Genomic DNA, 72,089 nt, shown 5'->3' with positions numbered 1-72,089 from the left:
AAAAGAGTTCACAAGATTCATGTTCATCTAATTCCTTAACCATGTAGTTATAGTAAGCCAAATGACAATTTTCTTGGAAAGTAGATAGCAACTTTTCCTCTCTTGTTGTGATGATAATTCTACTTCCAGAAGCAAACCAATCACATTTTCCAAGCAAATTTTCTACTTGGACTAATTTGTCCACATCATCAAGAATTAAAAGAATTCTTTTGTGGTGAAGCATTTTCATAATCACATTGATTCTTTTAAATACACCATGCACCTTCAAATTTCTACCCCCTAAGATCTCATAATAAAGTGCCTCTTGTAGTTGGAGTACACCATCATTTGTTTTTGAGTTTTCTCTAACATCCTCTAGAAAGCTACTTCCTTCAAAATGATATGCAATTAAGTTAAAAATAGCTTTTGCGATTGTAGTCTTACCTATTCCAGGAAGACCATGGATCACTAACATGCGAACATCATTTGACTCAATATCTAAACGCCAACTTATCTCCTCTATGCGAGAGTCTATTCCAACTAGGTATTTAACAACAAATACTTGTGTACGATTTAATTTAGCACTAGAGATCTCATCCAAAATTTCTTGGATAAACCTGAATTGAGGGTGGCTGCCAATGACAAAGCATTAAAAATATGTTAGAAAGTAGAAATATGATCCTGAATTGAATTGAATTGAAAATGTTTACCTTGTGAACTACAGCTGACATTTTGTTAATCAAATTAAATAGCACACATTTCATAGATCTAAGAACTATCACTATGAACACATTTTTTTTTTTTTTGTTCATCTAGGAAATCAATTTTAGGCTTTTAGTACAAAGACGCATGGAATGGAAACTCTGTTTTGGAAAGATAACAAACTTATTGAATATCCACTTCTAACACTTGAATAAATTTATTAAGAAATTTTTGGGAAATTTCTAAAAATTATGTGAGAGAAGCTTCAAATTAATTGATAAGATTATCCAACATATATTCTTCCTTTCAATCTTGAACCTTATGGCCTAGCTAGCTCACTAACAAAAGACGATCAAAATATAATTGTTTCATAGTTTCCAAATAAAAAAGAAGCAAATAATAAGGCTTTGCTTGGGAGTTGTTGTTTAATAGTAAAATTAATTGGTGATAACAAAGTAGCAATTAAATACATACTTATCTGTGTAATGCCAACCAGATATTTTGCTAGCTTCATTTAGAGCTTCACTCCATCTCTGCACTCTGCTCATGTTATCCTTGAATTTTTTTTCATGTTTTGTGAGTACTTCTCCAAATCTTCCCTTATGGTTACGCACTTCTGTTGGATCCACCTCGTAAAAAACCGGTAACACCACTTGTCCATTCTTCTTACACTCAAAAATCTTGACAAGTTCATCCAAACACCAGGTGGAAGATGCATAGTTTATAGATAATATAATTATTGAAATTCTTGAACTTTCAATGGCTTTCAAAAGTTCTGCAGATATTTCTTCTCCCCTTCGGAGCTCATCATCCATGAAGGTGATAATCCCATTATGACGCAAAATTCCATTCAAATTACTTATAAAACCATTGCGGGTATCTTCGCCCCTGAAACTCAAGAACACATCATATATGCATCGGTTGGTAAAAGAGATAGAGGAGGAGGCTCCTTTGTTGGTCAGAAGTGCCATTGAGATTTCTGAACAATCGGTTGAGAACTTCTAAAGGAAAAGTTGAGAGAAAGATATGATGAAAATGTAAATGTAAAAGATGCAGTAAATGAAAATAGATTTCCGAGAATGGGAGTTGGTCAAGAAATTTACATTTTGTAAGACTCAAAGAGTATTTAATATTTATATCTAGGAGACTGGGACATAAAAAAAATATTAGCATACAGATAATATTTAATATTTGGCAGGTGGCCGCCCAAGCTGGCAAACACTTTAACTTTGGCGTGGCGTTTGGTCTTCTGGCGAAGCTGATGCATTTTCCTGAATGAGAAAGTACCAAGAAATATCTCCTTCGTGTAAAATACTCCGCTGAAAGTGAAGCAGAGTTTTTTACACGGTTGAATTCATCCGTATGACCCAATAACAAATCAATTATACTTTGTCTTTATGAAATGCATATATTTTTTATTAATATTATTTGCAGATACGGTAGGTAGGGTTGAAATCTTTGAGCCTATTTTGGTTGGTGATGTCATTCTGTTATGCATACAATTATGATGACTGATCTGGCCCAATTGAATTCGATTAAAGGTAATTGCTGTTATGTGTTTGTATATCAAGATACTGTTATGTTGGGGTACAATGGTAAATTCCAGTTGTAAAGAGTGTAGTAAATCACTGGCTATATGCCTGTGTGAACATGTTAATTTTTATTTTTTATGGGAAAAATGGTTTTGTCATGTTCATAGACTCAGTCAGGTTGTGTCCAAATTTATTTAGGCATGTAGACAATTTCACTCTGGCATCATATTAGGAAACAGTAGTTTCTACAGTCCCAAAATCTTTTGAGTGTAGCAATTTTTTGTTATGAGTGCAGGCCATATGTATGGTAAAATTTCAAATGAGACGTGTGATGTGTAATACTCTATTTCAATTTTTCTTTTTCTTTTATTTTTGATGTTCTATTAAGCAGCTCTTCTGTCAGATTTAGATTATCATATTAGAGTCTTGTTGATCAAGTGTTCAATAACCTCAACTCCAGTCGTTACTGAGCTTCCCATAGCACTGTATCTATTCATGAATTTTGTATTGGAAACGTAATCTTAGGATTGTGTTTCCTCCTTACTTCAAATTAGTGTGTAACTCCGTACGTATATACAGAAACAATTAAAAATAATCACAATTATTAAGTTCAAATTATATAGGGTATTAGCTTATACTTTTTTTTTAAATCATACATTTCTAAAATATGTAATGGTTTCTCATTATCTATATATATATATATATATATTTAAAATTTAACTGGTTTTAGATTCTTCAGTTTTTGTACACAATAATTCACTTGCTATAAAAATTAAAAACTTAAATGGACATGTGGTGGAAAATTGGACTCTTAAGTGAAATCCAAAACAAAAGATAAAACACTAGCCTACTATCCAAAAAACTAAGTTTGGGGGTTAGGTTACGGAATAGAAAAGTGTTAGGCACCCATTTCGCCTAGACAAAGTCTGTTCTTCTAGACTTTATATGACCATTATATACCTATATTCAAAGTATGAAATATTATGCAACAGATGCTATGTCAAATCGTTTTCCTCTCCTCTTGTTAGGAGCGTTTCCTCTCACTGAAGGTGAGCATTCCTTTACAGCATAGTAGTTTCTCTCTATCCCTACCATAATAGGACTTCCCTACATTTAGGTGTGGGGTTTTCCTTTTTTAAATTGCTTTTATTGTGATCCAGTGGTATTTCCATTTGTTTTTCCCTTTCAGTGACAAATCCATACAATATCTTTTCTTTTCTTTTTCACTATTACTTCCATATACTCTTTTTGTTTTCTACTGATAGTATCATATAGATCTTTCTTTACAGTCGGGGTTTTTTTCCTAGTCCATCATGGACTCGGATTTCATTGAATGTTTACAACGATTTAATCTAACAGAGGAAGAGGGTGAAGCCATCACTGTCCAATCAGAACGTAGTGAGAAAATTCTTGAGGAATGCTCTCTCAATCTCATTGGTCATTTCAACACGACAAAACCCATCAACCTTCGGGGGGTACAACCCCGTGTATTTCAGCCATTTTGGATGGTCAGATTGTGTTAATAGGGTTCATCAAAGTTTTCTAGTGGGTGGGTACAACGACACATGTCCATCATGCAACTAGATGGAGATCCAAAATTTGACCGTTGGATTGGTAGAATGTGGTGAAATATTTGATTTTGTAAATTATAGTGACAATCCAACGGTTAGATTGTAAAAACAGAGTAATCAAATCTTATGAAACTTCGTTAAAGTCTATTAGACTTGGTCAATCTTTGGTTAAATTCAAAGTCGGTTCCAAGTCCACTGAATTTGATAAAATTAGGTTGATCAAGGAGGTTTTAAGTGGGTTTTGAATATTGGCCAGTGTTTTAAGGTTTTTTTTGGTTTTCATGCCTTTATCTGTGTCAAGTTTTAAAATGCCAAAGTCAAAAGTCAAATTTGACCATTGGATTGAAATAGTAGGATAAAATATTGGTTTTGATGAATTATGAGCTCAATCGAATAGTTGAATTAGAAGAAAGTAACCAATCAAAATTTCTTGATATGTTGGTACAACAACATATGTCCAACATGCTCTAGACTCAATTTCAAAATTTGTCTTTTGGATTGGAAGAATATTTTAAATACTCTTTAAATAAATTTTTTTTGAGAATATTTTAAAAATGCGGTTTTGACTGATCAATCGCTATTTAGTTATACATTTAACCAAAAAAAAAATCGATATTTAGTTAAACATGGCACATATTTATCCTTTCATTTAAAATGACAATGATTCTTATACTGCTATTCTAAGATTTTTCTTTACACGTCCATACTAGAGCTACTTCATAGGTCTTAGAATACAACATTTTTAATATTAATTAAAAAAATTTTGGTTAATGAGATTTCAAGTGAAAAATGTTTTTTTCCTGGGGTTGTTTTGCCAAATAAAATACACAATTTTTTTTTTTTAATATTGAGGTTATATTTTCGTACAAAAAAATCCACCTTCGCAATATTTGATTTTTCTTTACACGTCCATACTAGAGCTACTTCATAAGTCTTAGAATACAACATTTTTAATATTAATTAAAAAAATTTTGGTTAATGAGATTTCAAGTGAAAAATGTTTTTTTCCTGGGGTTGTTTTGCCAAATACAATACACAAATTTTTTTTTTTTAATATTGAGGTTATATTTTCGTACAAAAAAAATCCACCTTCGCAATATTGAGGCTGTATTTCCCTAACTTTTGAAACTTCCTATTTGAGATGGAATAAAATTGCAACATAGGTTAAAATTTTCTTTACCGCCACCCCCTCTCCTACCCGCACCTCTCTCAAAATTTACAATTTGGCAGCAAAAAATTTAAAATTTAGATCATCCAAAAAAAAAAAAATTAATTTATACTTTAAAATTTTATAATTGACCCTTATAAATTTGTTGAAAAAAAATTCAAAAAATAAAATAAAGTTGGTACAACAATGTTAACAAACCCATCTTCTCAACAAAAATTAAAAATTTTAAAAACCCAAAAAATATATGAAATTCCTTTTAGGTAAACATATCCTTAATTACAAAACAAAACAAAAAAAAATGCCCAAATTTGTCTTCCTCAACAAATCCCTAATTCTCATTACAAAAACCAAAAAACAGAAACATAAAAAAAAAAAAAAAAAAAAAAAAACGCAACTCTGTCTTGTTACTCTCTTGCACCGTTAGTATATTTGCTTGTCTCTACACCATCGTTCTCCATACTTGCCAGAATCCAATCGTCTTGTTGAGCCACTGGATCACTTACTCTATCTCACTCTCTTGGTCTGCACTTTAGTTTTTGGTACAGTTATAAGTTATACTGCGTACCGGTTAAATGAATCACCTGAATAGAGATATAGTGATAGTGGATGGTTGGGTAGAATGAATGGCTGAAATTTATTTTGATTAAAAAAATATATTTGAATGAATGGTTGGTGTTTGATGTGGATATATAATAATATAATATTGATTAGTGTACCGTTGACTATTCATTGTCTGTAAGGGTGAGTTTGGTTCAACTTTTTGAAAAAGTGCATAATGAAAAAATGGAGTTTTGTAAAAGTGCATAATGAAAAAGTGGAGTTTCAAAAAGCTGAGTGTTTGGTAAAAGTTATTAAAAAGTACATAATGAAAAAGCTGAGTGTTTGGTAAAAATTGTTAAAAGTGGCTTTTTGAGGGGTAAATGACCAAAAAGGATAATGTATATATAAGGGAATTTATTTCAAACATTTTTTATTTTTTATTATTTTTTTTTTTTTTTGTGGATGTGAGTTTATTTCATACTTATTAAATTATCTATTTCATATACTTACTAAACAATAATAATAATAATATTAATTAAATCTAAATAATTTCCATCAACATGAAGCACAAAATAAAAATGTAAAAAGATGATAAAATATACACCAATAATCTAAGTTTAAATTGTACTACATAAAAATGTAAAAACATATAAAATACATATCAATAATCTAAGTTTAAATTGTACAACACAAAAATGTAAAAAAGATGATAAAATACATACTAATAACCCCAGTTTAAATTGTACTACAGGATATTATTAAAAAAAGACAACTACTAATTATTATCCTCCCAAATGGAATTAGCAATGGAATCACGAAGAACCACCACCAGCTTGAATTATTATCCCATAATGCTCTAGCCTTTTTTGCCTCGGGGTTGGAAGTTGTGTTTTTACCCATCTATAAAGTTAACCAGTGAGGTTGAAGCATATTAGCAAAACCATAAAAACAAGCCAATGAATAGTTACTATAGACAAAGGCTTTTCAAAAATAACTGAACATTCCCGAAAATAATAACAAAATCTAAACAAAAATAAGTAGACGGTACTCAATAATTTCCCCAAATCTCTCAATACACATTGTCATCCACAGGCAAAAACAACTAAACAATCCTCCTGCCTATATACAGTACATAAACATTGTCCGCTCTGTTTCAGCTTTTATTAGCTAGGAACATGACTAAATTATATAAAAATATCTCACCATTATCAAGTGTTAATATATAGATAAACTTAAATTAGACTAAAATCTTTTTGGTAACTCAGAAATTTTTTATTAAGATCAAAACAAACAGGTACAAGGACTAGCAGGTCCAAACAGAATTACAAAGCAGAGCTACATCACATCAACTCTAAGCTAAGATCTCAATTGGACAAACTTTCAAGTTTCAAGTTTTAAAGTTTCTAATGACGAAAAGCCGTTGTGAGTATCTATTTTCTCAATGTATATGTATCTCTTTTTCGCTTGTGGAGTTACTATAAGCACCATAACATCTAACCAGTCAAGAATTATGTAGTTCAATAACACTGCTTGATCTCTTTTATGAAGGAAGATTAAATTTCATATCCCCTTCTCTACTTGTTATAACAAGTGAATTATTAAAAAAAAAAAAAAAATGATATCCAACCAGTGACAAAAGATGAAAAAAGGAAGTGTGAAAGTTGTTGCTAAGCAAGGCATCATAATGTATACGCACTACAAAAACCTCAACCTGTAGGGGCAGACCAGTATTTTTTCCCCTGAAAACAAGGTTTTAAAGTCACCTTCAATGATCAGTTTATAACCGGTTAATAATGCAAATACAATTTTTAAAAAAAAAACTTGGCTCTACTAATACACAATACCACAATAAAAAATCTCCAAACTAAAAAACTATAACCATAGTCAAATAGACAAATATAATAGTAATGATTGTTATGCCCAAACCAATACATTACAAATGTCTACAATATCATCATCCAAACAATAAAAACTACCACCCAACTAAGTTAATATCATAATCGAAGTTCCAATCTGTTTAATAAATACAGTAAAACACTTGACAAAGTTCCAATCATTACAAAGTTCCTTAGTCAGTTATTTGTATCTAATCCAATTACCATGTCAATAACATAGTAAAATCTACTCGTAGTTAAGCATAATAGCTTATCCTCTCTAATTGCGTCTTAGATCATAAAGAGACTCTAATCCCCTTTATTGTAGTATGCAAGCCTAGCAGACATACACTGAAGATTGAAGATGGTACTTATTAAGCTCATTAGTGTATAACAAGAAGTCAAATTACACATGCTAGAAGCTAGCTAAGATTAATCTCGGCTATTTCAGATTCACAAACTATACTCATTAAACACTTCATTATATATTAAAATAGCACACTCGGTAAAAAAAAAAAAAAAATTCAGATCAGTGTTAAACACTTCATTATATATTTTTACTAACTAAACACTTCATTATATATTCCAATCAGCAAAAAAAAATAACAAAACAAGTAAAGGAACAATACCCATTCATAGCAAGATCCGAAATTTTTTTTCCCACACTCGGTAAAAAAAAAAAAAATTCAGATCAGTGTTGGTACCTGGTTTTTGGTAGCAGATCAGTGTTTTTGGTACTTGAGAAATCAAAACCCACACACCAAAAGTGAGAAATCAACCAAAGAACAGAGAAATCAAAACCTAGATCCATAAGAAATCAACCAAAAAATAGAGAAATCAAAACCAAAACAACCCAAATCAGACCAATGAGAATCAACCCAGGTTCGGTCCAAATCAAAACAACCCATACCCATGAGAAATCAACCCAAAGAACACACAGAAAAATCATTACCCATAAAAAAAATCACAATCCAAAACTACAAAAAGACTTATGAAGAGGAAGAACCAGAAAGAAAGAAAGAAGAAGAAGAGGAAGACGAAGCGGAAGAAGAAAAGGAAGACAAAGAAAAAAGACAGAGAGTAGAGAGACTTACGGAGAGGGCAGAGCAAGGCAGAGAGAAGAGATGGAGGCGTCAAACTGTGAAGGGAGAGATGAGGGGCATGAGAGAAAGTGCTGGGTATTTCGGTCTTTTTGGGGTTTGCAATGGTAATATACAAAACGCGCATAGCGCTTTTTGATTTATGGACCCCTGAAGGTCCATATTCCTTCCGCGTTTTGTCCTCAGTTTTTTATAAAAGTTCAAAACGCAACTTTTATAAAAAAGTTGCGTTTTGAGCTTACCAAACGCAAAAGTTGGTTGAGCTTTTTTGAAAACGCCCTTTTTGGGCTCAAAAAGTGGAACCAAACGGGCTCTAAATATGCAAGGAGACTAGAATCTCTTATTGAGCACTTTTCAATAATTTAAGCATTTGTTTTGTTAAAGCTGTGACCCTATAATAATAGTATTATAATGATAATATTTGTCTTATAGATATATAATAATATAAGGGGTACCGTAAAAAGTAACTTTAGTTTTTTTTTGGCTAAACTTTAGCAATCTGTTGAAGCTATACATGTTATTTATATATAATTATTTAATTAAATTAGTGGATCTCTAAAATTTGATTAAGCTTTTCACGTTAGTTAGTTTACAATAAATTTATAGGTGGTGTTGTTAAGTTAGTTTTTTGGTTTTTAACTTTTATAATAAGTTTATCTATCACTTTTTTTTTTTAATCTTTATATTGATATTTCTAATATGGTCCTTGGTTTTAATTATGTTTTTGTTGATTAAATAATTACAACTTATCAATGATGTGGCTTTCTTTTTAACTACGTTACAGGTGAAATGGCAAAGAAAAGTAAGAAGCGAGCTATAAAACAAGCAAGAGATAAAGGTGATAGTGGTAGTCAATCACAAGTTACACCTTCATCATCTGAGTCACCAACTAATGAAGCACTTGTTTCTTCTAATAGTGTGATTAATGGGGGCAGCGAAGGTAATACTTAATATTTTCCTAAAGTTTATATGCTAATATATCAATTTTATGCTTACAGCTTATTTATTTATTTTTACTTATTCCATTATTGGTAGGATCTACTGTACAAAAAAAAGAGGTTGGGGAAAGGCTAAGGGTGTTTATCCAGGTCATAACCGCAAGTGTGAGATACATGATAGAAGGTCTTTTTTCCCTATTTTTTGGTTACTTTAATCATTTATTTTTTAGTGCTTACATTTCATTTATATGTAATATTTTACATGCTTTGTGTTTCTTTCATTTTATTAGATTCATAGAAAAGAAAATACCCCAAGAGATTACTATTAAGTTCCACCAAAACATTACTGGGCCATGGACAACTTTTTCAGAATACCCTAAAGAACAACTGAATATGCTTTATGAGTTATACAAAGAAGCAAAATTTGAGACAAATGACTTAGTTCTTGAGAGGGAGGTATTTGATGAGCATGTCAAATGACGCTATCCTGATTGGATGTGGCACCTTAGGAAACACTGTGTAACAAATAAAATTCCTCAAAAAGAATGGTACAAGCATCCCCATGATGATGTAACTCCAACTATTTGGAAAGAGATGTGCAACAAATGGAATAATGGCAAGTGGCAGGTGATTATAAAATGAACTTTATTAACAGTTTTTTTTTAATATTTTTTTTTTTTGGTAAAATCTTTCTTAGAAGCACATGTTTGATAATTAACTCATTTAGTGTATTTTTTTTCATGTAACCAGGAAAAGAGTGATAGAAACAAAAGAAATCGCAAAGAAAATCAAGCTATCATTGCGACTACAGGTTCTGTACCAATGGCTAAGCGTAGAAAAGAATTGGTATGATAAAATTGCAATGTTAAATTTCTATAACATTAGTTCATATATTGAATTGATTTATCTTATGATTTTCCTTTTAAAATGGTCATAGGAGGAGAAGAATGGATGTGAACCAAGTCCAATCGAATGTTTCAGGTCAATGCATATGAAAAAGGATGGTGTTACTTTTGCCAGTGAAAAAGCACAAAAATTATATGTATGTTATTATTATTACTATTATTATTTTTAAATGTCTTTTTGAATTTAAAGTTTGTATATGTCTAATAACGGAATAAATCTTGTTTTAGGAAAAACTGGATGCAAGGAAATCAGAGGTTGCATCTCAAGGTGAGATTGTTAATGATAGTCAAATATTCTTTGAAGTGACTGGACCTCCTACTCGTGGTCGTGTGCTTGGCATGGGTGCTGGTGTCAAGCCTAGAGATGTGTATGGCCCAAGTTCATCTAGCCAGTGTAGTAAGCGATGTCAAGTGGATCGCTTAAAAGAAAAGGAGGATTTTGAGCTTCGTTTTAAAGAAGCAGAGGATAAAAATTTTGCTGAGAAAATGAAATTGCAGGGAGAAATCAATCAATTGAAAGAGGAAATGCCTAGTATGATAAGGTTTGCTTTGGAAAAGATGGGCTTTAATTCTATGCAAGAACCTACTACACAGGTATATTTATATATTTTTTAGTATAATCAACATTAATATTTTTTGCTATTTTCTTGAGGTTGTTGAAATAAGTTGTAAAGTTGCTTATTATGGATTTCAATTATTTCGATCGCTAAATTTAGATTAAAAAAATGTTATTTAAATTAGTATATCTTTACCTATCCATGCAAAGTACATGATTTGTAGTGTTTGTTATGAAAATGTTATTAATGTGACTATTGGTGGCAAATTTATTCTTTGAAGTTCTCATTCACAAGAGAACTACAAGGTTCTTGTTAGTAAGGATCTTGTATTCTTTGATGTTGATAATACCATTGTTATTCATTGTGGGGATTGTTGTTGATGTTGTTAAATTAATACGTTTCAATATCTTTACTATGTATTGTAAATATAATTTGCATAGTAATAATTTTTTTTTTTTTTTTATACTTATTTAGTTTAATCAAAATATTACAGACCAATGCTGGAGAAGGAAATCAAAATGTGGACGAAAATACAGAAGATGACTCTGAGGAGGAAGATGACTCTGAGGAAGAAGATGACTCAGACTGCTCTCAGAAGAAGAATACTGACTCAGATGATGATTGATCTTCCAATATTTATGTTTTCAAGTTTGGTGAAGGATATTATAGCTTTCATTTAGACGTTTTAATTAATATTTTTTATTCTATTTTATAGATGTTTTAATAATTTTTTTTCTATTGCATTATGTACTTTCTAGATTTGGACAATTATGGATTTGTGCTTGTTATTTGAATAGAAAAACTTTTGGGAGATTTATGTTCCTCGCAATTAAAAAATTAGAAATGATCTCTCTTTTATTATTGATAGAGTTATTTTATTGCAAATAATGTATCACTGACGTGGTGAATAGGTTTCCATAATGGTCAAAGTTCATTGAAAAAGGTAAATGGTCACATTGATAATGTATTATTGACAAAAAACCAATTATTTTACGATGGCTTTTAGTCGTTGAAAAACTACATTAACGACAACTCTAGTTCATCGCAAAAGTTATTTTCGACGACAAACCATGTACTTATGACAGCTTTTATTCGTCAAAACAAGGGCATTAACAACGGCCTTAGTTCGTCGTAGAAAGTATTTGGTCATTTGACTTCCTCGTATGAAGTTACATTGTCGACGACAAACCAAGTAATTACGACGGCTTGTATTCGTCAAAAAATGTATTAACAACGGCCTCAATTCATCGTAGAAAGTATTTGGTCGTTTGACTTCCTCGTATAAAGTTACATTGTCGACGACAAACCAACTAAATACGACAGCTTTTATTCGTCAAAAAAGGTATTAACAACGGCCTTAGTTCGTCGTAGAAAGTATTTGGTCGTTTGACTTCCTCGTATGAAGTTACATTGTCGACAACAAACCAAATAATTATGGCGGCTTTTATTTGTCAAAAAAGGTATTAACAACGGCCTTAGTTCGTCGTAGAAAGTATTTGGTCATATGACTTCCACATATAAAGTTGTATTGTCGATGACAAATGAAATAACTACAATGGCATTTTGTCGTCGAAACTATGCATTAACAACAACCGAAGGTCGTCACAAAAGGTATTTGGTTGTCCAACTTCCTCGTATGAAGTTGAATCTACGACGGCAATTATCAAGTACTTACGACGGAGTGGTGTTGTCGAAAATGAGTGTTAGTAACGGTCTCGTCGATAATATAGTATTATCGACAAGGCTTTTTTCGACGGCAGTCGACGGCCTTTTACCGTCGACAATACTAATCTGCGACGGCTTTTTGTGTTGTTTCAACGAACTCTGGCCATCACTAATAGCAATCTTTTTTGTAGTGGATGTCCATCTCACCGTGAACGGAAATGTTTGTAACAATGAGGTTTCCAGGCTTTGGTTGAGGTTGACTAGACGAGGTGTCACAATTGATAGAAAAATCTTTAGACGTATCTTTCAGGTATAAACCTTCATTTATGCCAAAGGGATATGGAATTTATACATCTTAACAGCTTTCGGGGCAGTTAGGCAGAGATAATGGAAATTCTGCTGCTGTGTTTGCCAATAATATCACATACCAACCGAGGTGATTAGCATAAGCATACTATGGAATTGGAAAATGAAAACCCATAGATAGCTACGATATTTCCAAGAATAGTGTCTTATATAGTGTGTGTGGAGAGCTTCATAAATGCTAGACTTTGTATAAGCAACGGTGAAGAAGACCAATTCAATGCATACAACATAGTCTTTGTGATTAATTATTCACTACAATGTTGGTCCCTCAAGTTTACCTTACGTCACCCTAAAAAAAGTTTACCTTACGTGCGCAATTAGTTCCTTAAGTTTCAAGTGAGTGCAATTGGTCCCTCAAATTTTAAAAATGAGTAGTATTAATATTTTTACTAATTGTCGTTAGTGGTGTTATTTAAATGGCTAATGGTAGGGGTGGCAATTCGTATTACGTGTGAAGTTCGTGTCATGTCAATTCATGAATATTCAACTATATGGGTTAACACTAACCTAACATATTTATTAAATGGGTCAAGATTCTTCAACCCTAGCATAACTCATTTATTAAACAAGTTAATCGTGTTAACCTGTTTATCAGATTTTATCAAAATATGTGTGGGTTTGGATTCGGCTGAAACTCACGTTCTGCGTTTTGCATTTTAACTTTTTTTTCCCCCTGCAGGCGTTACTGTTTTAGGGGACAACAGCACTGTTGAGCACTGTTCATACACTGTTTAGCACTGTTCACAGATTAAAAAAAATATTAAAAATGAGTTCCACGATACTATTCACACATTCAAAGAAAATAAACCACAATGCCTAATAAGTTTATATACTTAGGGTTTGAAGGATATATTTTTAAAATGTCATTTAATTTAAACAGGTCAAATGGATTCCATATCTTTAATACTAACCCAACCTGTTTATTAAACGGGTTAGTCATGTCAACTTGAATATGACACAAATACATTAAATCTCAACTCATAATCTGCTAATTTCGTGTCTTGTCGTATCAGGTTCGCAGATCGTGTCCAATTTTGCTACCCCTAATAGAACAATGACTTAACATTTTTTTTTTAATGATTTGACATTTTTAATTAAAAAATTATAATAATTAGTTTCTGATCAAATCTACTAGTTTAAATCAAATCTAAAATCACAAGCCAGCTCCAAATAAAATCACAAATGTACAATGGCATGAGAGAGATTGGAATAGAAGTCTTTTGGATTGGTTAAAAAAAATGTCAATCTAGTCTGGTTGGTTCAGTGAGTTGAGTCGGGAGGGTGATGGAGTGAGTCAGAGGGGATGATGACTCGGTCCCGGTCAACATTTTGCAATTGGAAGAGAGGGATCTGAGTCGGTGAGGGTGAGAGGAAAAGGATAGTGTTTTGGAGAGAGTGCGTAACTGTACATGTAAAGACATGGAACTGGATACTTGAAGAATGAGCGTCGCCATTTTCGATTTCCTTTGTTTGTGTACATTGATTGCTTGACTTGACCATAGTCATTAAAACATTTATTATATGATTATTTTAAAAAAGTTTTGATAGAAAATATAAAAAATTATTAAAAAAATTAGCTGAATTTTTTTGTATCCTCACAATGAATCCAAAATCACAAATGTATGTGTTTTTATTTGAAACTGGGTTGTAGTTTTAGACTAGATTTAAACTGGGTCAGTTTGCTTTATATTTGATCTAACGTGGAAATTAGTTATTGTAGTTTTTTAATTAAAAAATGCTATATCATTAAAAACAAATATCAAGTCATTGTTCCATTAGCCACATAAGTAACATCACTAACAACAATTAGTAAAATGACTAATGTAACTCATTTTTAAAATTTGAGTGACCAATTGTGCTCACTTGAAACTTGAGGGATCAATTGTACATACATGGTAAACTTAAAAGACCAACATTGTAGTTTCGCCTTAATTAAACTTTACATTTTGGAAGTGTATGTTACATTAATATTTCATAGGTAGACTTTGATAAGGCCCTACCTCCTAATGACTAATTATGATATGCTTTGGGAACTGCCCATACAGTCATGTGCTTCTCACGTGATTTGGTAACTGCTCGCATGCTCTAATTGTCTAATAATTGGCTTGCATGCTTGTTCTTCTTTAATTGACTTTGTAACCTCACATTAGCTACCACGTCATTTTTTTCTTTTATAAATAAAATTTGTCCTACAATTTTAAAATGGTTTTTACAATTTTTAGCCCTATAAATGCAGCCCACTACTTATTTATTTACTTCCACTATCACCCTATAATAAATCTGTATAATTAATCCAGCCACCTCTTATTTATTTAATTCTACTATCAAGCCCAACTCAAAACCTTTTTAGTTCAGCTTTAGGGTTTTGTGTGAGCCTTTTCAGCTTAAAGGAAGGAAGGGGGAAAAAAAAAAAAGTTGAAGCCTTTCAAGCTTTAGGGTTTTTTTTTTTTTTTTTTTTTTTTCTATAATTGTTTTTAACATTTATTTATTTTTAATATTTACACTTCTCCAACCTTTCTCTCTCCCTTACCATTTCATCTCCCCACTACTTTTTCAATCTTTTCCCTTCATTTCCTTTTCATCTCCCCACCAGCCCCTACATTAATACCATTCTTCATCTTTCCCTTCATCTTTCTTTATTTTTGTCTCTTCTTATTCACACACTCTTACTATAAATTTGTCACTATCTCTTCTATTCTATGCATAGTTTTCCCTCACCAAAAAAAAAAAAAAAGGCTCTCTCTCTAAATTTTTTGGTGGATTTTTTTTTTTTTTTTCTTGCATCTCTACTTTAGGTTGATAATTTTTTATATTCTTTAAAACTCTATTTTGGGTTAATGCGATTTAGTTTTGTTTTCTAAATTGTTGTTGTTGTTGGTTTTTTTTTTTTTTTCTTTTTGATTGTTAAATGTTATCCTATTGCGTTCTAAAGAATTAAATATAGCATATAAAAATATAATATTATTCTATTACATAGCATAATTTTGATAATTTGGTATTTATTTTGTTACATGCATGATTTTTTATAGTGTTTAATTTAGATGTTAAACTATGAGACTTTACTAATTTTTGTTTATTTTCTAATCCTTTGTGATTGAGAAAGTACTCTTAATAGCTGTATTAGAAGTACTCTATAATGTCATTCATTTAAAGAAAAGTAAAGGTTAGCCAAACGAAAATAATCGGATAGGTGACAAATTTTAACTTTTGCAATTTTATTTTAATTATTATTATTTTATAACAATGCCTGTATAGAAATTTAATTCTTAGATTTTGCTAATAATTGTTTATTTGATAATATATTTTGGGTGGCCGAAATTATAATTTCTACAAAGAAAATAACCTTAATAAATTATCAAAAACAAAATTTTATCCTAATATTGGTTTAATTAATCATTGTTAAGTTTTATTAATTATTTTTAATTTATGTTTTTTTGGTGTTTTGGATTGTTCCTATATTGCATTTATGATTGTTCCTATAATAAATAAAAAATATAATTACGAAATACGTTACTCATTATTAGATTAGTTTAAATTGTAAATAAAAAAATTAATAAAACCACCATAAAAATAATTATCACACGCATCGTGTGAGTTCGCGGCTAGTTTTGTATAATTCACAATCCCCAAGGGCAAAAATATATTCTTAAAATTCTAACTCAAATAGGTTTTGCAACACAATTTGGAGACTAATCCAAAGTGACCATGTGATGGGTGATTGAACACTAATTTGCTCTTCATATTTGATGTGGGCAATGATTAGGTTTATTGATTCAGTACACTAGACCCAAGTCAAGTCCATTTTATCTACATATAGGAAGAAATTATAGTAGGAGGGGTCACATATAAGAAATCTATTAAAGATCACTTCTTAGCAAAATACATGGATTTATTTAGAGAACTAAATATTGACTGCCCTCCAGACTTAGAGTGGTTGATAACACCTTGTGTGAGTGACGCTGAAAACTTAGAATTATAGGAAGGGTGGGGCATGCAAGTCTTGATGGTTTCTTACTGTTGTTTTACAAGAAGTATTTGAGAGGGGGGGGGGGGGGTGTTTGAGTAACGGGGAGTGTAGTCACTAGTTTCCTCAACATTAAAGAATGCCAAAAGAGGTAAATTAATTCACTAATCCTTCTTGTCCCAAAGATCCAAAACCCTACCTCCTTAAGCCATTTTTGGCCTATTAGCATGTGTAATGTGGTGTGTAAAATGATTACCAAGCTTATTGTAATATGACTAATAGTCAAATTGCCCCTAATCAATCAGCATGTATCCCTGGGAGTGAATTTGCAAAGAATGAAGTAGTGCTCCAAGAAATTCTTCATAGCATCAGGAGGAGAAACGGGAAGAGGTGGGAGTGTTTGAGTAACGGGGAGTGTAGTCGCTAGTTTCCTCAACATTGAAGAATGCCAAAAGAGGTAAAATAATTCACTAATCCTTCTTGTCCCAAAGATCCAAAACCCTACCTCCTTTAGCCATTTTTGGCCTATTAGCATGTGTAATGTGGTGTGTAAAATGATTACCAAGCTTATTGTAATATGACTAATAGTCAAATTGCCCCTAATCAATCAGCATGTATCCCTGGGAGTGAATTTGCAAAGAATGAAGTAGTGCTCCAAGAAATTCTTCATAGCATCAGGAGGAGAAACGGGAAGAGGTGGGAGTGTTTGAGTAACGGGGAGTGTAGTCGCTAGTTTCCTCAACATTGAAGAATGCCAAAAGAGGTAAAATAATTCACTAATCCTTCTTGTCCCAAAGATCCAAAACCCTACCTCCTTTAGCCATTTTTGGCCTATTAGCATGTGTAATGTGGTGTGTAAAACGATTATCAAGCTTATTGTAATATGACTAATAGTCAAATTGCCCCTAATCAATCAGCATGTATCCCTGGGAGTGAATTTGCAAAGAATGAAGTAGTGCTCCAAGAAGTTCTTCATAGCATCAGGAGGAGAATTCTATAGGATGGTATGCTAGCTATTAAGTTAGACCACCAAAAGGCCTCTAATAGAGTCAAATGGAGATTTCTAATTAAGGCTAGTTTTGTGCAACCTTGGATTCAGTGAAAAGTTCAATCATTGGATCACAGAATGTGTCTCCACAATCTCCGTTGAGATCTTGATTATTATTGGTGGTAAGTCTAGACAGCTAGACTAAAAAGGGATTTAGGCAAGGGAATCTTATCACTAGTGGAAGTTTAAAGCCAGATATTTAAATCCCTTTACACTAAGACAACTCTAGGCAACATGATTGCTCACCTATGCAGTGCCTTCAGTGGGATCTACCTCAATCACTGAAAGTAGAATATCAAGTAGTATAACTTAGATAATATTGAATACTACCAAAATGTCAAGAGTCTTGTAGCTCAATTTGTACTTGATGTTTTTAGTAAAAACATTCAAATTTCAAATTTTCCTCTCCTAATTATCAAATTGTCAAAAAAAAAAAAAAAAAAAAAATACCACAAAGACATTTCGGTTGGAATGCATGTTCCTTTCACCATGTGCCAAAATTTTATCTGGTCTACAACATCTGTATAATGTCATACACAAAATGAACCAATCTACATATTCAAATATAATGTCATACATAAGTTCAATTGCACCTCCAATTCTATCATTTAATCTATAATGATTGTAGCTAAATATTACATATATCAATAATTTAGTTTCAATTGATGCAAGTATAGTAGTATACTACGGTGGACTAACTAATTATCTTCCTCCATCCAATGGTTTCAATACTAGGTTTATCATGCTATCATACCTTGTACTGCTGGAACAATTTGTGCAAACATCAATGTTGAATGATTGCGTAGGTGTATTGAGCAAGTTCTCAATCTCTTCTGTATTGACATTAGCATTTCCCCAAGGATGTTTTCCCATGATAACCAGGCCCTCCAATTCCATTGCCACTTCCTTCATAGAAGGCCTATCCTCACCTCTCACAGTTAAGCAACTTTTTGCAATATTAGCAACTTCCTTGTCCTAGAATTCTGCTCTCATTATAGTTGTTGGTGGCCTTTTCAAGCTCTTCTGCACTATAAATTTTGGCTGTCTCAACAGAACCTCGGTGATTAGATAGTTTCTGCTGTAATAGTAAACCACCATTTTGTTGGAAGAATTTTTCTTTTAGCTCAATAAGCTTTCTTTTTTTCAGTCCCCAATATATCCAAGAACCTCCCACAAGCAAGACTAAAAGGCGAACACCGATACCTGCACACATTCACACATGCATTTTCACCTTGTAGAACTTTTTAAGCCTTTTATATTTCTCAATACCTTTAAGAACTAAGTATTTAACATATGTATCATATAAAAATGAGTGAGTTAATATTTGAATTACAATGTAGTTAATGACTACTGCTACAGAATATAAATTTGCCATTGATTCTAACTGTGGTTCATGCCAACTTACATAAATATTAAAATTATAACAATTAAAATAGAACTAGTAAACCGAAATTTTGAATTGGAGTCCTTTGTTAAAACCTTAACATTCATTCTTAGCAAGAAGAAGCCAATTAACTCTGAATTTTGATGTTATCCTTACTATTAATTTTCCTTTCAGAAAGGTAGTATAGCATGACTGACTTTTATAAATTTTTCTTATTGAACAGGAGTGTAACTTTTTTCCCCTTCATCAATGATATCAATAGAATTTATTTTTGAGATTGTGACCAGTAGAGAAAAAAAAGAAATAGAGAGTGGAAGCAATGATTTATTTGATTCGGCCTATTTAATGGCATTCCTTCACCATGGAAAGACTTGAGTAACTATATATTTATTATATTGAATTATTTATAAGAACCCAACAAAGAGTATTTATAAGAATAAATTACACCTAATATGGACCTTACCCAGGGTAGTCCATGGTATTTTACAAAACCACAATTTAATGTATTTACCGTATATCTTATTGTATTTTAGCATTTCTCCCTCAAGCTCTGGGTGAAATCTCAAAGTCAACTTAAGTTTAGAGTTTTTTTTTTTTTTTTGGTTTGAGAAGAAAGTTTAGAATTTAAGACTTGTAAAGAATATATGACTATAGATTGGACCAAAGATGTGTAGAGGACCAATATCAATGTGGAATGGAACACACGACACAAATTTCAACAACATTAGACAACAAGATCAACGATGGATTGATATTAAAAAAAAAAAAATGGTTGTTATGGTTAAATATGTTAGGGTTTATACCCTAAAATCCAATTTATTGGCATGTTATAAATAATCAAATTGTTTAATTATATAAGACTATTTGTAAATGAACTAATTGGACATTATCATAGTCCTTGAGATGCATTGTATGTGATTTATGTGATTTAGTTACAAAAGATATAAATCACAAGTTCCTTGTAAACTTAAAATGTAGTTTGTAGTACATGATGAAATAGGTCGTTTCATCTGCGAAGACTATAACACATTAACTAAGATGGTTTTTCTTGATCATGGAAGTGAAGACTTCTAGTTGATGTGTTGATGTGTCTCAAGTATGTAAGACATATTGAACTGGATCGTTATGATATTAATTATTCAATTAACAACGTCACCTAAATAATAAATCTCACGACTTCTAATTTTAGACTCTCAATCCTGAGAGGATAGTGAATCCGATCATGAAATGTAAGTTACTTTGATATATCAAGAGTAAGATCTAATTTAATGGTCAAAACCTCAATATGTTGTATAACCGCACGTAGTGTTGAAGGAACACATATTTTCAAGATGGAATCCATATATCCCCTTGAGATAAGTTTAATCGAAACTGCTTATTCGGGGCTAGCCATTTTAGTAAAGAGTTACTAAAGTTTATATTTAATGAAATTAGATTTCATAAATATGAATAACTAAAAGATTAAACCCGGGACTTAAGGAATAAAACAATTATTTATAAAGTGACAGTTTATTATGACTTTGTTCACCATGGGTATCTCATGGTGGGGTCAAATGATATCTGATAAGCCCAATGAAATCGTTCGTCTAGACACAGCTAAGGACGAGGATCGAGCCATAAATGTTGCCATTATTGCCAAAACCGTTACAGCTTAGACGAAGTTAAGTAACAGCTTAGAGGCTCATATACTCGCGCATTAAGTGTCAAGAGCTTCCATTTCCCCCACGTTAAATGCCAAGGACATTACCCATAATTAAACCATCATTAATGGTGGTTCTAATGGCTAGGAGAAGAAGGACCTATAAATACCACGCTTCACCTAAGGTAAAGGGGACTATAAGGTTGAATTTTATCAACCATCTTGTTGGCTTTATTCCGTGCCAAATTTGCTTGTATTTAGCAATTAGTAACCCTGTATTTAGGTGGGAATCATGTAAGGGTAGTGTGTGAGAGAGTGTGAAGAAATGCTCAAGATTGTGCAAAGAAGCAAGGACTCATGACTGGGTCTCGCGGGTAGCTTATGGCTTGCAAGTCGCCAGAAGTTGCACACGTGCCAAGCATGCAAAGAAGCTAAACCGTCATGCCAGCTGTAGCACTACAGGACAAAAAGTCCAGTCTGGCCATTCAGTTACCTCGCAGCTGGAACTCGCGGCTCAGTGAAGTTGCGAGGCCAAGCTGCCAGCTAGCTCTGTTTTTTTTTTTTTTTAAATTTGACTCTTCGCATTCCACTCTTACCCTAGTATATATACCCCTTATACCCACGAAATGAGTAGAGCTTTTAGAGAGAATTTTGAGAGAAAAACCCTAGAGAAAAACAATCTTCACATAGTGACTCTTTAAATTCCTCTACTCTCACCCTCTCCATTGTTACATCATTGAGAGGTACATTACCAAAAACTTTTCTCACTATACCCACATCTGTGAGAAGGCCATTTAGTGTTTGGGAAGCAGTTAGGAAGAAACCAATTTCATAGTGGTTGATGCTATGGGCTATAGGGGAATCTGGTAAGCTAAAGAAGAAATAGGTTCAGCGTAACCTCGTTGGAGTAGTAGCTTGGAGGGCTTAGGTACACTGGGTAGATTAGGCTTGGAGGGTCTTCTGCTATTCATGTATCCCAACTACATTTTTTAGTGGATTATTTACCACTTGGAGGGCGGTGGAGAGGTTTTACGTTGAGGGTTTCGGTTTCCTCTTCGATAACACACCGTTGTGTTGTCCTTGTGTTTGCATCTCTCTTCCCTTAATCTTTGTCATTTAATTTCTGTTGTGGATGTGATTTTATTTGGTTGAGATTGTTTATCAATTCTGTTATATGCTTATATTCATATTCCGCACATTAATTGTTTGATAATAAGCTTGAATTGATAATTTGGAAATTGGGGGTCTAAACGTTCATAGTGTTTTATACACTTATTGACAAAAAAACACTGAGTTATTCTTACTAGCTGAAAACATTCCAACTCTCTATCCCTCATTCTGACTTTATCATTGGAGGCTTGTCGGCAGGCACCACATTGGTGACCCATTTTTTCTGTCTTCTCTTGTGTTCTTGCAAGTTACACCGAGGTTGTCTGGATAGCCTCAACAACTGACTTGCAAGTTACACCAGGGCTGTCTGGACGACCTCAACGACTGACGACTTTATCTTCATCAATTTGGTGTTGTCTGTGGGGAATAGCTTTCTTTCTCCTAATCCTAAGGACGACAATGTTGCTCTACCCTTATTGTCATCCAGATGGAGTCCAGTGCACAACCAAAATCAGCTGCCCTAGCATTGCAAGTCCAAGCTCTCATGGCCAGTGTGGAAGAGCTAACAAAACAAAACCAAGAGATGAGGCAGCGACTGCAACAGGATGAAAACCGTTCACCAAGAAGGGTCGAAAACAACAGGAATGAAGATGAAGTGCAAGATCCAAAAGGGAGCCAAGGGAGAGATGGCTCAAGGAGGACGGAGTGGTCCGACGAGGCTAGCAACAACCTCCTGAGGAGTATGAGAAAAGAGATGGACGAGCTCAAGAATGTAATGAAAGGGAAAACAGCCAAGGACTTGGACAAGATAGTAAGAAGGACAGACTTTCCGTTCACAAAGAGGGTACTCAATCACCCACTCCCGCCAAAATTCTAGCTTCCGCAGCTGGAGTCATATGACGGGTTGAAAGACCCACTAGATCACATCACCATCTTTAAGATGACCTCATGCCTGCAGTAGAACCCAGATGAAATAGTGTGTCAATCCTTCCTGACCACCCTCGAAGGGGCAGCCCGAGTGTGGTTCAGTAAGTTGGCACAGTCTTCCATTGATGATTTTGATTAGCTCAGTAGCCTATTTCTGCATTACTTCGTTGGAGGACAGCGTCAGAAAAGACCAGTAGATCATTTACTAACGATTAGATAGGGAGAAGGAGAGTCCTTAAAATCCTATGTGAAGCGATTTAACATGGAAGTATTGGAAGTAGACGAGGCAGAAGATCAAGTGTAGCTAACCACATTCAAAGCAGGATTGAGGTCTAAAGAGTTTGTAGTGGCACTCGCTAAGAGTCCCCTAGCGTCAATGACAGATTTGCTCAAGAAGGCTCAAAAATACATGAACACGGAGGATGCTCTAGCAGCAATAGAGGTAGGTGGTCCTCTAACATCAAAGACGAGCCCCCGAGATGACCATAATGGGCAAAACAGGGAAAGGAGAGACCATCCTTCCAGCAATGATAGACGCAAGCAGAAGGACTACAAGGCTCGCAAAATGGTAAATTTTACACCTTGGGTAATGCCCATTAACTGGATCTTAATGCAGATTAAGGACAATGACCAGTTGAAATGGCCGAAGCTGTTGAGTGGTTCACCCAGTGCCCAGAACAAGAAAAAGTACTATCACTTCCATCAAGACCACGGGCATTATACTGAAGAATGTAAGGACCTCAAGGAGAAAATAGAGGAGTTGATCTAGAAAGGGAAACTTTAGAAGTTCATCAAGAAAAACGCATATCGATGACCAAAGCAAGAAGACCGAACCAGGTTAGAAGAAAAGCCGAAGGACAATGGTAAACCACAAGAAATGCCAAAGAATGCAATAGGCGAGATAAGAATGATCAACGGTGGTCCAACGACAGGGGGCTCATTCAAATCCCTCCAGAAGTCACAATAAAGGTTGGTCAATAGCGTCCATATGATACCACCAACAAAACACCAAAGAAGAGAAGCTACAAACATGGTCATCTCGGAGGAAGATGCCAGAGGAGTAAAGTAGCCACATGACGACCCCTTGGTCATCATGCTAATGATAGAAGGGTTCAACACCAGAAGAATTCTAGTAGACAATGGGAGCTCTGCTGACATCATTTACCTCTCCGCCTTCTAGTAGTTGAAAGTAGACTCGAGCAAGCTCCGTCCATTTGAATCCCCCCTCATTAGTTTCAACGGGGACAAGGTCTACCTAAAAGAAATAGTGACTCTGACAGTAACAATAGGCACATACCCCCAACAAATAACGAAGCAACTTAATTTCCTGGTGGTAAACTGTTCTTCGTCCTACAATGTCATCATTGGACGACCCATACTTAATCGTTGGAAACCTACGACCTCGACATACTGTTTAAAGGTAAAATTCCCTACATAAAATGGAATGGAAGTAATCAAAGAAGACCAGGTTTTGGCCTATGAGTTTATTAGGAAGTATTAGCTTTAAAAGAAAACCACACATGGATCATCGAAGAAAAGAGTCCCGAGACGATGGAAACACTGGAGATGGTGGAACTGATAGAAAGGGAGCCTACAAAGGTAACGAATATTAAGGCAAATCTTGGTCTAGATATGAAAAGAGGGATAGTGAAGTTCCTGAAGAGAAACCTGGATGTATTTGCGTGGAGCCATAAGGACATGCCCGGCATCTCAAAGAATGTCATCCAACACTCGCTAAACATGGATCCTGGGAAAAAGCCCGTCCAACAAAGAAGAAGAGTCTTTGCACCCGAGAGGAACAAGGCCATCATGGATGAAGTAAACAAGCTCCTAGCCACCAAGTTCATCCGTGAAGTATACTACCCGAAATGGTTGGCTAACATCGTCATGGTGAAGAAAGCAAACGGAAAATGGAGGATGTGCATGGATTTCACAGATCTGAATCAAGCCTACCCAAAAGACAGCTTCCCTTTGCCACAAATTGACTAGTTCAGTGATTCCACAGTAAGGCACAAGCTGTCAACATTTATGGATGTGTTCTTGATGTATAACTAGATCCAGATGTCAGAAGAAGATCAAGAGAAGACGGCCTTCCAGTTAGGGACTCTATTGTTACAGGGTCATGCCATTTAGGTTGAAGAATGCATGAGCTATTTATCAAAGATTAGTAAACCAAATGTTTAGTGAATAAATTGGGAGAAACATGGAGGTGTACGTAGATGATATGCTCATCAAGAGCAAAGAAGTAGAAAGCCATTTGGATGATCGTAAGGAAACCTTCGAAACTCTGAGACGATACTAGATGAAGTTGAACCTGGTGAAGTGTGCATTCACAGTTTCCTCAGGGAAGTTCCTCATCTTTATGGTGTCACAACGAGGCATAGAAACTAATCCAGAGAAAGTGAAAGTTATACTAGAGATGACCTCACCAAGGAATGTCAAGGTGGAACAAAGGTTGACAGGAAGAGTAGCAGCATTGAACCGCTTCATCTCAAGGGCGACAGATAAATGCCTTCTGTTCTTCAAGACCTTCAAACATGCCTTCATGTGGACTAACGAATGCGAAGCGGCATTCTAGGAGCTAAAATGCTATTTCAGCAACCTGCCATTATTGAGCTTGTCAAAAGAGGGCAAAGATTTGTTCCTCTATCTAGTTGTCTCCACCACGGTAGTAAGTGCAACCTTCATTCGAGAAGAATCAAGGATCTAGTGCCCCGTATACTATGTAAGCCAGGCCTTTCAAGGAGTAGAGGTGAAATACCCACGCATTGAGAAGATCACTTTTGCTCTAATTGTTGCCTCTTGGAATCCTCGTCCATACTTCTAAGCAAACCCCATCCTTGTCATAATGGACCAACCCATTAAGAAGGCAATGAACAAACTAGATGCCATAGGATGAATGGTGCAATGGGCAGTCAAGCTAAGCCAATTCGACATTGAATATAGACCACAAATAGCAATAAAGGCCCAAGTACTAGCGGACTTCATCGCCAAATTCACAATGCCTGAAGACAGCCCGACAGACGTAGCAGAATCATGGACGGTGCAAACTGATGGATTGTTAGCCAAAAGTAGGGGCAGAGCCGGAGTCATCATAACCTTACTTGAAGGGGACACCCTGAAGTATGGGGTCTAGCTCCAGTTCCTAGCCACCAATAACAAGGCTAAATACGAAGCAATACTAATAGGGCTAAGAATAGCTAAGTCCATGGAAGCCAAAAAAGTACTCCTAAAAAGTGACTCTAGGTTAGTGATCGGGCAGATCAAAGGGGATTATGAAGCAAAATAGCAAAGGATGCAGAAGTACTTGAAATTGACGAACCAGCTTGCCAAAGATCAGGAATAAGTAGAATTTATGCAAGTTCCACGAAGTTTGAACATGGAAGCAGATGAAGTAGTAAGACAAGCATCATCGGAAGCTGTAGACGAGCCACTGGGATCAAGATGGAAGTACAAAAATTCCCCAGTATAAAAGAGTTCCATACATTTGCAATAAAAGGGAGCACGAGTTGGACAACACCCATAATCTCCTACCTGAAGGATAGCCACCTACCATCAGATCCAAACGAGGCAAGGAAGATAAAGAAACGAGCTACCATATTCACACTCCTAAATGACGCACTCTACAAAAGGGGATTTTCTCTCCCCTACTTAAAGTGTATCGAAGAGGACGAAGCGAGGTACATCCTGGAAGATGTTCATGAAGGCATTTGTGGAAATCACGTGGGACCAAGATCTCTGATATCCAGGATTACCAGAATGGGCTACTTCTGGCCAACAATGCAAAAAGAAGCAAAGGACTTCGTCAAGAGATGTGACAAGTGTCAAAAGTATAAGAACGTCCACAGAACTCCAAGAGAGAAGATGACAATCATAACCTCTCCATGGCTATTCGCGCAATGGGGGATCAACATAGTGGGCCCCCTACCCCAAGGTAAAAAACATGTAAAATTTTTACTTGTAGCAATTGACTATTTTACAAAAATGGGTAAAAGGAGAGGCTCTGGTGAGAATCACGGAGGCAAAAGTACAAAGCTTTATGTGGAAGAACATTGTTTACAAGTTCGGCATACCAAGGACGATTATATCAGACAATTTGACAACCAAGTGTTTAGATCTTTTTGCTCGGGACTTGGGATAAAAAACCACTTCTCATCACCAGGACATCCATAGGCCAATGGACAGACAAAAGTGACCAATCGAACCTTGCTAAAGGCCATTAAAGTTCGACTAGAGGGGGCAAAGGGTGCATGGCCTAAAGAACTGCCAAATGTCCTTTAGGCCTACAAAACCATGATCAGAACCCCAACGAGAGAGATGCTGGTCAACCTTATGTATAGTACGGAAGCAGTAATCCCTGTTGAAGTGGAGGTCACCAGCATAAGGAGGGAATTCTTCAATGAAGAAACCAACAACGAACAACTGAGGATGAACCTGGATTGCCTAGACGAGATAAGAGATGATGCGTCTAGAAGAATGGCAAGGTACCAATAGAAGATGTCAGGATACTACAACTAGAGAGTAAAGCTCAGGAGATTCAACATAGGAGATCTCGTCCTAAGGAAGGTTACACTTGCAACGAAGAACCTGGCTTATGGAAAACTCGGCCCTACCTAGGAAGGCCCCTACAAAGTCACCCACTATTCAAGACAAGGAAGCTACCACCTAGAATCTTTGGACGGCAACAAGTTACCTCATCCTTGGAACGTCAAACACTTGAAGAGGTATCACCAGTAGGAGGATAATCACTTGTAATTGTTGATTAAATTTTGTTTTATTCTAAAGGAATCATTCATAAGTTATTCAGCCCATAAAGTCTCCTCAAAAGCACTAACAACTCTTAATGACATAAATCCTTCAAAGGATATAAGTCAAATGACGAGGCCAATGACATAAATCCTTCGAAGGATATAAGTCTACTGACGAGGCCAACGACATAAATCCTTCAAAGGATGTAAGTCTAACGACAAAGTCAATAACATAAGTCCTTCAAAGGATTTATGTCTAATGATGAATTCAAAAACGTGAACCCCTCAGAGAAAATCACAACATTGAGGTTAGTTCAACAAGTCAGAATTTCTATGAAAGGAAAAATAAAATTTGCAAGACCAAGTAAAGACGAAGTTATTTGAATTAGATAGAATGCAATGTTCAAAAGCATAATGTGCAAAAGTAAAAGCCCCAAAAACAATAGGGCACCTAAAAAGTTTTCAAAAAAAAATGTAAAGGGCCCCAAAATAGACGGGGCAACCAACCAAAAAAAAAAAGATAGAGTAAACTTTCTTTGGAAGAGCTCAAGCAATTTGATCATCACCACCACCACTAGCCCCCTTGTCAGCAGTATGTCTAGCAGCAGCTTCCTCAGCTTCCATCTCCTTTTCGACGACCTCAAGGTCTAGATTGCCAGGTACACCCCAGGGTTGTGCTTGGCCAAATACCTCCTTAACAGCTCAAAGCCTTTGAAGTACAAGCCAAGAAGGACATTGTTGTACTCGTTGGTTTGCTGAAAGGCCTACACCACCTAGTCCCCAGCCTTAGAAGCCTCGCGCTTAGCTGCTTGGAGATATTCGTCCTTCTGTTCCGTCAGTAGCTTCTCTACCTTCAACTCGTTAGTCAGGGCCTTGATCTGTTCCTTCATCTGGTTCCTGCCATCCATCGCCACTATCAGATCCTTCCTTAAGGTGGAACCTTCAGCTTCTAGGGCATCAACCTTGGAGTTGACCATGATGACCTTCTTTACACTAGTCAAGTACTCAGTGGTAAGATGGATGGCTTCTCCCAAGACCTCAATTAGAAAATATAGCTACAATAAGGAATAGAATAGGAATCATTCGAAAAAAGAAAATTTTTGTGACAAGGATAAAGTTCAAGAGTGTACCTGCATGAGCTTATGAATGTGATGACTCACAAGCTCGTGAGAAGGGATAGAGCTCAGACCCTTCAATTCCTCAGGAATGATGACGTTGTGAGCCCTCCCCATGGCAGTGGCAACATCGTCCCAGATGCTGGAGTTAACCTTATTCTTTCCCTTGTTGCCACCACTAGCCCTTTTTGGACAAGGAGTGATCTCTTTGACAGAGGCAGTAGGAGAAGCAACCTTGGGGTCAGAAGCAACGGGAGTAGACGCGGTGGTCTCCATGACCTCCTTTGTCGCCCTGGGATGTTTCTTAGCAAGGCTAGATAGGGGTTCATTCTTCTTGGCCCTTAACTTAGCATAAAATTCATGGTTAAATTTGGTCATCATTTCTATAAAAGACCACCATAAACAGGATGTTAGCATTGAAGTTAGAAGGAGAAGAACGAAGGTGCTAAACGACAAGCACTTACTTTTCTCTTCTCTGGCTATTGCACACAAGACGTAGGGGGAAGGTTCAGGACCTAATAAATGACGAGCCAATATCTTGAGGTCAATCAGTTCGTCAAAATCGTCAATAGTACTCGGGTACTCTGTAGCACTCTTGCAGCGGTTCTTGTACTAGCTCTTTAACTTTGGATGAGTCTTGGCAATGAACAAATAAGAGGCGTTAAAGTTAGATGAACCAAAGGTAAATACTTAAAAAAAAAAAAAAAAAACCAGAAATGAAGGAAGACGCACCAAGCATGGGTGTCCCCCACCTATTTAGCAACCTAGGTACATCTCCCCAAAGGTCATTCAAGAGGGTTTCCTAGCCATCTCCAGAGACAAAGAAGTACTTAGACTTCCAATAGCGAAATGATGAGGGTAGACTCGCAATAAGACGAGCCTTCCTATCCCAGGGCACCAGCTCATAGTACCTAAACTCCTTTAACTTCAGATGGTACAAATATAGGAGTTCGTCCATCCTAATCATATCTCCCTCTATTACAATCATCCATATCTCCATGCAACTAATGACAATCCTCCAAAAAATTTAGCATAAGTTGCCCCGGTGCTATGCCTAGGTGGTGGAAGAGCTCCATGATGAAAGGATGGACGGGGAATTTGAGGCTGCTCAGAAGGGTAGCCTCATAAAAACACCTCCCCAGGATTGAATGCGCAAGCTTTCCCACCTGAATAAGGGAGATGGATCCTGGTTTCATCAGGAATTTAGAACCTATCCCTAAATCTAAAGAGTGTATCCTTTTCCAAAGAACACATTTCCTTAAGGGCATGGAAAGCCCTCAACATAGTGGGTGAGGAAGATGAAGGGTTTAAAGACGGGGATGTCAAAACAACAGTATCAACTTCTATGGCTTTGTCACTAAACGATAAACTTGTATCCAACTCACTTAACCTCACTTTTGTTGACATCGCCCTCACAGACCTAAACCAATCCAAGGACTGACACAACAAGGGACTAAGGTTAGCCAAGACTAAATCTAGAGCAGTACTCTCAGAAGCAAAAGACCCAACCTCCAGACAGCCACTACCAATCCTAAGAAGCACCCTTAAACGAGCAAAAAGAAAAGAAACAGAGGGGCAGTGGTGCCTAACCTCAGAATACTCATACATTAAAAAGAAAAGAAAGAAAATACAAAGAAAGAAGCTCCTATTCAAGGCAAAATGAAGCGAAATAAGGAAAGGAAGAGTACCGTACCTAAAGAAGGTAGAACAGAGTGGCCAGAGCTTGGAGAAGGGAGGAATCATAGAAATCTCAAAAAATGGAGGTAGTATAGAGGTAAGAGAGGAAATCAAAGTGAAGAAGGGAAAGAAGAAAGGAAAAAGGCTTTAAAAACCTCCCCAAAAAATTGAGACGCAAGAAAACCAAAGGTCTCATCGAGGAACACACCCACCTCCAGCCAACAAGAGCGTGACACATGGCTACCAAGCGTGCCACACCATCACGTCGCCATAAATGCGATGGAAGCGGAATCATTAGGGGAACACGAAACGTTAGGCGACTCTCCAGATTCCCAGGTTTGTCAAGAAACTTGACAACCAAGGAATGGGGGGCAACTAATAAGCCCGATGAAATCATTCATCCAGACACAGCTAAGGATGAGGATCGAGCCATAAATGCTACCATTATTGCCAGAACCGTTATGGTTCAGACGAAGTTAAGCGATAGCTTAGAGGCTTCTATTCTCACACATTAAGCGTTAGGAGATTCTATTTCCCCCACATTAAATGCTAGGGACATTACCCAGAATTAAACCACCATTAATGGTGGATCCAACGGCTAGGAGAAGAAAGACCTATAAATACCACGCTCCAGCTAAGGTAAAGGAAACAAAAAAACACTGAGTTATTCTTACCAGCTGAAAACATTCCAACTCTCTATCCCTCATTCTGACTTTATCATCGGAGGCTTGCCAGCAAGCACCACATCGGTGACCCATTTTTTCTGTCTTCTCTTGTGTTCTTACAAATTGCACCGAGGCTGTCTGGACGACCTCAACGACTGACGACTTTAGCTTCATCAATATCAGATTAGAGTCTTAGGATATAATTTATTAATAAGGCCTAAAGTGCAATTATATTTTCATAGTAGTACTTGTTATATAATTAATGGTAACTTTGAGCTTATCAAGAGTTGACAGATAAGTTTGAAGCCCATTGGAGCTAGAGCCTTATTAGTCCCTTTGATCCCATCCCAAGCCACACACTTAAGCCCAATTGGGCTGACTCAAAAGGCTAATACAATTAGATAATCAATTATTTATTTAATAAGAGTTATTAAATAAAGTAACAGCTGGAGCAGTTAAAAATGTACGTATGATTAAAAGAAGAGAAAACAGTTTTTCTCTGCAGTATCTTTTGAATACACTTTTCTTTTGGAAAATAAATGTACTTAAGAACTGATTGAGAGATCATTCATCTTGGGCATTATGTGGAATTGAGATGAAGATTGAAGGTCTTCTCAAGGCTTGTTTTTTAATTTTACTACATCAAGGTACACTTTCTCTTCTTTGTTCTAGAATTCAAGATTATATGTTATCTTTCATGAATAAAGTAAATTATTGTATTGCTTCCGTTGCATATTTTATATGAGATGCAAAACCAATTTTTCTAACCAAATGATGGTTACACTAGTGTTTGAAATGATGACATTGGCATACGAAAGAGTCATGGGTGGTTGTATGGTGGCAACACCAATAGCCAGAATAATGATACAAACTGTGGACATTGATATTAGTGGGTGGTCAAAAATTGGTTTGAGGGTCACAAATACCCCCTAAAAAGCAAATGAACACATGATGCTAGCTTTTGAGGAAACTCTAAATAGATTGAACTCCACAAATGGGAGCCTCAAATGGGAAGATGGGCCCTAAAATCAAAATCTATGCAAAAATAAAAGTAGGAAAATGATTTGTCATAATAGAAAATGGTCTTTGAAAAATGGCCAATGTTGGTCAATGTTGATCAAAACTGACATGACGGTTAGACAAGTATGTACTGAGTCACCCATGGGATGTTATTAAGTAAATCCTAGCTATATAAGTGACTAGGAAAAAAGAATGGTCTTAATTTTAAGCTAATTACTCTTTTTGGTATGTAGCGTATATGTGACTTGTATTTTTCTTTGGATTGTGAAAAATGGTATTAGAGTTAACTTGGTAATGTCATATAGCTTGAGTGCACCTTAGCACAACACAAGTCCTAACTGGTTTTGCGATATCCTAAATTGTGTGGGATTTGATTGGGGTAGATTGGATTGTATATGTGAATTGTGCAGCCTTATGCTAAGTCCACACCCGATGTTCACTAGCTAGGTAGATTCTGGCTATATAAACATTTTTTTGCTTTAATATATTTTCTATGCTGTTTGGCATGTCATATAACTTGACAAACTAGAAAAAAAAAAAAAAAAAAAAAAAAAAAAAAAAAAACAACCAGATTTTAATTATTTTCAATTCATGAAAAATTTTGGAATTTAAAAAAAATAAAATAAAATAAAAATTGAACAAGATATATCATATACTGTGATACTATGTTCCAAAGCAAATAATAATAATAATAATAAATAGAAATAAAAAAACAAACAAAGAAAGGAAATAATCAAACTTTTTTAAAGAGAAAACTTAATAATTTTTACATTGGGGCTAGTTTTATATATACTTTAGGTTAAAAATCCTACCCACCCTAAGACTTATTAGTTGTTTTTTACTCAAATAACCCCCAAGAGAAGACTACATATAGATTTTAAGAAGAGAAGGTTTGAAGATTCCTAAGTTTATCGAGGTAAGCATCTTATAAATCTTATGTAAAATCGTTAGACCCCAGGAAAACTGATTTTAGCTTCTTCATTTTCAGTTTTCACACCTTTTTAGTAGTTATATTGATTATAATGGATTTTAGGTTATGTTGGAGTGTTCTTGAGAAGTTACAAGGGTTTTTGAGTAGGCATTGATAGAGATAAGCACTACTTTTCTAGTACTCATTTTTTGGTTTGCTTGATTGTTTTTTGCTATTTTTATTTTTATTTTATTTTTTAAAAAACCAATTGAGAGTCTAAAGTCTAAACAACAGACCGGGATAGACGACAAATGCACCGTCATTTTGTTGGGCCAGTTATAAACAATAGGTGTAGATTTAGCAAAAAGATAAAATAATAATAATAATAAATAATAGCTATAGTTCCGGTAAAAACTGATTTTTCATTTGGTTCTTTTATAGCACAGTACCTCTACAAATGAGTTCTTAAATTTTGATGTATTTTTCATTAAAAAAAGGCAAAATTGAGATACAATTTCTTAAATAAAGTACATTATTCTCCAATTAAATTCAAAACACAAGTTTGTAATGATGAATATAGTATAAAAAAAAATATTATCTTTCTAAGAAAAATTAAATTCACTCTAGTATAAATAAGCTGTTTTATGAAATTTCCTAAATAAATTTGGAAGTTCAAATATATTTTAAAATATAATTTAGGTGAACAAATTATAATATATGGGTTGATATGCTGTTGAGACTTCCAAGTTTAGTTTGGAGCTTTAGGGTTTGTTTGTTTTATTTATGTAATTAGATACAGATCTTTTTTTTTTTTTTAGATACAATTATAATTTTTATAACTTATTTATTAATGAAAATAAGTTCATTCAAGCATACCCTACCAAAATTTTCAGGGTATACAAGACCAGGGTTGCGTGAAGCGAGTGACGGATATATATCTTGTTCGATCAAGACGGAATAGTATAGGTGGGCTTTAGTTTGGGTCCTAAGTACTAACTCAACATGGGCGTTTTCTGTGGTGTATCTTTATTTAAATTGGACTTAAAGCAGGTTCAGTTTGTGACCATAGCAAATCAAAAAAAAAAAAAAGTTTGTGACCTTGGGTTACAAATTTGGGATTGCGCTGTATTGGACAGTTTCGGCTTCTTTAAAATATGGGCCAAGATCGTTAAAACATTTTGCCATATCTACCAATTACAAACAAAAGCGCTAATTTTATCTTTATCCCAATATGTGGGCATTATTATAAAGTATATTTTATTCTTCTTTTTAGTATCTACTATCTAGACATGTTTTCAAGCAGATAACATTGACAAATGAGGCTAATGATATTCCAAAAGTATTTAAAGCATTTGTGAGTCTTACATATCCCACATCGGTAAGATGTGATATTGAGAAGGGGTTTATAACTTGCTTCCCAACACTAACTGTTGCATGCAGTTTTAGTGTTGACATGTGAGTATCACTACAAGAATTTTGGTCTTTTGTGACCAATGTTTTGGCGACGACTAAAAAGTCATCACTATTAGGCATACATTAGCGACGATAATAAATGGTCATCGCTAATAAATGTATTATAGCGACAACACTAAGGTAGTCGCTAAAAAGTCGTCACTAACGCCATGGAGGGAATTTTATTTACTTTTGGAAAATGGAGGGAAACTTTTAGCAACGACAATAAATTTTGTTGCAACGACATTTACGTCGCTAAAATAAGGTTTATTTTAACAACGACATCTGTCGTCGCTAATAATCATTTTTAGTGACGACCTTATGTTTCGTCACAGATATGTGGCCAAAAATATATAGTAAGTATATTATATATATGCTTTATTTATTAGCGATGACACATTAGTGGTCGCTATTAGAAGGCTATTAGCAATGACACAACATTTCGTCACAAATATATCTACCTAAATATAATGAAGGGTAAAATTTTCACTCTCAAAAAGTGGTGGGAATTATTGGAGGGAAGCAGATTATATATTAGCAACGAATTCGGTCGTCGCTATAAGGGATCTTTTAATGAAGACAAAGATTGTCGTCACTAATATGTGGCTAAAACAATTTTGATAAAATATGATTTTTTTTTTTTTTTTTATATTATCAAATCCTCCAAATGCCTCTTAAAATATTTAAAATCACATAAATTCCTTTAAAATATTTGAAATGATTAAAATACCATTAACCTCGTCAAAATGACCAAAATACCCCCAAACTTATCGAATGACCAAAATAAACTTGAAACCTCCAAAGTAACATAAAAATTTCAAATCTGTTAATATATATATATATGAGACAAAGGAGGGCTTGTTGCTTCAAAATACTCTCAAATCAGAATGTTACCCATTTGAAACTTGAAATCAATAAAATAATAAAAATTGAGAAAGTTCTGATTCCACTCAAAATACTGACTAATTCTCATAGTTATCAAAATGTGAATCGTATCGCAAATCAATTTTTTATTTTTCTGTATCATGTGTCATAAGAAATGTATTAGTCAATATGAAAGGTACATTCATTATAAATTCATAATATATTCAATTAATAACCAATTCAAGCATCAATTGTGTAATAATATTTACCAAAAGTAAGTAAATAAATCAAATTAAAATATATTTATAACATACATATTCAAATTAATTAAAATAAGAGGTGATAATACATGATGTATGAGCGAAAATAATAAAAATTTTCATCATTTTGCCTTATCTACTTTATCTAAGTCAATGATAACATGACATTCATCATCTTTCAAAATTATTTCTTTATTAAATTTTTCTAACAACTACTCGAATACCCAATAATCCACTGAAAACCTTCCCACTGAACCTAATTTCACAAAGTCTAGTAGTTTCGAAACCATCTATTAAGTTTGACCAGGCATGACCAACTTTGACTGTGCCTTTCTCTATTTCTAAAAGTTGGATTGTGACCATAATTTACTAGAAATAACATTTCATTACACTCTTCAAATCCAACTGTTAGATTTCAAATCTAAGTATGGTGTGAGATGGATATGTGTTGTGTATCTGTATGACTATGTTCTCTTAATCTAACCATCCAATTAGTCACAAATTTCACCAAAACCAATATGTCACCATACTTTTCAATCCCAATGATCAATATTCGAATATGAATTTCACAAAGTCTACTGTTCTCGGTACCATCTATTAAGTTTGACCGAGTTTGACCAACTTTAACTAAACTTTGACCGCGCCTTTCCCTAAATCCGCCCATTTGATTGTGACCATAATTTACTAGAATTAACCTTTCATTACACTCTTTGAATCCAACGGTTAGATTTCAAATCTAAAGATGGCGCATGATGGATGTGTGTTGTGTACCTTTACGGCAATGTTCTCTCAATCTAACCATCCAATTGTTCTCAAATTTCACCAACACCAATATGTCACCATACTTTTCAATCCCACTAATTAAGATTCAAATATGAATTTATCAAAGTCTAGTGGTCTCGGGACCATCTATTAAGTTTGACCAACATTAACTAAACTTCGACCGTGCCTTTACCTAAATCCAACCATTTCATTGTGACCATAATTTATTGGAATTATCCTTTCATTACACTCTTCGAATCCAATGATTAGAATTCAAATATAAGGATGGCGCATGATGGAAATATGTTGTGTACCTTTATGGCTATGTTTACTCAATATGATCATCCAGTTGTTCTCAAATTTCACCAATACCAATATGTCACCATACTTTTCAATCCCAATGATCAAGATTCAAATATGAATTTCACAAAGTCTAGTGGTCTCGGGACCATTTATTAAGTTTGACCGAGTTTGACCAATTTTAACTAAACTTTGACTACGCCTTACTCTAAATCCAACCATTTGATTGTAACCATAATTTACTAGAATTAACTTTTCATTACACTCTTTGAATTCAACGGTTAGATTTCAAATCTAAGGGTGGCGCATGATGGACGTGTGTTGTATACCTTTATAGCAATGTTCTCTTAATCTGACCATCTAATTGTTCTCAAATTTCACCAACACCAATATGTCACTATACTTTTCAATCCCAATGATCCAGATTCGAATATGAATTTCATAAAATCTAGTGGTCTCAGGACCATCTATTAAGTTTGACCGGGTTTGACCAATTTTAACTAAACTTTGACCATGCATTTCTCTAAATCCAACCATTGATTGTGACCATAATTTACTAGAATTAACTTTTCATTATACTTTTTGAATCCAACGGTTAAATTTCAAATCTAAGGATGGCACGTGATGGACGTGTGTTGTGTATCTTTATGGCAATGTTCTCTCAATCTAACCATCCAACTATTCTCAAATTTCACCAACACCAATATGTCACCATACTTTTCAATCCCAATGATTAAGATTCGAATATGAATTTCACAAAGTCTAGTGGTCTCGGGATCATCTATTAAGTTTGACCGGGTTTGACCAATTTTAACTAAACTTTGACCGCGCCTTTCTCTAAATCCAACCATTTGATTGTAACCATAATTTACTAAAATTAACCTTTCATTACACTCTTTGAATCTAACGGTTAGATTTCAAATCTAAGGATGGCGCATGATTGACGTGTGTTGTGTACCTTTACGGCAATGTTCTCTCAATCTGGCCATCCAATTGTTCTCAAATTTCACCAACACCAATATGTCACCATACTTTTCAATCCCAATGATCCAGATTCGAATATGAATTTCAAAAAGTCTAGTGGTATCGGGACCATTTATTAAGTTTGACCAGGTTTGACCGAGTTTGACCAGCTTTAACTAAATTTTGACCACGCCTTTCTCTAAATCCAACTATTTGATTATGGCCATAATTTACTAGAATTAACATTTCATTACACTCTTTGAATCCAATGGGTGGATTTCAAATATACGGAAGGCGCGTGATGGACGTGTGTTGTGTACCTTTATGACAATGTTCTCTCAATCTGACCATCCAATTGTTCTCATATTTTACCAACACCAATATGTCACCATAATTTTCAATCCCAATGATCAAGATTCGAATATGTATTTCACAAATTCTTGTGGTCTTGAGACCATATATTAAGTTTAACCAGATTTGAACAATTTTAACTAAATTTGACCGTGCCTTTCTTTAAATCCAACCATTTGATTGTAACCATAATTTACTAGAATTAACCTTTCATTACACTTTTTGAATCCAGCGGTTAGATTTCAAATCTAAGGATGGTGCGTGATGGACGTGTGCTGTGTACTTTTACGGCAATGTTCTCTCAATCTGACCATCCAATTGTTCTCAAATTTCACCAACACCAATATGTCACCATACTTTTCAATTCCAATGATCCAAATTCAAATATGAATTCCACATAGTCTAGTGGTTTCGGGACTATCTATTAAGTTTGACCAGGTTTGACCAATTTTAACTAAACTTTGACCGCGCCTTTTTGTAAATCCAACCATTTGATTGTAACCATAATTTACAAGAATTAACCTTTCATTACACTCTTTGAATCCAACGGTTAAATTTCAAATCTCAGGTTGGCGTATGATGGATGTGTGTTGTGTACCTTCATAGCAATGTTCTCTCAATCTGGCCATCTAATTGTTCTAAAATTTTACCAACATCAATATGTCACCATACTTTTCAATCCCAATGATCTAGATTCGAATATGAATTTCATAAAATCTAGTGGTCTTAAGACCATCTATTAAGTTTGACCGAGTTTGACCAACTTTAACTAAACTTTGACTGCACCTTTCTCTAAATCCAACCATTTGATTTTGACCATAATTTACTAGAATTAACCTTTCATTACCCTCTTGAAATCCAATAGTTAGATTTCAAATCTAAGTATGGTGTGAGATGGACATGTGTTGTGTATCTGTATGGCTATGTTCTTCCAATCTAACCATCCAATTGGTCTCAAATTTCACAAACACCAATATGTCACATACTTTTCAATCCTAGTGATCAAGATTCGAATATGAATTTCACAAAGTCTAGTGGTCTTGGGACCATCTATTAAGTTTGACCGGGTTTGACCAATTTTAACTAAACTTTAACCTCGCATTTCTCTAAATCCAACCATTTGATTGTGATCATAATTTACTAGAATTAACCTTTCTTTACACTCTTTGAATCCAACGGTTAGATTTCAAATCTAAGGATGGCATGTGATGGACGTGTGTTGTGTACCTTTATGGCAATGTTCTCTCAATCTGACCATCAATTGTTCTCAAATTTTATTAACATTTTTACAACAAATTTTAAGTAATAGGTTGTTACTGATTGTTATTGTTAGAGCAAAAAACTAATGTTAGTGTTAGGTTCAAATTTGAACCAATAACAACAAACCACCTATAATTCGTTACGAAAATGTTGTGAATGTAACACTTGTCATAAAAAAATGTGTGTGTGTGTGTGTGTGCGTGTGTGTGTGTGTGTGTGTGTGTTTTTAATTGTCTTTGAAAACTTGAAATACATTCTAGGTTTAGAATAAATTAATTTAGTTTCTATATGTAGCACTTCTCATAATAAAAATGTGTGTTTTTATTGTCTTTGAAAACTTGAAATACATACTAGATTTAGAATAAATTAATTATTTTCCATATATTTTTGTAGCATTTCTCAATTGTGATTTCTTATTCTTTATATTATTTTTCCTTTCTTTCATCCATACGTTTTTTTTTTCTTGTTTTTTCTCCTCCACACATGTATACTGGTGTACCATTTTAGAATTGTCACTATTTTTAAACAAAAAAAATTATATAATTATAATATTAATGAATCTAATAGTATATATATATATATATATATATATACATATTTGAATGTTTATAAATTTAATTTTTGGTAACAATCCATGCAATATGTTATACATCTTTATAAATGATAAAAGTAACAAGTTAGTTTATATTTTGTAAAAAAAGTAACTAGTTAGTTTATATCTAACCCAACGGGCTTATAAGTTATATATATAATTAAAAAAAAAAAAAGTGAAAGAAATGACCATGAGACAAGACATGACAATATTAAAAAAGAAATGGTACATGATACATTGATGGACACGTTGGGAGTAAAAAAATGATTAAAAAAAATAGAAATTTGTGGAGGGAAATCCAAAAACTCTTTCTCTAGTTATTTCTCCTCCACATGTTTTGGGATTCTTCCACTTCTCTCTTTATAATTTATCCATTTAGACATTTGATTTTATTTTGGAATTATGCTAAGACCACATAAATAGGCATAATTTTATACCACAACTTACTATATAATAAATTGTGATTGACAAAAGTGTATCTATGGGCCATGTGAGAACACACTTTTACTAATCACACTTTTACTTATTCTTCATCGAGTTTAATTCATTATCCATGGCCGTTAAGGTTTAGTCAAAGAAACAAAATATTTTGGTACTAGTCAATATCAGTGTACCATTTCAGAATTACCGCTATTTAAAAAAAAAATTATATATTCATAAATTTGAAAGTATGTATATATATATATATATACACACTTTCATATTTATAGATTTAATTATTTGATAGAAACCGTATATTTTATTATGGATCTTTACAAATACATGTTACAACACTTACAAGTTTATAAGTTAAAAATAAAAAAATAAATAAAGTAAAGGACTTGTAACTTTTATTAAAAAGTTAAACAAAAGCACAAAATATCAATTAAAATTAGTAAATGAGATAGTTAGTAGGGACGTTGGGATTTGCCTTGGTTAGCAAAATAGTATTAAATATATATACATTTTTTTAAAACTAATTAGTCAAAGAGGGTTTCAGCAAAAAAAAAAAAAAAAAAAAAAAAAAAAAAAAAAAAAAACTAGTCAAAGAGGGTGATAAAACCCAAAAAATGACAACCTACTTTTACTGTTTTTTCACTTCTCCCAACCGCTTTTTAAGTTTTCCACTCAGACACGTTAATAGCTTCTTAGTTTTTACTTAGAGCAATGTTAGGGACACAAAAAATTTCACAATTTTTATCACAATTTATCATGTGGTGAGTTATAAGTGGTGGAGGTTTGGACCCACCATTTGACCTTCATCCTTCACAACTTGCGATGTGACAAATTATTACAATAATTGTAAAATTTTTTGTGTACCTAACATTTTCCTTTTACTTATTCAGTTCTTCTTCTAGTTTTTACTTATTAGGCGCGAATTGAAATTTTTTAAAGTACCTAAATTAAAAAAAAAAAAAAAAAAAAATGTAAACAGACCCCCTTTTTTTTGGAACCTGTAAACAAACCCAAATATACAGTTTTTTTTTTTTTTTTTTCACGTTCTTTCTCTCCTCTCCTCATGACTCAACCTCCACAAATCGGTAAGCTCTCTCTCTGTCTCATTGTCAGTCTTTGTTTCTTCTCCATTCCCTAATTCTATTTTCTCTCTTTCTTGTGTAGTTCTAGAATTTCATAATGAAAATTGTGATTGATTTTTTTTTTTTTTTCCAATTCTGAATGTTCATCTATAACAAAAGCTTTTCTTTTCAGTTCTAAAAGATTAATTGGATCTATACTTTCGTTGTTCCCTCTTTGCTGTTCTCTCTCAAAGGTAATTTTAGAGATTTTGATTTTGATTTTTTTTTTTAAATTTTAAATTTTCAATGATCTATACTTTCATGTTAAGAAAGCATGAACTAACCCTGTGATTAAAAGCTCTTTCTTTTCTTTATTTCAGTTTTTTTTTTTTTTTTTTTTTTAATTTTGATATTGTGAGTTTTTGGGTTTGAAGCCTTGGGCACAGTAAGCTATTCGTACACTCTGTTATTTGGATTTGAAAGAACATGGGCACCATAGTTTTAGTTTTTATATTGTGGGTCCTTATAATATAATATAATAATAATAATAATATTATTATTATTATTATTATTATTATTATTATTATTATTATTATTATTATTATTATTATTATTATTATTATTATTATTATTATTATTATTACGGAACATGGTGAGGAAGATGACTTCTATTGCTTATTTTATTAGATATGAATTTAGCAAAATAATGGGAAGGGAAGTGTTGTGTTCTTACGGAATTTTCGCTTCTTTAAAATAAAAGTGAGTGAAATTTTTTGCATGTCATTTAGTAGCTAGCTACAAGGCACTGCAATAGTAGGACTAATGGACTGTAAGTAACAAATCATATGAAGAATCTCCAATAATGGTAGATTTTGACTTTTAAACATTCAACTTAGGGACAGAGAAGCTCTAATAGTGAAAATGGCTTTGTGAGTCAGCTTGTATACATAATTGATATATTGTGAATCTATTCTATTTCTCATAAGCTAATTGAAGCTATCCAAGTTGCAAAACTTCCATCACAAAAAAAGTTCAAGGTGCTTAGTCTGGATAACTATGTTTCTTGCATATGGTGGGAATATGTTTTGTCCCCATAGTCCACTTTTGTAGTAGTTAGTATAATCTTTTATGTAGTTATCTTTATCATTGTATAGACTTTGAATAAATTACTTTACCAAAATGTTACTGATCATAATATCATTTTTTGCCTAATATCTTTTGATATGTTCCTTGTTTTGACTGTTAATTTGGACTTATTTCTTTTGTAGAATGAGTCTTGATGCAGATTAAGTTTTGTTAAATACATAAAGCTTTCATATCTTTTCATCTATGATATTTTTGAAAAATATAAATGTAAAAATTTTACTTGAATGTTAAAACTATTTAGTAAGTATTTTTGTCATCTATTTTAGTTGACCTTTACATTGGTTTATGCTCATTATTTCAGGTTAAAATGTCTCGTGCCTTGGGTTACAATCTTACATATGATGTCGAGGGGAGATACATTTCATTGCAACAAGTTTTAGCTTGGCAGCATATCTTCATGAGCAATAGGTTATTATTTGATTAGTATTTGAGAGAATAAATTGGAACTTAAATTATGTATATGATATTGAACTTGGGTATGTTTTCCCTTATTAGTAGTTATTGATTGAGCAATTATTATGCTTATATGAGTATTTGTGATTGAAAATTTGTGATGTGTGGGATTGTGATTTATTATTTTCCATCAGGTACCCATGTAAAATTCAAAATGTAAATTTTATAGAAAAATTCAAAAAAATGTAAAATGTTATTAATGACGACATTGTCGTTGCTAATATTTTATCATATCATCAGTGACGACAAACAATATCATCGCTAACATGCAAATTTTAGTGATGACATGTTTGTGGTTAGTAATATATTATTATCTATGACGACAACAAGCGTTGTCGCTAGTAATGACATATAAGCGACAACAAAAATGTCATTGTTAATAATAATCTACTAGCGATGACAAAAAAATTTGTCACTACTAATGAGCTAGTAGCGACGACATTTCGTCTTGGGTTCTTGAGTTATTTATGACGACAATTGTCACTATTAGCAATGACTTTGTCGTCGTTAATAATATTGTATTTGCGACGACATTAATATCATCACTAAAAAACTTTTTTGTAACCAAATTCATTTAATGAAAGTTAGCAACGACATTTTTCGTCGCCAATATAATTAGCGACGATATTTAAAGCATTAGTGACAACTATATGCCATCGGTAAAGACCAAATTTCTTGTAGTGTATATTCTCTTATCTCATCCCCTTCTCCTATATGAATCTACACAGTATCGTGAGATTACAATATTATGTGTAGGAGGCGATGCATTCCAAAAAGTTTGAAATTTCTCCGCTTTGATTGATTCCACAGTTACCTCTATGAGTATTGTTTTTGTCGTTTGGTTGGAAGGAGCAGTGATGGTATATTCTACTTAAGTCTATTTTGACTCTTTGAGATCACATCTCTGAATCTATGGTGGGCTTGTAAGTTTCGAAGAACTATGCTTTTTGTTAGTGAATTAATAAAATTTTTAGAATTATGTTTTTTTTGTTTAACAAAAATAGACTAATTATTGTGCAGTTTTGTTTTATTGTTGAATAATAAACTAATAAAAAATAAGCTCTATCCAAAATCCAAACATACTCCTAACAGTGCAAAAAGCAAATTAGTACTAATTAGTATTTTAGTCAATTTTAGTGGTACATTTTTTTTTTTTAATGAATAAGAATGTTTTTTAATGCTTACGTGACATGCTCGGATTAGATGTCTAAAATATAGGTATTACATCACATCCTTATTAAATTTAAACTCTTTTTGTATCCACTAAATTTAGTCAATGAACTTTTTTATTTATTTATTTTTTATTTTTTATGTTGAATCAATAAAGTTTCAATTACCCATGAACTTGGAGAATGGAGACTATAGTTTGTTACACACTTATTATTGCACACTCTATATACACTCATTTGAAAACATGATTTCATAATAAATAAATAAACAAGACCTTAACATTAATGTAAAAAGAAAATTAGTACTGTAGTTGCACGATTTTTCAGGTCCAAATCCTACTGATCAAGCCTTGGCCCAAGGTGCAACACACAATAAATCTTTGTAGAGGATGGGTCAAAGAACTTAGCCTCAGTGAACTTAGTCGGTCTGGTGCATGGACAATATTATTGCAGAAAATAAGAACACAAAAATGGATATCTAACCAAAGACTATATTTCCTGGGTACAGATCATACATTTTTCGTCCCCTTCTTTGAGGGACTCTTCTACATTATATAGGTCTCTTCTTATTATCCGAACCTTACACTTGTTGATCATCTAAACCCCCACTTGAGCATCTGTCCAATCAGACACCCTTATCACTTATTTGTGAGTTGTAGTGGCCAAGGTAGCACTGTTCAGGGGTCTTTTCCCCATTAATGCGGCCAAGAGAGTGGTTGTGACATATTTAATGTGGTGGTGGCAGCTTTTCGTGAGATATTTTGGGTCTTCCTCTTTTTTATATGCTTGGAGGACGAACTACAATGGTTGGGGCGAACTTTTGATCCAGGCTTCGTAATGTCCGAGGAGGAATTGCTCCTCGGACAGGCTTCTTTTACCGCAATTGGGCTTATATAATGTTTGGGCTATGACTTCTCCTCAGACAGGATTCTTCTCAGACGGGCCCGTAGTTCAATTAGCCTATTATTTTGGGCCGGGCCCCACAAGTACTAATCAGTATTTTAGTCAATTCTAGTGATAATTTTTTTTTTTTTTTTTTTTTTTTTTTTTTTTTTTTTGAATAAGAATTTTTTCGAATGCTTATGTGACATGCTCGAATTAGATGCCTAAAATATAGGTATTACATCACATCTTTATTAAATTTAAACTCTTTTTGTATTCACTAGATTTAGTCAATGAATTTTTTATTTTTTTTATGTTGAATCAATAAAGTTTCAATTACCCATGAACTTGGAGAATGGAGACTATAGTTTGTTACACACTTATAATTGCACACTATGTACATACTCTTTTGAAAAAATGATTTCTTTTGATCCAGGCTTCGTAATGTCCGAGGAGGAATTGCTCCTCAAGGCTTCTTTTACCCATCAGACAGGATTCTTCTCAGACGGGCCCGTAGTTCAATTAGAATTTTGGGCCGGGAGTACTAATCAGTATTTTAGTCAATTCTAGTTGATAAGTTACACACTTATAAAATTGCACACTATGTACATACATCTTTTGAAAAAATGAAAAAAATTTTAAAAAAAAAAAAAGAAAAAAAAGAAAAAAAAAAAAAAGATTTTAACTAAAATCAAACATAATTTTAATCCATATGACAGTGTGTATATGATGAGTATACAATGACAAGGATGTTATAATCGTTACCCTACAATAAATATACTTACAAATTGTGAGTATAATTGCTAGTGATGATTTATTAGGAGCAAATTGATCGAGAACACATGCCTCCCCATCCGAATGATACCCTTTGATGCACGAACAATGATAACTTCCCAGTTCATTGACGCAAGATTGATGTCTTGTGCAGTTATTGAGTTCTTTAGCATCACACTCGTTAATGTCTGTAATTGTAAAATAATAATTAAACAAAAAAAAGTACAATTTTTAAGTATCGTAAAAAAAGTACTAATGCAATCAAAAGCATTAAAATGAAACGTGAAATGTATTGCCACATGATATAGACTGTATGTTAGAAAATTGTTATGGTGTTTCTTTCCTTAATTTTTGTTTTATAGATTTGCAAGTAAATTGAATATATACCTTGGCAACCCTGTTCGAGGTATGGGTTCCCTTCGTAACCGTCTTTGCACTTGCAACGGTACCCAGACCCGTTGTTGAGATCAGAACATGTGGTATTTGCTCCACATATGTAATTCGCTTTGTTCTGAGCAACTTTACATGTCTCGTTACCAATTGTCCAATCGAGAACCATCGGAAGGGTTAAATTGTTTCGCAAACTGGTAAGATAACCCGAGGAAAAATTGAACTTGTCTTCTTGGACAATAAAGGCAAAGCTGCATGGATTGAAATCCCAAACTTTTGTGTGGTTGCCGTTAAAGCTATATGCTGTGAAATCAACATTTTTCAATCCTTCAGGAATCTGAATCTCGCAACACCCAATTCCGGAGCACGTCCCATTGACTACATTGCTTATGTTTTGACAATAGGACAGGCAGCCGATGGTGAAGGGTTGATCGTTCAGATAACCGTTAAGGTATGCGTAAGTGTCACACCCAACAGCCACGAACTTGTTTTTGGTGGCAGAAACTGTGAAACTGGGGAGGTTAAGTGTTGGTGTTTTTTTTGGCAAAGACCTACCTGACTCTTCGTAACAGTCAATGGAGTTATATATCTGGATGTCAATCTCACCTTCCATGGAGATGCTTGTAACGTTAAGGTTTCCAATCATTGGTTGAGGTTGGCCATTAGTGTTGGTAGTACAATTGATAAAATAATACCCAAAAATAGCAGTATCATTGAGGTAACAACCTTCAGTTGTGCCATATGGATATGGAATTTTAACTTTTCCACATATGTCGGGGCATTCAGGCAGGGCTATTGGAAACGCTATTGCTGCAGCTGCCATTGTTGCTGATAATATCACACCAACCCGGATGACTTGCATAAGCATCCCAAGGAAACCCATAGTCCCACTATTTTCTCAGAAGAGTGTCTAAGATTAATTGATGTTTTGGTGTATGGAAACTTCATAGAGATGCTGGACTATTTAAAAGCAAACGAAAAGATAAGGCCCGTCTATTACGCTAGAATTGAAGTGAATGTTTATGGTGGATTTGTGTTTACGTACACTTTACAACTTGATCAAGTGCATGGGGCATGAGCAGACTTTGACTTTCACAACGACTAGATTGTAGCGTAGGCTGATTAGGGGGAAAGTATACTAACATTTAGTTTGACATGGGCAAACTGACTTAATTTAATAGTGTCCCTACTTTTTGACTTTATCAATTTATGTTAAAAAAATAATATGGAGTGAATAAGAAATTGATTCTTATCGTGTCAATTTGAACATGGTTTGAAGTGGTGAGAATCCTTGAGTCTCATATAGGCAATGATAGAAAATATGAGTTCTGGATTAGATATTGAGTTAGATTTTAGGGATATGTGGACTGGGCTCTCTTATCTAATTAATAATAATATTTTATTTTTTTATTTTTTGAGTTAGTAAGTCTGTATATAGATATTATTTTTAAAACAATGTGTCTGTTCAATAACGTATATTTTTATAATCCCTCATTCATGAAAAAAAAACTTTTTGAGAAACTCTTCTCGAGAAAATATTTTATGCATTAGAATTTGAGTCAAAGAGAGAAAAAGAGATATAGATTACTTCACAAAGCACGAACCTTGTGTGCTTCTTCTTCATGCTATAGATTATTTTATCTTAAGAGGCAAATGTCCATAAGTCTCAAAGTACCACAAATTGTGTGAAGGGTGAAATCTGCTTTAAGTGTCAAACACAAGACTTGATCTGTATTATTCATTCTTCATGCATTTGGTCTGTGAGTGTTTAATTATTTGCAGATTATTTTCTTTTAATCACAAAAATACATTGTTGAAATATATCCAACAATCTTAAAGCAGATTTTATGTATTTTAATTTATTTTTATGATTTACGGTAAAAGGAGTTTTGGGTTTGGGTTTATCGTTTCTTGCAATTTCTTCTTGTTTATTCTATAAAGTAAATCGGTAGACATTGGCTTGATTATTATGTTTTGGTATCATGTTTTGACTTTAGATACTGTTTCGTGGCTTTCGTTTACTGTGGGTTGAATTTATATATTTGTATTGCCTTAATGGACTAGTTACTTTGATATTTTCTTGGTCATTGGTTCGTTGACTAATATATATTAGTTGTTTGTATCTTTGGTCTTCACTGTTACTGAGTTGTGTTATATATTGCTATGAAATTTCGAGTTTAGTTATTTTTTGGGTTTGTGACTGGCACAGGAATCTTTTTGCTGTTGACTTTTGATGTTTTTTTGTTGATTCTGTGTGGTGTATATATTATAAACTATCAATTGCGTGTCTTCTGATTTTACATAGACATGTTTAGAAGTTTTGTTTAGTTGGCATATTATATAATATATGTTTTTAGCCTTAAAGTTATACTTGAATTTGTCAGTGCCGTGTTATATTTTCTAAATTGTTGTGTAATATAAATATACTTTGGTTGAATTTTGAGAATTCAATTTCATTGAGTTTTGTTTTCACACAAATGTCAAATGAAATTGTTGTGAATCCTATTATGGCTCAAACCAACATGAACCTTTCTACAGCGATTTCTGAAGTGAACTTGGTATGAGGAAATATCAAAGAATGGTGGGTGGATACTAGGGCTACTCGCCATATATGCTTAGAAAATAAAATGTTTTCTATGTATAATCCTGTGGGTAATGGAGAAAAAATTTTCATAGATAAGTGCCAGTTTGTTTGCACTTTCAGATGGCAAAAAACACTTTTTACTTCAAAGTTCAAAATGCTAGGTGTTTGGTGGGTATTAAAAGCTGCTTTAGCAAGAAAATTGCTTTTTCAAAAAGTGCAAGACCCCCAAAAAGCCAAAAGACCTTCAGTTAACCTTTGCAAAAAAGCCACTTCAACTTTCAGAAATTCTTGGTTTAATTACCAAATTGCCCCTTCATACCATTATGCCAGAATAGATAACACCATATTCAATAGAACTACAGGCAAGTATCTTACTTTGAAGGATGTATTGCATGTGCCAGACATTCAAAAGAACCTTGTATTTGGCTCATTGTTGAGCAAGAATGGTTTTAAGTTGGTTTTTGAGTCTGATAAATTTTCACTCTTTAAGAGTGGAATGTATGTGGGCAAAGGATATTTGAGCAATGGCTTGTATAAGATGCATGTAATGACTATATTTCCTATTATTGATAATCATAAGAGTACATCTTATGTTTACATGCTTGAGTCATCTAATGTTTGGCATGGTAGATTGGGTCATGTCAATTATCATACTTTACATAGATTGATCAATTTAAAATTACTGCCTAAATTTGAAATTGATTTTGATCATAAATGTGAAACTTGTGTAGAAGCTAAAATGGCCAGAGCATCTTTTATATCAATTGAAAGAAGAACTGAACCTCTAGATTTAATACATGGTGATGTATGTGACATGAAATTTGTACAAACTAGAGGTGGTAAGAAATATTTTTTCACTTTCATAGATGATTGCACTAGATCTTGTTATGTGTACTTGCTAAGGAGCAAGGATGAGGCAATTGAGACATTCATTAAATATAAAAATGAGGTAGAGAATCAACTCAACAAAAAGATTAAGGTTCTAAGGAGTGATATAGGGGAATATGAATCACCTTTTGGTGAGTTTTGTTTACAGCATGGTATTTTTCATCAAACCACTGCACCTTATTCATCTCAGCAAAATGGAGTTGCTGAAAGAAAAAAATAGAACCTTGAAAGAAATGATGAATGCGAGGTTAATAAGTTTTGGTTTATCACAGAACTTGTGGGGGGAAGCTATTCTTTCCGCCAATTATATTCTTAATAAATTGCCTAAAAAGAAAACCAATAAGACATCTTATGAATTATGGAAAGGTAGAATACCTTCCTATAAATTCTTAAAGGTGTGGGGTTGTTTGGCAAAAGTGGTGGTTCCTATTCCTTAAATGATAAAGATAGGACCAAAAACTGTTAATTATGTTTTCATTGGTAATGCTCAAAACAATTCTGCATATCAATTTCTAATTTATAAGTCTGACATTCCTAACCTGCATGTCAATACTATTATTGAAACTAGGAATGCGTCATTCTTTGAAGAGATATTTCCTTACAAATCCACACAAGAATCAAGTTCTCTTAAGAGAAACTTTAAGTCTACGTCTAGTACCTCTCTTGATCAAGAGTTGATGGAAGAGAGGAATGAGGTTAAGCCTAAACGTAGTAAGAGAGCTAAAACATCAAAATCATTTGGTCCGAATTTTCTAACTTATATGTTAGAAGATGAACCTCAAAGCTTCAAGGAAGCTATTTCTATACCTGAGGAACCTTTCTAGAAGCTGTCAATAGTAAGATTGAATTCATCTTACAAAATCATACATGGAAACTAGTGGATCTTCCACCAAGTTGTAAACCACTAGGATATAAAAGGATATTCAAGAGGAAATTGAAAGTTGATGGATCTATTGACAAGCAAAAGGCAAGCCTTGTTGTAAAGAGTTACAAACAAAAGGAAGGTGTAGACTATTTTGACACATATTCACTTTTTACAAGAATACCATCCATTCGGATGTTGATTCTGTATTTTGTCCGTCCTCGATTTGCATGCCGGATCCTGAAAAACCCAAAAATATCATTTTCTCTCCATGGGGTCACAAGAATATTTATAATGGTGTGGCACAACCCATTCAGACACCAGAGCACTCAAAGTGCCTTTTTCAGCCAAAATGACCAAAATGCCCCGAGTCAACCTTGGGTTGACCTAAGGTCAAACAAGGTCAAAATCCTTACAAAAAAATATTTTTCAAGGCTTTATATCAAACTCGAGTTTAACAACTTTAACCAAATTTGACCAAGTTTGACCTAGAGTTGACACCCAATGGGCCCCAGAAACCTTAATCTTAATCTGGTCGTTAAAACAGGTTGAGACCAATGCCATTACAAAAATAATCAAATTCTCATTCCAATGCCAATTCATGAGTCGAAATCGGAGTTAAAACGATTGAGATATTGAGAAAACCGTGAAAAGCGCATTAGTACACTTCCCAAGGTCCTAACTTTTGATCCAACCGTTGGAATTTTAATTTCTTTAGTTTTCTGAAAACTAGACATCTAGATCTTTCCAGGGACACCAAAATTGCTAACGTCAAAACTGAAAAAGTGCATAAGGACGAAATTGCTAACGATAGTCGGGCCCGACCCGACGCACCAACAAAGGCCGCCGGCATACCTACATGGTGTAACGGGCCCCGAAAAGCATGCCAGGGCCTACAAAAAGCTCCTGGCAACTCAAATTGAAGGGGAGACGTTTTAGGAGTTGTTTGGGCATCTTTCTGGGCATTTTTCTCTCTTTTCTCACCATATTTCTCTACCAAGAAACACAAAAACACATCAGAGCTTCTTGATTCTTCTCTTCTCCAAAAATACAAGGTAGTATTCATACCCTCCATCTTCCTCTCCTTGGTTCTATACCTTGGATTTGAGGTATAGGGGTATGGATGTAGCTTTACGGCTACAATCCATACCCCTTTTTCTATAAAGCTTCATCAAGCTTTTTATCCTTTCTTTTTGCTTGAATAACATGATTTATTTCTTTCTTTAGCATGTTTCTTGCTTTATTTGTGCTTCTAGCTTAAATCTCCTTACTTTTTATGCCTTATGTCATGTTTTATGCTTGGATCTACCTTTTCCTTGTGGTGCTTGTGTTTGGATCTACAGGTTTCCATGCTTTCAATGTTTATGGCTTGATTTACATGTTCTATGTTAGTCTATATGCCTATCTCCATACTTATGCCAAGATTTATGGGTCCCTATGCTTGCTTTTATGCTTTATGCCATGCTCACATGTCTAGACCCATGTGTTTATGCCTATGTTTAAATGTCTATATGCTTAGATCCTTGTCTTCAAATGTTTATGTGTTTGGATTCTTTTTTCACATGCTTAGATCTACATCCTTACATGCTAGATCTACATGTGCCATATGCCATGTTTTCATGCTTAGATCTATCTTTTCCTTGTATTGTTGTTCAGATCTACATGCTTACATGCTTGATATCACATTTTTGGTCATGCCTTGCTTAGATCTACATGTTTACATGCATGTTTCTATGCATATATGTCTAGATCTATGTTTTCACATGCTTGCGTGCTTAGGTCTTCTTCTCTATATGCTTTATGCTATTTCCCATGTTAGATCAAGATGCTTGCGTGCTTCTTGCCATGTTTATGTGTTTAGGCCTAGGCTTTGTTTGTCATGCCATGTGCTATTGTAGCCCTTTTGTTCCTTTTATCACATTTTCTTGTGTTTTGGCCTATTGGTTTGGACCCAATCTAGACCCTATGGACTTTGTCATTGTCCATACACCAAGGACCACATCAAAGAGTTTGGATCATCCTATTTGCATGTCTATGCTTGCTTGCTTCTATGCTTTATGCTTATGCTGGCCTCTTTTGTTCTTGGCTTTGCCATGCTTGACGCCCTCCGCGGGCTTGATCTGATTTGGTTACATCCAACGCCCATGAGGCCTTGTTTGGATGTGACCATTTGGGAGGCATCTTCGGATGCTAGGTTGCTCTGTTCGTACCCTTCCCTTTTCCACTCCGTGTGATGCTATGCTTACCATGTTTGTTTGCGCCACCCATTGGCTTTCTATGCATCTTTACATGCTTGCTCACATGCCTATGCATGATTCTTGCTTGCTAGTGTCGTCCATGCTTCAACACAATGAAGTTATGGACATTCAATCCAAACCTACATTTGTCCCTCGCGGACACCACCTTTTGTTTGCTTTCTTGTTTACTTGCATTCTTGTTTCTTTGCTTGCCATGTCTATCATGCTTATATGCTTTGTGCCTCTTTCATATGCTCTATGCATCTCTTTCTTTCCATTGCTTATCTGTTGCTTTCTTGTTCTTGCCTTTACATGTACACACATGGAGCAAGGACGCATGAAGTTAGAGCATTGTCTCCCAGGCGCAAGCAAAAAAGGTGAGGATGCAAGCATGTCGATATAAGCCAAGCGGCCATGTTCAGTAGATTTAGGGGTCTAGTCTCTCCCATTTGGTTATGTACTCTTTTAAACTCCCTTCCTTTCGCCTTCCTTTTTCTCTTAGATAGGTTGTATTAGGTATATCATGTTATGTACCATTCGTCCTCATCTCTAGAGTATAGCGATCCCTGTTTACTTTCCTGCACCTGTATCTTGGGCCATGCTCTAGGAATGTAGGCATTTACTTTCCTACTCTGTCTGATTGCATTGTGCATGATGTATGTATATATATACCTGCTTGCCCCTTCCGATGTGATTGTCACAATCCATGTCACCTAATGCAAAGCGGTGCCTAATTTCTATCGTAAAAGTAAGGTGACATGTCGCTGGATTTTTGCCATGGAAATCTGGTACTTTGCCCGAATGCCTTAGGAAAGCATAGATTGGGACCACATCCATTCAAAAGTCAAACCTCAAAACCCCCATGCATGCAAAGCCCCGAAAACCAATGCCAAAATCATATTTTTTACTGCCAATCTCTGAAAATTAAGGTTTTATCAAAACAAATGACTATCCTTGGACAGGCGTTGTGGGGTGCCTAACACCTTTCCCACACGTAACCAAACTTCCAGACTCAAGAATCAAGATTTTTTGTCATCCATATTAGATTAGGAAAAATGCCATTTTTCTTAGCCTAGGATCGGTAATAAAATCAACTAGAAACAAGTGACCAATCATACCTTAGAAAAACCCAATGATTGGTGGCGACTTCACTTACCTTTGGTAATCACCTAAAATTTGCCCAAGATTCTTGCCACACCTCCATAGGTAGACCTACCTTCCTCCCCCAAGAGAGAGAGCATCCAAAACTCCACGCGAACCACACCGATTATCGAGAAGGGCCTCAAACGGGCCTTGCACGCGCAGGAGCGTTGCCACGGTGAGTGGTCAAACGAAGGCCCGATGGTAGTTTTCTAACTATTCATAACCTGGGTGTCGACAGATGGCAATTACAGCATTGCATAACCTAGAAATACATCAAATGAATGTAAAAACTGCATTCTTAAATGGTGAATTAAATGAGGAGATTTATATGAAACAACCTGAGGGGTTCATTGTCCCTAGTCAAGAAAAGAAAGTGTGTAGGCTTGTTAAATCTTTTTATGGATTAAAGCAAGCTCCAAAGTAATGGCATGAGAAATTTGACAATGCAATGATGTCAAATGAGTTTAGAATCAATGTGTGTGACAAATGTGTGTATATTAAAGATACTAGAAATGACTATGTCCTTGTGTGTCTCTATGTTGATGATATGTTCATTATAGGTAGTAATAATGATATCATTAAATCTACCAGGAGAAGGTTGACTAGTGAATTCGACTTGAAAGATTTTGGTGTTGCAGATGTGATACTAGGAATGAAGATTTCTAGAAAATCTGATGAACTTATCTTATCTCAATCACATTATGTTAAGAAAGTTCTTGAGAAATTCAAGAAATATGATGACAGTCCAGTGAGAACACCAGTAGATATAAATTTACATCTGGCTAAGAATAAAGGGCAAGGAATACCTCAATTGGAGGATTCAAGAATAATAGGCAGTCTTATTTGTATAATTAGTTGCATAAGACTGGACATAGCATATTCTGTCAGTAGGTTGAGTAGATACACTAGTAATCTAGGGAAAGACCACTAGAAGGCATTAGTTAGAGTTTTGAGGTATTTGAAATACACCCTAAACTATGGGTTGCACTACACTCGGTATCCAGCTATACTAGAAGGGTATAGTGATGCTAATTGGATATCCGACACAAAAGACACCAAATCCATGAGTGGATATGTCTTTACCCTTAGTGGTGCAGCAGTATCTTTGAAGTATTCTAAACAAACATGCATTGCTAGGTCCACATTGGGATCAGAATTTATCGCATTGGACAAAGCAGCAGAAGAAGCAAAGTGGCTTCGTCATTTCCTGAAGGATATGACAATGTGGATGAAACTTGTGCCTTCTATTTGTATATATTATGATAGCAAATTAACTATTGGTAGGGCACAGAGTCATATGTACAATGGTAAGTCTTCACATATGTCGAAGAGATAAAATTGTGAGGCAGTTGCTCTCTAATGGAATTATTTCTATTGACTTCATAAAGTTGAAAGAGAATATAGCGGATCCGTTAACCAAAGGCTTGAGTAGAGAGCAAGTAAACTGCTTATCGAGGGGAAGGGGGTTAAAGCCTATAACCTAAAGTTTCCATGACAGTAACCCCACCTAGTTGATTGGAGATCCCACGATCTACGTTTTCAAAGTGACAACAAAATTGTGGAGACTAGTTTTTCTCACTATAGAGATAACATCTAGCACCCATTCCTATGATGAAATAGTACCGATGCTTGTAAGCAATGTTTAGGGTAAGTTTTGCTTTTAATGATTCTTATACCTTGTAAATCCAAGTGGGGTTTAGCAGGATACTCTTAATAAGAGTCACCTATATGAGTGTGAAGTGGACCACTTCTATGAGAGTTTTAAGGCTAAATTCTCTAAAGCACTTCATGAATTTACCAGGATATGTTTAGGTGTGAAATGAACACAACTATCAGAACGAAATATGTTCGAAAAGGAACTATGTGAATTTTATTGTCTTGGTATACACAAACTGCTAAATAGTTCAAGACATCATGTTCACTGGTTAGACAGTATATCTGATAGTTTTTCACAAAGGAAAGTTCAAAGTCGAAAGCTACTTCTCCTGATACAATAACTTTTATTCTACTCTCTTTGTGTTTGCATTATCATTTACATTGTGTTTTATCAATTTCCATTCATGTGGGGGATTGTTAGAAAAATATAACGGAGTGAATAAGAAACTGACTCCTAATGTGTCCACTTGAACATGATTTGAAGTGGTGAGAATCCTTGAGTCTCATATAGGCAATGATAGAGAATATGAGTTTTTGGTTGGATGTTAAGTTGGGCTTTAGGGATATGTGGACTGAGCCCTCTTGTCCAATTAATAATAATATTTTATTTTTTTTATTTTTTGAGTCAGTAATTCTGTATATAGCAGTTATTTCTGAAACAGTATGTCTATTCTGTAACGTATATTTTCATAGTCACTCATTCATGAAAAAAGAACTTTTTGAGAAACTCTCCTATGGAGAAAATATTTTGTGCATTAACATTTGAGTCAAACTGAGAGAAAGAGACATAGATTTGTTTGCAGAGCATAGACCTTGTGTGCTTTTTCTCCGTGTGTAGATCATTTTATCTTGGGAGGTTAACGTCTGTGAGTCTCAAAGCACCATAGATTGTGTGAAGGGCAAAATATGCTTTAAGGAGGTTGTGTCAAACACAAGACTTAATCTGTATCATTCATTCTTCATGTATTTGGTCTGTGAGTGTTTAATTATTTGCATATTTCTTCTTATATATACAATGCGATACCTCAATTTGATTGATTGTGTGATGTGTGTGGGTATGTGATGAGTCCCTCATCGGGTATTTACTGGGTTGAACTGGACTTTATTAACAACTACAAGGAGCCTCAATTGTGACTAGTCTTTTTAAGGTATAGCGCAGATATGGCTAGCGCTTTTCCTTGAGTCGTTACATATGGTATTAGAGCTAGCCCGATAATTCCGTGTGGGCTCAGAGACACTACCCCACAAAGTGGGCCTTAACGAGGACGTTAGGGATTTAAGTGAAGGAGATTGTGATGCCTCAATTTGATTGATTGTGTGATGTGTGTGGGTGTGTGATGAGTCTCACATCAGGTATTTATTGGGTTGAACTAGGCTTTATTAACAACTACAAGGAGCCTCAATTATGACTAGTCCTTTTGAGGTATAGCGCAGATGTGACTAGCGCTTTTCCTTGGGTTATTACATATGGTATCAGAGCCTGGTAACCCTGTGTGGGCTTGGAGACACTATCCCACAAAATGGGTCCTAACGAGGACATTAGGGATTTAAGTGGGGGAGATTGTGATGTCCCAATTTGATTGATTGTGTGATGTGTGTGGGTGTGTGATGAGTCCCATATCGGGTATTTACTGTGTTGAACTGGGCTTTATTAACAACTATAAAAAGCCTCAATTGTGACTAGTCCTTTTGAGGTATAGAGCAGATGTGGCTAATGCTTTCCCTTGGGTCGTTACATACAATATCTATTTATTACTTTTGTCTATGACATCTATTTATGTTATTACTTATATTTAGATCCATATGTTGTTCCTTTTTGTTTAATCACAAAAGTAAGTTGTTGAAATATATCCAACACTTTATTCACCTCCTGAGGCTTATGTAATTCCATATTAAAAATGAAAGTAAATATGTTTTTTTTTTTTAAATGTTTCGCTCTTCCATTTAACTTCTTTTTAATAAATAAATAAATAAATAAAGCTAGAGAAAACAAGATAAAAAAGTTCTATTGGAAAAAAAATTTATGCAATGAGTTAGAATTTCAAAAATTTACAAATCCTGGGTCTAGTAACTGTATTTATCCTTTTATTTCTGTGTCTCTCTCTCTTTTAGCCACCATTCCTTATCCATTATTCTCTAAAACTTCTTTATCCAAACCCAAAAGTCTCACCCATGTGTACTTGGAATATGTTTCTGTTGGCAAGGAGCAAGAACCAAGAAGGTGGTGGTGGGTCCCATACTCATGTATTTTGTGCTCTATTTTCACAAATGGGTTGAAAGGAATTGCAGTGATGATGTTTTTATATAGAGAGAATTTGGTTGAGACTAATTGTGCGTATCGATTGAGGGTATGGAAGGAGAGTAAAGTAGGGTTGGCAGAAAATTAACCTATATTTAGCAAATTCTATTCTACTTATTTCAACTTTCCCTCTCTCCACCTTAATTCAAACATGCCCTAAGGATTTGGAAAATTAATGTGACATAGATTTCGATGGGGGAGAAGTTTAGTGGAAGTTAAAAGAGAAAATAAGTGCGTACGTGTTCTAACTTCCCCCAAAAGAATGTGCTATTGACTTTCCAAAACTTGTGTTCTTGACTTTTGAACACTTTTAAGAAACTCTATTTTGGTTTTTTGAAAAATGGATTTCTTTTGGAGTTTTTGTGTGTGTGTGTGTGTGTGTGTATATATACATATTATATGGGTACTAATTTTAGTAATTTTGTTTTATAAAATTACACTTTTGCCCCCTTAACAATGTCATTAATTCTTTTTGCAGTAACATTACAGTTACAAACTTATCTACAACATTTTTACAAACTATTTATGTACAAATTTTTATTGGTTCACATTTACTCACACCACTTACATTATTTTTTTACTTATCAATAACCACTTATTACTTCAGCAATTTGTAAAAAAATTTATGACTAGTATTTTTCTCATTTTAAAGACCATTAAAAAAAAATTATAAGTCTAAAATCTAAAACAAAATATACATGTCCAAAAAAATTAGTCCAATAACAAAAATTACCAATAGTAAAACTTTGAAAAAAAAAAAATAAGCCTAGTCAATCAATTTTACCAAAAATAAACAATCTGACCCTTTAAAAATTTTTAAACAACTAGCAGTTAAGTTGAAGGCCAAAATCACAGCACACAACTAGCAACAAAGTTATCCCTCTAACTCTAAGTTCTGGCTCTATCGAGAGAGAGAGAGAGAAATGCAAAGTTGAAGTTCTAAGTCATTGCAAGGATTTTTTTTACGCATATATGGCACTTCTTTATCTTGTTTTCTTTAGTGTTTTTATGTTTTTTTTTTTAAATATTTATGTTTTTAATGGGAAAAGGGGAGAAGAGACATTAAAAAATGTACAAAAAGACATTTATCCTGAATTTTAATATAGGTGAGTTACGGAAGTCTAACGGAAGCAACCTCAAGTAGATAAAGTAATAAAGGTCAAATTAAGGGTAAATACTATTAAAATAGGCCTAATTACAAGTGGATTTACAGTACTTTTTCTACATTAAAATTTCAGCGGTTATTTTTGGGGTGAGGTTGAGGGGTGGGTTAAGAATGATCATTTCTTTTTCTTTTTTTTTTCTTTTTTTATTTATTTATTTGAGAAACACACACACGCACATATATGGGAAAAGAGGGATGAGATAAGGGAATACATTCACACGCCAACACTAAAACTGCATGCAACAGTTAGTGTCGCGGAGCAAAATGATCATTTCTTCTAGGATAACCAAATTTGCTACAATTATTTTTACATAACTTGATAATATATGTGATTGTGATTAGCGAATAATCATTGTATATAGGCCAATAACTTTATCTTCATTATTCACAATCATTCATATTATTGTTGTTTTAAAAATTATAACACGCACAGGCTTTAAAAACAATATAGTCAATTGCCTAGAAGTGATAACGGCTTTAATCTTAAACAAAGCATACAAATTGCACTCGATAGTTAAATTGATTACTAAAACTAATTAATGGTCACGTATTAACAATAATAAAAACTACAAGTAACTCAAATGAAAACCTAACAACTTGCTCTAGTGAATGTGATACCTCCCTGGACCAAGGTTAGCTTATTCTATTAATTTTTTTTTAGGTTTAACTTCAGCAACAGTATTATGAGTTGAACCTTCCCAAAATTATATTCTTAATCACATAATTAAATCAATTTATTACAGATGTGTAAGACTTTGTATAATTCACGATCCACTAAAACCAAAATTTGTTGTCCGCACGCAATCTAATTTGAATTTCTAGCATTTTATCAAAAAATAAATTTAATTTAAAATTTGACAATCCGCAACACGCTTTGGGTACTATTCCAAAGTGACCGTGTGATGGTGACTGAACACCTATGGAAGAAATTATAATATTTAGTCCCCATCAAAGTTGATAGGAACAAGACATTTTCTACGCACAAAAATCAAAGTTTTATTTTATTTTATTTTTTGTATGAAGGTAATCAAAGTTATTAATATATCTAAGTCTTTCAAATAAATCTATAAAATATGAGGATTTATAACTTTCAAATTTTCGTGGAAACATCATTTAATGTATTATCTGTCTATCAATTAAAAAGAAAAAATTATTGAATAGTTTCGAAATACTATAAATACATATACAAATTTCTAGTACCATAATGTATTAAACAAATCTTGCCTCTTTTTTTTCCCTTAGTGTATAGCTGTATAGATATTTTCCCTTAATGCTACTCTAAATGTATTGTATATATATTATATGGGGCTAATTAAGATACTTTATATAAAATCTTACATTTAAAAACTCAATCTGATATAAAAACATTTTTATGAAAGATGGTAATGGCATTAATGGCCATTTTGATTGCAATTTCAGTATCAACTTTACTCCACTTTCCTTTACTCATCCTTCATCCAAATTGACCATAAGTTTTGATAATTTTGATCGATATTTGACCCAGCTTGATGATATGACAAAAATGGACCCAACTCACCCAAGGATATCATACAAAAAATATATACTAACCAACTACAACATTAACTACTAGTGATGATTTACAAGTGGGGACTCATGCCTACGTACCCATCTCAATGGTACCTCTTGATGCAAAAATAACGAAAATCTTTGGGTTCGTTTACACAATATTGATTGCTTGTGCAGTTATTATTTATCTCTTTAACATCACATTCGTTAATGGCTGCATTTTTCGCCCCAAATTTTTTTTTTTCTAAGTTAATTGGAAGTTGTACTATAATAGAAAGCAATGACAAGCTAATGGAATGAATTTTCCAATATTTGTTTCACTATAAAATATTTTCACTTAAAATTTTCAGTAGTAAGACAAAAATTTTCAAGCAAAAACCATTAAAACTAGTGTCTCCCAACGAAAAAAAACGTTTAAATGATTTATCAATTTATTTTTTGATAAAACGTTTAACAAAATTTTTATGTTCAACAAAAAAATATTTAAAAAAACTTGGGACATTGAGAAACAATTTCGTATTGCTTTCCAGAGGCATACCCAACTCGCTGTAACAGTCGATGGACTAACACATCTCCACAGCTTTCGAGACAGTTATAGGCAGAGCAAAAGGGCTTGAGATCCCGTGCAATACCTAGGGTATTGTACAATTACTTTAATCCTAGCCATTCAATTGATCTAATGCTCAAAAATTGGACAGTTTATTTAGACACGTCAGCGATCCGTGTGAGCTCTCATTTTTCTCTGCTCTTTCAATTTCTCCTCTCTCTCTTCTTCACGCTTACCCCTATTCCTATTCAAAAATTTCAGAAACTCTCTGACTCTCTCTCTTCCAGTTCCAGCCGAACATGCCTCAGAATCTCTCTCTCTCATGCCTCATAAAAAGCCACCAGTGATGCTCCGGTTACCTCTCCACCGAAGAATGAATGTGAACCAACAGTGTTTCAGCTACCCACCCAAACGTGATTAGATCTGGTAATCAAATTTATGAATTTTTTTTTTCTTTATGTGATTTCTTTGCAAAGACCATCCCTTTGTTTCATTTATAGCACTGAAGATTATCTATTTCTTTTATTGCATTTTTTTTTTAATAAATCTGATTAATTTATTGTTGAATGTTTTTGAGATTTTTATAATGGGTATGAAGCTCAGTACCAGTAGAGTGTGTGTGTCAATGGCCAAGGACTGGCTGGTGGAGATTTTGTGAGGTTGTGTCCTCTGATGCCGATGTTTGGTTGCTGAGTTTATCGAATCCTTGTGTTATGTTTTTGTTTCATCTCATGATTTTTAAGGGGGGAAAAAAAGTATCTTGTTTCTTGAGATTGTCTTTTTAGTATATAAATTCATCTAGATTTCAGTTGCCCACCCAAAAAAAATCTGATTATAGATCTGGTATTATGATCATTTTTCCCGTCCTTGATTTCTTAGCCAAAGGTCACCAGTTCAAAGAAGCTTCATTGGGATTTTTTTGCTTGATTTCTTTACAAAAAATCAACTTCATTGGAATTGAACAATTTGGTTTGAGTTTAAGATCATAGAAAACAACGTAGGGAAGCTTAGAAACACATGAATTTAACAATTTTGTTTGGTTTTCTAAGATTCACCCATTACCTGGTTTGGGTTTAATATAATCTCTTTTGTATTGTGGTTCGGGATTGGCAGTAGTTCCTTATTTTGTTTAATTTTAATTTTTTTTTGGAAACGCACAGAAATTGTTTGTGAAAATAAGTGAATAACTGTTAGAAACTTTGAAGCTTAATACTAAGCTATTTTATATGCAAGATGTGCAGTTTTCAAGGAGATTTATCAAGTTGATAAATGTTCCGGCTACTCTCCAAATGGGCTGATTCCATTAACTTACCGCTTATAGAAGAGATGGGGAATTGAGGCAAGGAACAGAGTACAATAAATCTCTCAAGTTTGCCATGCCATCAAGGAGGGATTAGATTTTTGACCCCTTGGAACGACAGTCAGGGAGGTCTTTGTGTAGTTTAACACAAACCATCCCAATGGAATACCACTGTAGTTAATAACTTTTTTTCAATTTCAAAATTTCAATTGGCTAATTCCAAATGCAATTTTGGTTTTGGGAAATGCAAGAATCAGTTGATGGCTTTATTTTGATGAATATATGTAATGTATACAACTCTGTTTTACGAATAGCAAGTGGTGAAGGAGTTCTGTTACTAGCTTTTAGGCCTTTAAATGTATTTCAAAAATTTTATCCTTCTAAATGGAGTTGTTCTTTGTGTATGAATTTGCTTGTAGCAAATACTAAAATTGAGAATGACATAAAAACACACATTATATTAATGTCCACACAATCTTGACTTTACTCTTCACTTGAAAGCTAGTATTTTTTACATGATTAGTGGCGTCTCACTGTTAAGCACCACATCTTCTATGGTATCTCATGCCAGGTTTCAGCCACATATATGAAAGAGATCTACAAAGCAAATTCTCACCAAACACGAGCTACGCACTACCAAAGAAATCTCACAAATATGAATGTTGCAACTCACAAATATCAAAGAATCAAACCACAGCACCTCTCTAATTTTATTAACTGCAGCCCAAAGAGAGAGAGAGAGAGAGAGAGAGAGAGAGAGCCTCTTTTACAAATTGAATTTGCTATAACATTGCTTATTCAGGAGTTGTAAAAACTCAAAGCTTAAAAAAAAAAAAAAAAAAAAAAAAAAAAAAAAAAAAAAAAAACTTAGTTTTCTCATTGATGAGTAAAAGTGATTACAAGATTCTTAGAATAGATAGAAAATATCTAATCCCTTATATACAAAATCTGGAAAAGAAATAAGCAAAACTAACTTCCTTGATTAAGCAGGAAAACTGTTTTAATCTAACCACTAATTACAAGCTAACACGTGGAGTTAATTCATAACAAAAATTGAAACTAATCTATCTAAGTGTTTCACTAAAACAATTACTAAAGATATTGCAAAACGTTGCTGTGTCACTAAGTGTCATCAGGTCCTCATTTACACAAAACTACCTCGTTTCTTCTTCAGTCTCACACAATCTTCTTCTGCGTTTTGTGCTTTGGACTTGTATCTTCATTTCAACAATAGTTGATATGCCATAGTTGGTTTCCAAAATTTTTTTGAGTCTTCTTTTGCATGCACACCTCTCCAAGCAAAGAACAAAAGTCGACTAGATCCAATAGAGATACATGTAGCTTTAAACCAATGGCCTTTCATGCTTCCAAATCATATCAGGATTAGCATTCACAACAACTGCCCTCCCAAGCATGGAATGTGATCCATTGAACAGTATCTACATGAAAAAAAAAAGGTTAAGAAAAAATTAAGATATCTAGGCCAACAATTTAAGTAAACTAACAAGTAATGACAACAATAGTGACACCAAGGAATTGTAAAAGGTAATAAAAACTAAAAAACAGCTTACAATAAATAAAATTAATCCCATTTTATTGTGAAGAGAAATTTCGTGAAGATTTATTATATAGAGTTTGTTGATGCCCAATTTTGCAAATCCATATCCAAAAGCCATGAGAAAGAAAGCCCAATGAAAAGCAAGGCCCAAAGACCTACCAGGAAGACCGAAAAGCAAGAAAGGTCCAAAGAAATAAGTGCAAGTGAAAGCAATCTACAGCAAAACACAAATCTGCCACAGAATACAAATATGTCGCAGAATACAGATCTGCCGCATAATACAGTTCCCTGGCAGAATGGCTTCGGCAGACAAAGAAAAATTGGACCCAAGACCCTTTTGATCCAGTCAACATTATCTGGCCCATAAAGGCCCAAATTCTTTTGTATAAAAGGATAGGCATGAAAACTGATATTGATGTGCATGAAATATATACAATAAAGTACTCACATATCTACATATTTAGGCTTACTTTTATGTTATTTTGTGACTAATTATATAATATCTTTGTGTTGTAGGTAACAAGGGCTTTACATGCAAAGTGGGGCTAGGCCAATTGAATCAAGCCAACTTACATTCAGCCAGGCTTGAATTCAAGAAAAGACCAACCCAATTAAATTTAAGTCTAATTGGAGTAAGGAATCAAAGGAAATTTGCGCCAAATCCAAGTCCAATTCGGATCAGGATTTCAGACTGCACATCAGTTAGTATTTTTGGCATAACTTTCGGCTCAGATGTCCAATCGAGATGATTCAAGTTGGGATGGAACGATAACTTAAAGGGCTACAACTTTGTAGTTTACCAAAAGTCCAAATTCTGATGTTAAATGGACCAAAATAGTCGGTTAAGTGAAGCCTAAAAATCTGGGATTTTCTCCAAACGGGAATTCAACTTGTAATAGGATTCCTTGACCTATTTAAGGGCTCTTTGGGGCAAAATTTAGGGAGGCTGGAGGCAGAGGCTAGTGCTAGGGCTGAGGGCTGAATGTATAGAGATTGCGGCTACTTCTTTGGTTTTCTTCTATGACAGTTAGTTTTATTTTATTTGTCTAATTTAATGTTTAGTATTTTATTTTTGTGTTTTCTTTCAATTATTATGAGTAGCTAAATTTATAATTAGGGTTGAGGATGAAACCTTGTTAACGATTATCAATAATATTTATGTGATTTGATTTTTCCCACAATAGTTGTTCTTTAATGATTTAAATTGTTCTTGCTTCATATCAATTGACTAAGATGGAATTCTAGATATGAGTTCAATCATGTTTTTCTCATGATTTAGGATTTGTCTTAATTAATTGAATGCTTGGTTTATTAATTCTTGATTATAAAATTAGATATTTCTTGTGATTTGTCTGTCAATGGATACAATTTATGATTTGGTTTTTAGAATTGGATATATCTTGTGATTTGTTCGGCTACGGATACAATTGATGATTTGGTTTTATACTTAAGAAGCGAAGAAGAATATGCTTTAGATTTTTAAACATAAGTTTTAATGATGATATTTTCCATGATAGCAAGATTGATTTCTAGATTATCATGTAGTGAGTTGGGAAAAATTAATGATCATAAATATATGTTGATATGACTTACAAGGCGGATTCCAAAACCTTAATTCCTTTCTCTTAATTGTTTACATCTTTTTATTGCGTTATATCTTTTGCTTAGTTTAACTATTTGCTTAATTTTATTATTTGCTTAGTTTATTTTATTGCAACCAACCAATTTTTATTTAAACTAGATTAGGATTAATTTGGTTAAGGTTTAATTAATTTTCCTACGTTCATACAAGTCCCTGTGGTTTGACCTCGTTCTTGTCCAACTATACTTCGGTACGGTTCGTACACTTGCGAGTATTTTAAAATTTCACAACAGATATGAAGAAGCATGATGAAAAGAAACAAGGAACGACAGGAAGTGTCAGTAGCAGGAAACACGTGAAGGAAAGAAAAGTCAAACCAAAGGAAAATGACAAACGTAGCAGGAAACACGTGAAGAAATAAGACAAAACACGCAGCAGACCAAAACAAAGCTAATTTGCTACAGCAAAAACAGCGTGGAAGACAAACACAAAAGACAGTAAAGCAAGCACAGAAGGGCCAGGGCACCACCAACCTGTACCCAGCCAATACAAGGGAGGTGGGCCCACGGTCAAAGGGATTCAGAGGGCGTGGTTTGGTGGTGGGGGGGGAAAAGGGGGTCTATATTTGGTTTCCTGCTGTGACTTCTTTTGGGGAATATATCTTGCTGGGATGGTATCTTTACCCAAAAGTAACAAATGGTTAGGACCATCTGATGCATGTCATAGAGCTAGGTAGTGAGGTAGAGGTATACAGCAGAAACAAACAAAAAGGAATTTTGTCGTGAAATGAGTAATGGTGCAGCAGACATGTACTATACTGAGCAATGGCAGAGGCAACCAATGGATGAGTGGGTAATCTTGAAAGGATACCCACAACAAACCAAAAATAATTGGTGAAGCCCTAAGGGTAAAATGGAGAAATCCCATTAAATCAGTTGGCTATAAAAGGAAGGTAACCACGGCAGATTAAAGGGACAGAATGGAAGAGAAAATAGAGGAAGAAAAAGAAAAAGAGGGGAAGAGAGAAAAAACACCGAAAGAGAGAGACCCAATGGAGGGAAGCACTTAAGGGAGGAAAACCCATGGTAAGAGGGTAGTAAGCACCCAGAGAGAGGTACCCAGGAAAAGGAAAGACCAAAAATGGGGAACAACACATGGCATGAGAGTAGTAAGAAACAAAGAGTAAAGAAAAAATGTAGAGAAAGAAAGAAAGTGGTAAAACAAAGAGAGAAAATACGGCAGGAATAGGGGCATGCATCAATAGACCATCTTTTCCCTCCCTCTTAGCAAACCCACTCTTTAATGTCCCCAAAAGTAATAGCTAGTAGCCATTTAGGCCTATTCTCCAAAATGCACAACTTTGATGGCAAAAGCCTATGACAAGGTTGTTCAAGTTGGGGTTTGGGTTCTTTCTTGGTTTACTTATCCTATGGGAAGATTCAATACTTGATTTTGATTGCAAATATATTTGATTTATCTCATTATAAATTATATCTGTTGTATTTAGTCATCCTGCCGTAGCACGTTTTTATCACGTCTGTTGCATCAATTGTCCTGCTGTGGTATCTTTACTTTTTGTACTAGTTATTCTGCTGTAGCACCTTTTCATTATATGTACCGTGTTAGCTATTATACTGTTAAACCTGTCCTATGGAAGCTTTCTTCTTTATTTGTTATTACGTGTTTCACTATTGACACAAACTAATCATTATCCTGCCATAAGTATATATATACATATATCTTGTTTCTCATGTTCTGTAAAATATATATTTTATATATGTATATGTGAATACGTATAAGTATATACACTCATATATGTATGTATATATTTGAGAATATGCTAACCCATTTAAACTAACATTTGTTTGATGGGTATTTTCTTTGGGCTTTAGATTTGTTTATGTGCAGGAAGTAGAAAAATATTTTTGCAGTAAGAACAGAGAGTAGTCATTCACATTGCAAAAGGCTTTACTACACGGCAGACAGCTTTAAAGCACCGCAGACAGCTTTAATGCACAGCAGATAGCTTGATTGCACAACAGAAGGCTTTACGGCAGAAAGCTTAACTCCACGGCAGAAGGCTTTAATGCACAGCAAACAACTTCAATGCACAGCAGGAAGTTTTATTGCATAGCAGGAAGCTTTATCGCATATCAGGAAGCTTTATCGCACAGTAGAAAGTTTTGCTATATAGCAAAAAAGTCAGTCCTACGGCAGAAACTGAAGAAAAATTCCTTTTGCGGCAGAAACTGGAGAAAAGTTCCTTTTGCAGCAGAAATTGGAGAAAAGTTACTTTTACGGCAGAAACAGAGGATAAGCACCACGTTCTGCCCGCCGTAAGCATGCTCCTAGCAGACGAGACATAGTTTGCGCACAAGTTGGACCAAATTGAGTTGTAGTTGGACCGGTCTCAACTCCCTTACTCAGAATACTCGGGCCCAATACCGCGGGAGGCAGCCCAGCCCACTTTAACCACAAAAAGGCCCACCACAGAGTTTGCTACTAACTGCCCTCCGATTTTATTGTGTGACATATCTAATTTATGCCTCAAATTAAAATGCAATAAAAAGAAGAGAAAAGAGAAGTTTAGTATAGATTTGGCAGTCAAAGCATGATACTATCAAGTCTATAATTGGAATATCAACTGCTCCATAAGAATGTGAATCGAAGATATAAATGAGACTGGAATTAATTTCCCTTATAATAGCAAATGAAATCACATTTTGCAATAACATTACCTAAATCATTAGTGTGATTCAATTTATCAATAGAGCTCCATGAAACCCTACTTACAACCCAACTCCACCAATGGCCACTATAAGCAGTGCAAAGAAAGAAACAACAATCTAAAATAAAAGGACTGATTATAAGCAAGGAACAAAATTGCACACCTTAATTAGAATGACATCAACAAAAGGGATAGACACAAGCATATCACCTACAAAATAGTTCATTCTCTTACTCTCGGGTAGGCTAGCAACAATATCATTATTTGTTGGACTGTCCCAGCATCAGCACTTTGAACTTAGGCTACATAATCAACATGGACATTTTCATTAAGAATTATTTCAGATTTTGCGGGTCTATGCACTTGATCATTCCTCTAGCAATGGAATATGTTCATATGTTGTTTGGCTTGAAAATCTGCCTTTGTGTTGTTTCTGCCTTTTTGGCAAATGATGTACTTCAATTATAAATCAATAAAGATTTTTCTTTTTTAACCAAACACACAAACAACACCCCCCTACCCCACCCAAAAACAAATAATAAATAATAATAATAAACCAAACCTTACACTAAATCACCCACACTATTACATATGTAAGTGCCCTATAAACTATAATCATAAATTACAAAACAGCTCTAGTGAAATGTACCCAAAAAGAGAAATGTAATTGAGACAAAACACTTTTCCACACAAAATATACATGTTGGAAGATATTAATTAATATCTTTCTTAGAAAAGTTTTTTTAGCAAAAGGGAAGAAAAGAAAGGAATATTATTTTGGTTGTCAGGTGCAATAACAACCAATGTCCAGCAATAATATAGTGTTGAGTCTTAAGGCACAAGGTAGTAAGTAAAGAAGGTAAAATGTGTGTGTGTATATATATATATCCTCAAGTAGATTCCTAATACCTATAGGTAATTAGGAGATAATATGTATCTGGACCGAGCAGGGTTCTAAATAAAGCATAATTTGTCAAATGTCCAAGCTATGAACCTGAATGGTTTCTAAATAGCAAGTCAATATACTTTTCAGGATCAATGCAACAACACTATGGTGAGAGCATAACAATCCAGCCATAACAACAGTCATGTCACATAAGCTGTTAAAGAAACTCTGGCCAAGAATTAGCTCATGCCCAAAAATAGCAAATAAGAGTGTGAGTAGCAATATAGCTTACAAAATCAGTTGTGTTGTGCATAACAAATCAAGAATCATTATTCTAAGCTCACAAACACTGTACCTCATTACCTATCAAGAGCCATAGTTTATATCTTTAAAATGAACTACAAGAAACAAAATATATCATCCACCAGCAAAATACCCATCTGCATAGTCAATCCAAATTTAGAAAAGGAACAGATACCTAAAAAAAATTAGGAAAAAAAAAAGGAGAAATTTCATAATGATTTTTAGCATACATCATGAGTTCATGACCAAGCAACACAATTTCTGGACTAATGTCAAAGGCAACACTAGACAACAACTACACGCAGGTACTTAATCAAAACACATCGGCTACACCTAAAAGCCCCAATTTTTCAAACTTAAGCAGATCATCAAGCTTTATACTAAAAAAGGAGACCCAATCACTAAACAAAACTATTCAGTCACTTCTAAAAGGCAAATAAAAAGAGAAACAAAAAGAAAAATAAAAGAGAAAAGACAATAAGGAGAAAGGGAGGAGGACCCGGCAACCACCAGTGGTGGTGGCACCGGCGATAGCACCTTTAGCGGCCGAAGGAGAGAGACAAGAACGTACCGGAACTAATGCCGATGGTGGAGGTGTGGGACGCGATGGCTGCTAGCTGTAGCCATGCAGATTCAGCAATGGTGTGAGAGAGTTTTTGAATTTTGGGTAGAGAAAGATTTGAAGAAGGAGAGAGTTTTTTGTTTTTTTGGTAGTTGAAAGGCAAAGAGAAAAGAGCAAAGAAACAGCAGAAGGTTGGTGTCACGCGGATTGATGAGCTGTCCTTATTAGCTATCAATTTTTTATGCGTTGGATTAAATAAATGGTTGGGATTGAAACTATTGCACGCCGTGCAATACCCTAGGTATTGCAAGGGATCTCAATCCGAGCAAAAGTAAATTAATGTTTTTGCAGTTGCCATTAATATCATACCAATCGAGGTGATTGATGCCCATATTTATTTATTTATTTATTTTTGAGAAATAGAAACCCAGGGGCGTTGGTAGTGTTGTTTTAGTAACATTATTTGTATTTTTAAAAAAGGGAAATGCTAACGAGTGCCCTTAGAGCACTGGTTAAGAATCCAGTTAAAGAAAATTTTTATGGGAAAAAAAAAAAAACAATTAGGGTACGTTTGGTACACTGAATGTGGATTTCAACAGGAATGGTAATCTTTATTACCAGGAATAAAAAGTGTTGTAATGGAATAACTAAGCCTATTCATTAGTTTGGTTGTGAGTTGTAACATTAAAATAAAACTTATGATGATCTATTTTAGGAAATATCTCATTTATACAAATATATTTCCTAGAAAATAATATATTTTAAATTTTAGAGAGATGAGTTATTTTTTGATGATTTTTTTATTTTCATAATTGTTAGGTGGATATGGAAAGTTTATTTATTTGGAAATATATTAATGTTAGAAATTATTACATCTACTAAGGAATAGCTATTACAATCCTTTTAGAGAGGAATAGTTATTCTTCATTTTAAAGAATAGCTATTCATAAGGAATGACTATTCCCTGTAATAAAAACATAAACAAACTATTGAATAGCTATACCATAGGAATAGCTATTACATTACAATGCCTATTACAGTCTACCAAACGTACCCTTAATGTTTTGACAGCTTTTTTCATTTCCCATAAAAATGGTGTCAAAATTTTCTTAAAATGAATTGTTAACGAGTACCCTTAGCATGACCCTTTAAAAAATACTTGTAGATGAAAGAATGTGTAAAAACATATGTAGCGTGGGTTTGGATTCAGCGTTTGCTGAATCCGCGTCCACGTTTTTCCATTTTCCTATTTTTTTTTTTTTTTTGCTTTCACGAGAGACAGATTTTACTGTTTAGAGATAGATTTTACTGTTTATGTACTGTTTTGTCACTGTTTATCACTGTATTGATACTGTTCATACATTAAAAAATATTAAAAATGGGTCCCACGATATTATTTACACATTTAAAAATTATTTTGCTACAGTGTTTTCAGTTTTCAGTTTCAGCAACTTTCAGTTTCAGCAACAATAAGTTGTATCCAAACGGACCCGTAATATTGTTTAAAAACTGAAAACATGTATTTAAACACATGTACCAAACAGGCCACCATATTTTCAAGAATAGTGTTTTACTAGTTTTCTCTCTCTCTTTTTTTTTTCTTTTTTCTTTTAAATGTTTTATCAAATTTTCTTTTTGTAAAACGTTTCACAAAATTTTACAAAAATTTTATGCTCAACAAAAAAATATTTGAAAAAACTGGGGACATTGAGAAATAATTTCGTATTGTTTTCCAGAGGCATACCTGAGTCATTGTAAGTTTGTACCAGTCAATGGAGTTAGACATCAAGATGTCCATATCGCGATGAATGGAAACGTTTTGTAGCAATGAGGTTTCCAGTCTTTGGTTGAGGTTGACGGGACGACGAGTCACGATTGATAGAAAAATTTCTAGCTTGATCTTTCAGGTAACAACCTTCATATATACCAAAGGGAGGGATATGGAATTTTTACGTCTCCACAGCTTTCGGGGCAGTTAGGCAGAGTTAAAGGAAATTCTGTCGGTTCCATTAATATCACACCAACCCTGGGGATTAGCATAAGC

At 34.2% G+C, this 72,089-nt stretch overlaps 2 protein-coding genes and 4 long non-coding RNA genes across 10 annotated transcripts in view; 3 read left to right on the top strand and 3 right to left on the bottom strand.

Annotated features, from left to right (window-relative positions):
* Window positions 1–1,938, bottom strand: part of LOC115959302 (TMV resistance protein N-like) — a 6,711-nt gene extending 4,773 nt beyond the window's left edge. For 3 of the 4 annotated variants that reach the window (XM_031077650.1, XM_031077652.1, XM_031077651.1), the window contains exons 1-2: window positions 1,156–1,938; window positions 1–611 (exon numbers count right to left, since the gene is read on the bottom strand). The exon at window positions 1–611 is cut by the window's left edge and continues 509 nt beyond it. In XM_031077650.1, coding sequence (XP_030933510.1) covers window positions 1–611; window positions 1,156–1,652 — 1,108 coding nt within the window. In that variant the 5' untranslated portion in view covers window positions 1,653–1,938. The remainder of the gene's footprint in view (window positions 612–1,155) is intronic. The other variant, XM_031077655.1, reaches the window with a different exon arrangement.
* A 7,991-nt stretch (window positions 1,939–9,929) lies between these two features.
* Window positions 9,930–10,423, top strand: LOC115959832. Its single transcript, XR_004085005.1, has 3 exons — window positions 9,930–10,031; window positions 10,155–10,250; window positions 10,342–10,423. It is a non-coding gene; the product is annotated as an uncharacterized LOC115959832 (long non-coding RNA).
* A 30,925-nt stretch (window positions 10,424–41,348) lies between these two features.
* LOC115959308 lies at window positions 41,349–43,095 on the top strand. The gene is made up of 3 exons (XR_004084826.1): window positions 41,349–41,428; window positions 41,598–41,658; window positions 42,852–43,095. It is a non-coding gene; the product is annotated as an uncharacterized LOC115959308 (long non-coding RNA).
* Window positions 43,096–45,757: 2,662 nt separating this feature from the next.
* Window positions 45,758–47,101, bottom strand: LOC115961502 (wall-associated receptor kinase 2-like). The gene is made up of 3 exons (XM_031080477.1): window positions 46,216–47,101; window positions 45,901–46,016; window positions 45,758–45,820 (listed from the first exon to the last, which is right to left on the bottom strand). Exons 1-3 carry the CDS (start codon window positions 47,099–47,101, stop codon window positions 45,758–45,760), a joined length of 1,065 nt encoding a protein of 354 aa, XP_030936337.1.
* A 14,188-nt stretch (window positions 47,102–61,289) lies between these two features.
* Window positions 61,290–62,904, top strand: LOC115960422. The gene is made up of 2 exons (XR_004085181.1): window positions 61,290–61,552; window positions 62,368–62,904. It is a non-coding gene; the product is annotated as an uncharacterized LOC115960422 (long non-coding RNA).
* Window positions 62,905–63,621: 717 nt separating this feature from the next.
* On the bottom strand, window positions 63,622–68,535 carry LOC115960635. 2 transcript variants are annotated; one of them, XR_004085214.1, is made up of 2 exons: window positions 68,505–68,535; window positions 63,622–63,865 (listed from the first exon to the last, which is right to left on the bottom strand). It is a non-coding gene; the product is annotated as an uncharacterized LOC115960635 (long non-coding RNA). The 2 variants fall into 2 exon arrangements; XR_004085215.1 differs by lacking the exon at window positions 68,505–68,535 and adding an exon at window positions 68,458–68,482.
* Window positions 68,536–72,089: the final 3,554 nt, after the last annotated feature.

Source organism: Quercus lobata, chromosome 9 (assembly GCF_001633185.2).
Source record: "Quercus lobata isolate SW786 chromosome 9, ValleyOak3.0 Primary Assembly, whole genome shotgun sequence".
NCBI classification, from domain to species: Eukaryota; Viridiplantae; Streptophyta; class Magnoliopsida; order Fagales; family Fagaceae; genus Quercus; species Quercus lobata.
Note: the sequence above shows the minus strand (reverse complement) of the source record. Positions and strands in the feature narration are given on the sequence as shown.

Bases quoted from the DNA above. Each gene is read 5' to 3' on its own strand.
- LOC115961502 (XM_031080477.1), bottom strand. From the start codon at position 47,101: ATGGGTTTCCTTGGGATGCTTATGCAAGTCATCCGGGTTGGTGTGATA. The intron at 46,017-46,215 runs GTATATATTCAA...TTACAATTACAG, and splicing joins CCTCGAACAGGGTTGCCAAG to ACATTAACGAGTGTGATGCT. The intron at 45,821-45,900 runs GCATGTGTTCTC...TATTTATTGTAG, and splicing joins GGTATCATTCGGATGGGGAG to GGTAACGATTATAACATCCT.